General features: G+C 47.9%; 1 long non-coding RNA gene and 1 pseudogene across 1 annotated transcript; one reads left to right on the top strand and one right to left on the bottom strand.

Moving 5' to 3' along the window:
* Positions 1–19,847: 19,847 nt before the first annotated feature.
* Positions 19,848–25,994, top strand: LOC109786799 (uncharacterized). The gene is made up of 4 exons (XR_012205447.1): positions 19,848–20,244; positions 21,552–21,629; positions 22,972–24,746; positions 25,759–25,994. It is a non-coding gene; the product is annotated as an uncharacterized lncRNA (long non-coding RNA).
* A 13,646-nt stretch (positions 25,995–39,640) lies between these two features.
* LOC109786839 (uncharacterized) lies at positions 39,641–45,938 on the bottom strand (annotated as a pseudogene).
* Positions 45,939–72,089: the final 26,151 nt, after the last annotated feature.

Below are 72,089 nucleotides of genomic sequence, written 5' to 3'. Positions count from 1 at the left end.
CTCCTCCACCTGCAGGTGCTCCTGGAGGATATGGTGGTTGTAGGCGGCGTCGGCCTGCGCCTCCCAGAACTGCTCCTGACGCTTCTGCCTCACCGTGTACATGTATTGGGCACGGGCCTCGCCGATGGTCATGGTGCAATGCACCAGCGAGGATGGTGCGGAGGAGGGGGTTGGCGCCGGATCATCGACTACCATGTTCTCCATTGGGACGTCGTCGTCCTCTGGCTGCCTGCCGGCCAGCCAGTCGGCAGCAATGGCTTCCATCTCCTTGTGGTCCGTCGTCCGCCCGTCCCGAAGAGCGCTGGAGCACGAGGAAGCCATGGTGGGAGTAGTGGTGTGGACAGGAGAAAGGGAACGGAGGCGGATGACTGCGGCTATGGCCGGCGCAGCAGTTTATATAGCAATGGTGGGCGGCGGAGGGACGGACGTGTGGCGCCGGAGTAGCCGCCTCGGCAACCGCGTATCATTAATGTGGGCGGCAGACGGACAGACGGATGACACTTGTGTCGTTTGAAGGCGGAGCAATCGCCTGCACCGGAAAGCGGGGCGGGCGGCGCTAACCGTTTCAGGAGGAAAGCGCGCGCGGGCGAGGGAGGCGGTCTGGGTGGGCCAGGGCAGTCAGACTCGTGCTTGGCAGCTGGTCGGTCCAGCAGCCGGACATGCTGGCTCGCCAGCGAGCTCGCCGAGTTGAGCGACGACAATCAGACGATGGACGTAGCTTCCGACCAGGAGCCGGCGCCACTGTCCAAGCCAGTTCATGCCGTGTTCACCATAGAGCAGGTGCGGCCACTTCGACGCCCTAATGGCGGAAGAGCTACCAGCGCAGGAGGACCTGTGCTGCAACCTCCGTCTCCTCAGCGAGCACCGGTGAACAAGCGAACGACAATGCCGTCGCGGACATGTGGCCCTATGATCCTGGCTTCCCGAATGAGTAGCGGGCGCTGTATCAGACCATCTGTAGGGCCCGCGAGGCCCTCTCCGTCGTCCTTCGAGTTGTTGCGCTCGCCGTGGCGCCGCCGTCTCGCGTTGTCAACATGGTCGACGGCATGAGGAATGAGGAGATGACTTTACTTGGAGAGGATGACAGTGGGGACCCACCAGGGCCATAGCCGCACATACGCAAGTGCCTCCTTATTATATACAACTGTAATATTTTTTGCTTCCTCCTGGTTTCCTGACATCACGGTCCCACACCATTGTCAACCTATGTAGTCAATAAACGAGAGACTTGCACAAGGAGCGGCCAACAGCTGGGACCAAGCAGCTCGAGCAGTATTTGTCTTTTTGAGGTGTGAGCACTGCAGAGTTTTTCTTAAGCGATGTTTTCATTGTTGTTCAGAGGAGAGCGGGGTATTAACTGGGCGGGCTGTGGCCCGTCTAGCCCAGGCCAGATACCCAGCCCAGATATTAACTTTTTTCAAGCTGAAAATGGCTAGCCCAGCTATACTTTTTTTTGTGGAATACCTAGGCAAGGTTAACTTGTTATTCTCCGCCCCGCTGGGCTGCAAATCTTTCCTAGGAGGGATGCATTAGGCTTAACAAGAAAATGGGCTTTAAGAAATAATAAATGGGATGTAATTATAAAAATTGGGCAGTAACTATAAAAAATGCACCAAACACGTAATTACTTTATAAAATATTATTTCTGGATTTTGAAATTTTTAATTTCATTAATTGTTGCACGCGCAATGTTTCGTTGGATTTTTACGTAATACAAATTTATATTGAAATTTTATTTAATCTGACTAGAAATTTCGGGATAAAAATATTTCAGATCCCATCAAAATGTGGGAAATTTTATTGAATTTTGTTTTGAACGGTTGGTTGAAATTATTAATTATTGTCCTAGCTAGAAAATGGGTTGTACTTTTAACAAACTGTAAATGGGCTGTAGTAAATTCCATTAGAATTCAAAAATGGGTTGTACATTCTTACAAATCTCAAATGGGCTATAAGTTCTCTGCCACACACTTGTGGGCCTACTAAGTTGACGCGTCCCCTCAAAAACATAGTTGACGCGTATGCAAAGCTTTGTCAACTTATAGTCAACACAGGGTTCTAGCAGAAGTGGCCATTGGATGTCCATCCAACGGATGTCATGCTTCTTCTTCAATCTCGGATATTCTAGCTTCACCCGCCCAAAAAATGATTCCTCCCCCTGACATCTGGGGCGCACCATTTCAGAAGCTGACATGTGGGCCTACTAAGTTGACGCGTGCCAAGGGCTTTGTCAACTTAGTCAATATAAACGATTCTAGCTGCAGTTACCGTACGATGTCCATCCAATGGCCGTCGTGCTTCTTCGACCTCTAGTCTTCTTGCTCCAGCCGCCCAAACAGCGCCAGTCATGTCGCCTGCTCCTGCCTCCCGTGGCCGGCTGTGCTGTCGTGGAGGCCTCACCGCCCCCTACTACTCCCACCTCTAGCCAGGCCATCCCTCCACTCACCCACACCCCCTGTTATTATGCGGCGACGGCAGCCTCACACCACAACCGAACCAGTGAACCCTTGTACTCCTCTCTGTGTGGGCATCCACTGCCGCGTCTTCCCCGACTCCGCGTCGTCCCCTTCCTAGGCCTCGCCGTCGTCCACCGCCTTGGTGCTCTCGGCGTGGCATGGTCAATGTGGTCAACGACCGACTTCCATTGGAAGAGTACTGTACGTGGAGAGGCTGACAGCTGGGTCCACAGCCGCAGCAAGGAAGTGCCTCCTTATTACGCGGAAAATAATGATTCCTCCACCTGACAGCATTTCCGATGGACCAACGTATTTCGCGAAAAAAATGTTTCCCCCCTGCCTGCTGGGACCACCAGCTACATCTTCACATGCAAGGAAGTGCGTCCATATTACGGGAAAAATGATTTGCCCCTGACTGCTAGGACCCACCAGCTACATCTTCACACGCAAGGAAGTGCCTGACAGTCGGGACCCACCTGGTCGAAGCGTACGTAGTGTTGTTATTCTGTTCGCGAACGTATACGTACATACTGGTCGATGTAGAGGCGTGCATGTGTCATAGTAGAGGCGCGCACGTGTCGTAGTAGAGGCGCGCACGTAGCATGTACACGTACGTATAGCGGCCAGGGTGCAAGAAAGTAAATACGACCACGTACGTACATACGGGCGGGGTCTCGAACGCCTACTCGCGCATACGTACGGCCAGAGCTTGTGTACATGGCTGGGTCGGAACGGAGAAACTGCATCTTCGTCGTGTTCATGGGGAGCCAATCGGCTGGGTCGGAACGGAATGCGTCATCATGTTCATCGGGAGCCAACCTGCTTGGATGGAACGGCCGATGGAAATGAGGCCTGGCGTACCGCAGAACGGAGGAAACGGCCTTGTGTTCGACCGGCCACGGTCGAAACAGGATCCTGTTCATCGGGAGGGGTCTGGCGTACCGCAAAATGGAGGAAACGGACTTCTGTTGGACCTCCTACGGTCGAAATGGGGCCCTGTTGACCGGGAGGGGTGTGGCGTACCGCAAAACGGAGTAAACGGACTTGTGTTGGAGCGCTACGGTCAAAACGGGGGTCCTGTTCATCGGGAGGGGTGTGGCGTACCGCAAAACGGGACTCCACGAGATATTGTTCATCTCCACCGTCGACCTCCTCCAGCTTCCATGGGCTACTGTTCATCCACCGTCGACCTCCTCCAGCCTCCACCTGCGACTGTTCATCCACGGGCTCCTGTTCATCCAGCCTCCACCGCGCGCTCCTCCACCGGCTACTGTTCAACCTGCCCTCTCCACGGGGTCCTGTTCAACCACCCCTCCACGGGCTACTGTTCATCCAGCCCTCCACGGGGTCGTCCTGTTCATCTAGCCCTCCACGGTCCTGTTCATCCACACCTCCACCGGCTCGATCGATTGGGGTCCTGTTCATCCAGCGGCAACGGCCTCTACTACCACGGGGTCCTATTCATCCAACCCCCCACCAGGAACTGTTCATCCAAACCCCCCAACAACGCTCACTGTTCATCAAGGGAAGGAGGCAGCAGTGTTCGATCGGCTTTAGTTAGCAGCAGTAGCGAAGGGATCAATCGATCGCTCGGGTTCAGTAACGCGTAGCCTACAGTGCAATCGCTCGGGTTCAGTTAGAGCCCAACGCCTCGCTCGGGTTTAGTTAGAGCGCAATGCCTCGCACACACGCGCGTACGTACGAGAGAAATGCGCATCGCTCGGCCCCCGACCAGCCACCGTAACTGGGAACTCCCCAATATTTTCCTCGCCCTTGCTTCTACCACGGTTTTTTCCGTCATGGACAGCCCAAAGAATGTCATGCAGCTGCGTCTCCGGCCCGCCCAGGACGAAAAGCCCATTTTCTGTCATGATTTTTTGTCATAGAAGTAGGACCCCACCACATCTATGATGATACCGGGTTTTGTCACAATTATTTTCATAGAAGTGTCATAAGTATGATAGAAAAAAATTCGTTTGGCCCAAAGTGTCACGGATGTGTCTTTTTTTTGTAGTGTTAGCCAATCTTCGCTTAATCTGTAGCCCCTATTTTGAGTTGCAAATATTAGCAACAGAACCAGTATCAAATACCCAGGCCCTACTGCGAGCATTAGTAACGTACACATCAATAACATGTATATCAAATATACCTTTCACTTTGCCATCCTTCTTCTCCACCAAATACTTGGGGCAGTTCCGCTTCCAGTGACCAGTCCCTTTGCAGTAGAAGCATTCAGTCTCAGGCTTAGGTCCAGACTTGGGCTTCTTCACATGAGCAGCAACTTGCTTGTCGTTCTTCTTGAAGTTCCCCTTCTTCCCTTTACCCTTTTTCTTGAAACTGGTGGCCTTCTTGACCATCAACACTTGATCCTCCTTTGTAGGATCGAAAGTATGTCTAGAGGGGGGTGATTAGACTACTTGACCAAATAAAAATCTATCCTTTTCCCAATTTTAGTTCTTGGCAGATTTTAACAACTTAGCACAAGTCAAGCAATCAACCTACACATGCAATTCCAAGAGTATAGCAGCGGAATGTAAAACAATTGCATATGAAGGTAAAGGGATGAGATTGAGGGAGCAAACGCAATGTTGACATGGAGATTTTTTATCCGTGGTTCCGATAGGTGGTGCTATCATACATCCACGTTGATGGAGACTTCAACCCATGAAGGGTAACGGTTGCGCGAGTCCATGGAGGGCTCCACCCACGAAGGGTCCACGAAGAAGCAACCTTGTCTATCCCACCATGGCCGTCCCCCACGAAGGACATGCCTCACTAGGGTAGATCTTCACGAAGTAGGCGATCTCCTTGCCCTTACAAACTCCTTGGTTCAACTCCACAATCTTGTCGGAGGCTCCCAAGTGACACCTAGCCAATCTAGGAGACACCACTCTCCAAGAAGTAACAAATGGTGTGTTGATGATGAACTCCTTGCTCTTGTGCTTCAAATGATAGTCTCCCCAACACTCAACTCTCTCTCATAGGATTGGATTTGGTAGAAAGAAGATTTGAGTGGAAAGCAACTTGGGGAAGGCTAGAGATCAAGATTTATGTGGTTGGAATGGAATATCTTGACCTCAACACAAGTGTAGGTGGTTCTCTCTCAGAAAATATGTGTTGGAAGTGTAGGCATGTTCTGATGGCTCTCTCCACGAATGAAGAGTGGGTGGAGGGGTATATATAGCCTCCACACAAAATCTAACTGTTACACACAAATCACCAAACTCAGTGGGACCGAATCAGAGAACTCGGTCAGACCGAATTGGTCATAATGTGACCGTTAGGTGTTTCGGTGGGACTGACATGTCAACTCGGTGGGACTGATTTCATTAGGGTTAGGCCATAACGTAATCTCGGTGAGACCGATTACACAAACTCGGTGGGACTGATTTTGGTAATAGTCAAACAGAGAGTTGGTCAGGCAAACTCGGTGGGACCGATTCGCTCATCTCGGTTTGACCGAAACATTACGAAAGGGAAACAGAGAGTTTGCATTGCAATCTCGGTGGGACCGATCACTCATCTCGGTTTGACCGAAACGTTACGAAGGGAAACAAAGAGATTACAATCCCATCTCGGTGAGATCGAGATCCCTAGCGGTGACACCGAAAAGACTAGGGTTTCTGGCAGTGGCTAGGTCAAGTGAACTCGGTGGCGCCGGATAGAAGGAATCGGTGGGGCCGAGATTGACTTTTGGTTTGGGACATATGTGGACATGAGAAAGTAGTGGAGGGAGGGTTTTGGAGCATATCACTAAGCATTTTGAGCAAGCACCTCATTAAGCAACACCTCATCCCTTCTTAATAGTATTGGCTTTACGTATAGACTCAATGTGATCTTGGATCACTAAAATAGAAAATGTAGAGTCTTGTGCTTTGAGCTTGAGCCAATCTTTTGTCCTTAGCATTTTGAAGGGTCCACTTTCTAATCCATGCCATGCCAATCATTGAGCTTTCCTGGAATATCTATCTTGAAATAGCATTAGCTCAATGAGCTATATGTTTCTAGGAAATACCAAAACCACCCAGGGATAGTTGCACTTTCAATCTCCCCCTTTTTGGTAATTGATGACAACATATAGATCAAAGCTTCGACAAATGATAAATAGTATTGAAAAACATCGTCGCTTTGAGAAGTATGTGATAAGCAAGAGCTCCCCCTAAATTTGTGCATTATTTAAAATTTGCTTTTGAATGCAAATGCACAATCGATTAGGATCATGGATTACTCTTCCATGTCACATACATCTTGGTGGAGCGCTCAAAATGATAGAAGTTAAAGCATGCACTCATCACCAAAACAAGTGAATGATCATCTAGGATATAAGAGATAATATCATCCAATCAAGCATTAAGGGTAGCATATGATCAAACACAAGATCAAACAAGTATCTCACAAGTAGCTCACACAAGCAGACAATAAACGTTTCAAACCAAACCAAATAAGTGCAAAGAGAGATAAAAACCAACACTCTCTCTCTCGAAGCCTATGATCTATACATTTTTCTCCCCCTTTGGCGACAAGTTACCAAAAAGTTTGAAAATGCATAGTGCTAAACGACTCTCAGGCTTGATCTTCGGGAGGTGGTGTTGAGAGAACTCCAAGGACGAAGGCTTCTAATGAAGTAGCTGGAGCTGGTGGAGTAGCTACTGGAGGTGGACCTGGAGCTGTAGCTGCTACTGCTGATGTTGTGGCTCTAGTGTCTGTCACTGGCACTGCAGCAGATCTCTGTCCTCTGGGCACTCTGGCAAAAGCATCTGTGGTAGACTTTCCCTTCTTCTCCTCTGCTTCCTCCTGAAGTTGCTCAACTGCAGTTTGGATTTCTGTCACCTTGACATCAAGGTCATAAAATTTCTGCTCAATAATCCTCTCCAGACTCTCCTGGTTCTTGGTCAGGGTGGCCAAGCCCTTCTCAATCCTCGGGGTGGATTGGATCATATATCCAAGCTGGTCTTGCTTGCTCTTCAAGAATACCTGAGATGCCTCCTCTGCTGTTGGCATCTTTGCAGCCTTCTCTGCCTTAGCCTTCTCTCTCTTTTCATGTGCTTGAGCTGAAGATGGTTCATTCTCATTCATCACTACTGTGTTATCTTCAAATTCAGGATAGATGGGCAGGTGCTCCTTATCCAAGATGTACTTGCCTTTGCCCATCTTTGAGTTGATTAGCTCCTGAATGTGTGGGGCATACCCACAACTTCTCTTCTGATCAGCTGCAGTCCTCTTGATTGTTTCCACAATCAGGCTCATAACTTTGAACTTCTGTGGGACATCAAATATGTGCAGCAAGTTGATAGCATGTCCTTTGATCATCTTGTGATCACCTGACTTGGGTAGAAGTGTGTGCCTTAAGATCTAGTTGATTGTAGGCAGACCAAACAACAAGTAATGGACAGATCCAAACTTATGTGTTTCCAAAGTAGCATCTGGGATCTCCTTGTACATGTTAGCCATAGTGTTGTGGTCTTTCTTATTCTCTGCATAAACGTCCAAGTCATCCTCATGTTCCTCAGGAGCATTTATAAGCTTGGCCCACTCATCAACTGTAGATTGGTACCTAGTACCCTCAGACATCCACACTATTCTTCCATCTGGATAGAAGTGGGCAGTGGAGTAAAACTGCATGATGAGCTCATCATTCCGTGAGCTTCTGGGCAACAAAGGTATCAACTCCACATGCCTTGAAGCTATCAAGCACTCCAGGGAAGTGATCCTCATTTTCCTTGATGAATTCCCAATCAACCCATCTCATACCACACACAATGGGCTTCTTGTCAAGTAGAATTGTCTCATAGAAGTCCTGTTGTTCCTTAGTGTGAAATCTGTAGTCCATAGCAGTCCTTCTCCTAGTAGCATAGGGATCAGACTCTCTCCATAGTCTCAATCCTGCATCCTTCCTGATCTTCATATTCTCTGCAACTGGGTGTGCATCACTGTGGTCAGGGATCTTGGGCTTCAGCTTTCTCAACACAACAGAATCATCTTCTTCTTCAGCAGCAGCTTGAGGCACTGGGGCCTTGTTCTTCTCTTCAGCGGGTATGTTCCTAGTGCTCCTCTTGGGTTTTGGCTTTGGAGCTGTAGCAGTAGCTTTGGGAGCAGCTTTGGGCTTTGATGGAGCAGCCCCTGATTTGATTGCATCTCCCATAAGCTTTTGAGCTTTGGGTGCTGGTGCAGCATCCTCTTCCTCTTCCTCTTCCTCTTCTTCTGAATCTCTCATCATTGATGGCTTCCCAATAACTCTGGCAATGGTTTCTTGACCCTTTCTTTTCTCTTCTTGCCATCTCCAGTTTCCTTGGGTTCAAGAGTGAACTCCATTGTTTCTCCTGTGGCAGCTTTTCTTGGCTTAGACATGGGATGTCTTCTTGCTGGCATCTTTGTTTTCAGACCTGGCTTAGTTGCAGCAGCTGAGCCATACTCTTTCTTCAGCACTTTCTTCTTTGAAGTGGCTTCTTCTTCAACAACCACATAATCTTCATCTTCAGAGTCAGAATTCCTCTTCTTCCTTGTCCTTGTGGCAGCCTTTGGCAGATTGCTTGGTGTGCTCCTGCTGCCTTCATCGTAGCTGTTAGAGGGATCTGAACCCTCACTCAACTGCACATGTTGCTCAGACCTGTTCTGACTATCACTCTGGTCAGACATCTCTGCAAATACTCTGGCAGCAGACCCTGTGAATAGGTTATAGATGAGGTAGAGTAGATGAGCATCACAAAGTACAGGAGTTTTGCAAAATAGATGACTTAAAAACTTAGTTTTAGTTCTTCACAGAAAGCATTTCGGATCTACCGATTTGTAAACTCGGTGATACCGGAGCAGCTTTTGGAACCTAAACTAGTGAACTCGGTCAGACCGAGTCACAGTTCGGTGGTACTGAGACTGCTAGGGTTTCACAGAGAATCGAACTCGGTCACACCGATTTGCAATTTTTGGTCAGACCGAAAACGCGTGTTCTCTGGCCTAAGCCAAAATCGGTGAGACCGATTTCTACAACTCGGTCGGTCCGAGATGAATTCGGCGGAGACCTAACCCTAAATTTTCAAATCAAAACTAATCTAAGGGATGTTTTCGCTGGACAGGATGATTTCAATCATGGCAAGAATCATGGCAAAGCAATGTGCTAAGAATCGGAGTAAAGGATTAGCACAATGATCAAGTTCGTACCCTAGTTCGGCGACTAACTTGCTACGGCGGCAACGGCGGTGAAGATTTCCGTTGACGGCGGCGGAGACCAGTGGTGGGAGGTCGCTGGCAGTGAGAGGACGATCTGGAGACCCGAAGAGGCAGAGCAGGTTATGCGCGGGCGAGAGGGTTCGGAAAAATTTCCAAAATTTGGCCCGTCGGTATATATAACTCGACCCTGTCGGTGTGACCGAGTGGAACGACTCGGTGGCACCGAGATGCAAAACTCCAAGCAGTTACTGCAACTCGGTGTGACCGAAAGGTTCTAATCGGTTGCACCGATATTGAAAACCCTAGATCAACTTCGTGACTTGGTAGAAATGAAAAGGATGAATCGGTCAGACCGAGATGCACAAAGAGGTTTTGGAGGTTTAAGTCTATGACGAATCGGGAACTCCGAGTGCTCCTCACACAGAGTGGTTCGAATCTGACTTGATCAAACTTTGTGATGTAGCATGAATAGAGTTTGAGACGAGGAAAGCATAGATAGCTAGAGGGAGTTCTTAGGCATTCTTGTCCATCCATTTGGCAAAAGGGAAAAAGCCAAACATTCAAAACAACAAATGGATGTCCTTGAATGAGTAAACTATGCAACCAACATGCTCACACAATAAAATGGCAAATGAAATATGTGACAAAGCATGCACAAACACTCTAGAATCTATCAAGCAATTTGGCGATGACTAGGTCATCTATATATGAGTATATTGACTTAGGAGTCAAATGAAAACACTTGATCATAGGTCATACTCATCGTTTAAGCACAAGTGGGGTTACCACTTTTACATAAAGCATTGATGTGTTCACACCATTAGAGTTGCTTTAGCTCAATTGATTAGAGTAAAGCTCCCCCTAGATGTGATATCCCCCCTTAGAGGGATGAACTAAACTTGGGTTTCGTCGATGATGACTTCATGTAGGTGTTGAAGATGTAGATGCTCAAAGTTGATGTAGATCATTTGGAGCAATCCTTTGGAGTGAGTTGCACTTTCAATACCTACACGGGTTAGTCCCACAAGGAACAAACAAGGATATCCATAGACATAGAATGATGCATACACAAGATGATGTCCATGAAAGCATTTGGTTACCTTGTCCCTTGTCTTACGAACAATAGGGTTTGTGACTCCTTGAACTAGTGCAAGATATGGAGGTTGTTTGCACTTGTTCTCGCCAAAATGATAAGAGTGAAGTATGTTGGCGGAGTCACCGTCAAGAACTCTCTAGTTCTTCTTCTTCTGGATCCACACCATTTTGATGGGAATCCTTGGAGTTGTAGTTGTACTTGATGAAGTAGAACTTGATGCAGTCTTGGGAACCCACTTGACCAAGGTCTTAGGTGCTTCTTCAAATGCATCAATTTCCTCTTGAAGCTTGTCTTTGCCTTTTTGCTTGTGGTCTTGTGGTGGAAGATCATCTTGAGCTTGTGTCCCCTTGAAGGAAGTAGGATCGTACTTCTCTTGTTGAGGAACAAACTTCGTCTTGGGGTATTGATCTTCTTCCCACTCAACTCCATTGGCATTGAACTTTCGTTCAAAACCAACACCTTGATTCTTCCGGTGTCTTCCTTGCTTGCGTACAATTTCCTCAAATTGCTTACTTCCGGCAAGGCTCTTGTAAACACCTTTCTCTATAATTCCCTTCAATAAGCTATTTTCTTGCTCAAGTGTAACTTGGCTAAGAGAATCATTAGTGAAATCAAGAGGACTACTAGAATCAACAACATTGGATTTAGCATGATTGTTGTTACTACTAGATGAAGCATCTTTCTTGTTCTTGTTGCTAGATTTAACTTGTGGCATGTAAGTAGACAAGAGTAAACGCTTGACAATGTAAGAAGAACTTTTCTTGCGAAGATCATCATTGATTGCCTTTAAAAACTCATGCTCTTGCTCAAGGTTGAGCTTTTCAAAGCGTAGCTTATCATGAGTCCTTAAAAGTTCTTGATGATTTTCCAAGGTAGTTTCATGAGCTAACTTAAGAGTGTTTAGTTCTTTAGTTAGACGCTCAATCTCCTTCTTATCATCATCATTCATTTTATCTTGATTAGCATGATTAATTGACGTTTCATCATAGTTTTCATCACTAGAGTTGTCAACAAGTAAATCATCATCACCTAGCAAATCATCTTCATCACTATTGAAATCAACATACTCGGGATGTGTTACCTTTGGACCTTTGGCCATGAAGCATCTTACAATTCCTTCATTTGGTGAGTCAAATATGTCGTAGGAGTTGGTTGACACAAGTGCTAGACCGGCAACACCTTCATCTTGAGTATATTCAGAGTCGGAGTGATAACTTCTTTCGGAGTGATTGTCGGCGTCGGAGCCGGATACCCATTCACCAACATGAGCTTGATGTCTTCTTTTTGTGTAGCTCCTTGATGACTTTTCCTTCCTTTCCGAGTCCTTGCTTCTTCGAGAGGTTCTTCGTTCATAACGATCATCTCTACCCCTCCTTTCTCTTGGTGGTGATTCTTCTCTTCTACTTCTTCTTTTGGGAGAATCTTCTCTTCTTTTGTAGGGAGCCGTACACTCATTGGAGTACTGTCCGGGTCTTCCACAATTGTAGCAATTACGCTCACGACTAGAAGATCTTTTGTCATTGTAGGACCTTGACTTGGAACTTCTTTCTTTGCTTCTACCCTTGTAGAACTTGTTGAAGTTCTTTACCATTAGGCTCAATTCTTTATTGAAGGTTTGTTTCTCACTTGATGATGTGGGAGCATCACACGAGGCTTTGTAAGCACCACTTGACTTATTGTGAAGCTCTTCCTTATCCTTGAGTGACATCTCATGAGCAACAATTCTTCCAATGACTTCCGTTAGCTTGAGATCTTTGTAATTGGGCATCATTTGGATCAATGTGCACACGGTATCGTATTTTCCATCCAAGGCTCTTAGGATCTTCTTGATGATGAATTTGTCGGTCATCTCTTCACTTCCTAAGCCGGCAATCTCATTTGTGATGAGAGCAAGCCTAGAGTACATTTCGGCGACACCTTCACCATCCTTCATTTTGAACTTGTCAAGTTGACTTTGAAGCACATCCAATTTGGATACCTTGACGGAGTCGGTACCTTCGTGCATATCAATCAAAGTATCCCAAATTTCCTTTGCATTCTCAAGACGGCTGATTTTGTTGAATTCTTCGGGGCACAATCCATTGAAGAGAATATCACAAGCTTGAGCATTGTATTGTAGCATCTTCAACTCATCCGCGGTAGCTTCACGGTTTGGTTCTCTCCCATCAAAGAATTCACCTTGCAAGCCAATACACACAATAGCCCAAACGGCGGGGTTATGTCCAAGAATATGCATTTTCATCTTATGCTTCCAACTAGCAAAATTTGTACCATCAAAGTAAGGACCTCTATGGTGGTAATTTCCCTCGCTAGACGCCATACTCTCCTAGGTTGTGAAACCAAGGCAATGACCACCAAAAGCTATGGAAATCAAAGCAAATGGAGACCAAAGCTCTGATACCACTTGTAGGATCGAAAGTATGTCTAGAGGGGGGTGATTAGACTACTTGACCAAATAAAAATCTAGCCTTTTCCCAATTTTAGTTCTTGGCAGATTTTAACAACTTAGCACAAGTCAAGCAATCAACCTACACATGCAATTCTAAGAGTATAGCAGCGGAATGTAAAAAAATTGCATATGAAGGTAAAGGGATGAGATTGAGGGAGCAAACGCAATGTTGACACGGAGATTTTTTATCCGTGGTTCCGATAGGTGGTGCTATCGTACATCCACGTTGATGGAGACTTCAATCCACGAAGGGTAACGGTTGCCCGAGTCCACGGAGGGCTCCACCCACGAAGGGTCCACGAAGAAGCAACCTTGTCTATCCCACCATGGCCGTCGCCCACGAAGCACTTGCCTCACTAGGGTAGATCTTCACGAAGTAGGCGATCTCCTTGCCCTTACAAACTCCTTGGTTCAACTCCACAATCTTGTCGGAGGCTCCCAAGTGACACCTAGCCAATCTAGGAGACACCACTCTCAAAGAAGTAACAAATGGTGTGTTGTTGATGAACTCCTTGCTCTTGTGCTTCAAATGATAGTCTCCCGAACACTCAACTCTCTCTCTCATAGGATTGGATTTGGTAGAAAGAAGATTTGAGTGGAAAGCAACTTGGGGAAGGCTAGAGATCAAGATTTATGTGGTTGGAATGGAATATCTTGACCTCAACACAAGTGTAGGTGGTTCTCTCTCAGAAAATATGTGTTGGAAGTGTAGGCATGTTCTGATGGCTCTCTCCACGAATTAAGAGTGGGTGGAGGGGTATATATAGCCTCCACACAAAATCTAACCGTTACACACAAATCACCAAACTCGGTGGGACCGAATCAGAGAACTTGGTCAGACCGAATTGGTTCATAATGTGACCGTTAGGTGTTTCGGTGGGACTGACATGTCAACTCGGTGGGACCGATTTCATTAGGGTTAGGGCATAACGTAATCTCGGTGAGACCGATTACACAAACTCGGTGGGACCGATTTTGGTAATAGTCAAACAGAGAGTTGGTCAAGCAAACTCGGTGGGACCGATTCGCTCATCTCGGTTTGACTGAAATGTTACGAAGGGGAAACAGAGAGTTTGCATTGCAATCTCGGTGGGACCGGTCGCTCATCTCGGTTTGACCGAAACGTTACAAAGGGAAACAGAGAGATTACAATCCCATCTCGGTGAGACTGAGATCCCTATCGGTGAGACCGAAAAGACTAGGGTTTCTGGCAGTGGCTATGTCAACTGAACTCGGTGGCGCCGGATAGAAGGAATCGGTGGGGCTGAGATTGACTTTTGGTTTGGGACATATGTGGACATGAGAAAGTAGTGGAGGGTTTTGGAGCATATCACTAAGCATTTTGAGCAAGCACCTCATTAAGCAACAGCTCATCCCTTCTTAATAGTATTGGCTTTTCCTATAGACTCAATGTGATCTTGGATCACTAAAATAGAAAATGTAGAGTCTTGTGCTTTGAGCTTGAGCCAATCTTTTGTCCTTAGCACTTTGAAGGGTCCACTTTCTAATCCATGCCATGCCAATCATTGAGCTTTCCTGAAATATCTATCTTGAAATAGCATTAGCTCACTGAGCTATATGTTGTTAGGAATTACCAAAACCACCCAGGGATAGTTGCACTTCATCCTTCTTGATTTCTACCTCCGCAGCCTTTAGCATTACGAAGAGCTCGAGAATTGTCTTATCCATCCCTTGCATATTATAGTTCATCACGAAGCTCTTGTAGCTTGGTGGCAGTTATTGAAGAACTCTGTCAATGACACTATCATCAGGAAGATTAACTCCCAGTTGAGTCAAGTGGTTGTGGTACCCAGACATTCTGAGTATATGTTCACTGACAGAACTATTCTCCTCCATCTTGCAGCTATAGAACTTATTGGAGACTTCATATCTCTCAATCCGGGCATTTGCTTGAAATATTAACTTCAACTCCTGGAACATCTCATAAGCTCCATGGCATTCAAAACGTCGTTGAAGTCCCGGTTCTAAGCCGTAAAGCATGGCACACTGAACTACCGAGTAATCATCAGCTTTGCTCTGCCAGACGTTCATAACATCTGGTGTTGCTCCTGCAGCGGGTTTGTCACCTAGCGGTGCTTCCAGGACGTAATTCTTCTGTGCAGCAATGAGGATAATCCTCAAGTTACGGACCCAGTCCGTGTAATTGCTACCATCATCTTTCAACTTAGCTTTCTCTAGGAACGCATTAAAATTCAACGGAACAACAGCACAGGCCATTTATCTACAACAACATAGACATGCAAAATACTATCAGGTACTAAGTTCATGATAAATTAAAGTTCAATTAATCATATTACTTAAGAACTCCCACTTAGATAGACATCCCTCTAATCATCTAAGTGATCACATGATCCATATCAACTTAACCATGTCCGATCATCACGTGAGATGGAGTAGTTTTCAATGGTGAACATCACTATGTTGATCATATCTACTATATGGTTCACGCTCGACCTTTCGGTCTTAGTGTTCCGAGGCCATATCTACATATGTTAGGCTCGTCAAGTTTAACCCGAGTATTCTGCATGTGCAAAACTCTCTTGCACCCGTTGTATGTGAACGTAGAGCTTATCACACCCGATCATCACGTGGTGTCTCGGCACGATGAACTGTAGCAACGGTGCATACTCAGGGAGAACACTTATACCTTGAAATTTAGTGAGAGATCATCTTATAATGCTACCGCCGAACTAAGCAAAATAAGATGCATAAAGGATAAACATCACATGCAATCAATATAAGTGACATGATATGGCCATCATCATCTTCTGCCTTTGATCTCCATCTCCAAAGCACCGTCATGATCACCATTATCACCGGCGCGACACCTTGATCTCCATCGTAGCACCGTTGTCGTCTCGCCAACTATTGCTTCTGCGACTATCGCTACCGCTTAGTGATAAAGTAAAAACAATTACAGGGCGATTGCATTGCATACAATAAAGCGACAACCATATGGCTCCTGCCAGTTGCTGATAACTCTGTTACAAAACATGATCATCTCATACAACAATTTATATAATCACGTCTTGACCATATCACATCACAACATGCCCTGAAAAAACAAGTTAGACGTCCTCTACTTTGTTGTTGCAAGTTTTACATGGCTGCTGCGGGCTGAGCAAGAACTGTTCTTACCTACGCATCAAAAACCACAACGATTTTTCGTGAAGTGTGTTGTTTTAACCTTCAACAAGGATCGGGCGTAGTCACACTCGATTCAAGTTGGAGAAACTGACACCCGCCAGCCACCTATGTGCAAAGCACGTCGGTAGAACCAGTCTCGCGTAAGCGTACGCGTAATGTCGGTCCGGGCCGCTTCATCCAACAATACCGCCGAATCAAAGTATGACATGCTGGCAAGCAGTATGACTATTATCGCCCACAACTCTTTGTGTTCTACTCGTGCATATAACATCTATGCATAAACCTGGCTCGGATGCCACTGTTGGGGAACACAGTAATTTCAAAAAAAATCCTACGCACACGCAAGATCCATCTAGGTGATGCATAGCAACGAGAGGGGAGAGTGTTGTCCATGTACCCTCGTAGACCGTAAGCGGAAGCGTTATGACAATGCGGTTGATGTAGTCGTACGTCTTCATGATCCGACCGATCCTAGCACCGAAGGTACGGCACCTCCGTGATCTGCACACGTTCAGCTCGGTGACGTCCCATGAACTCTAGATCCAGCTGAGGTCGAGGGAGAGTTTCGTCAGAACGACAGCGTGATGACGGTGATGATGAAGCTACCAGCGCAGGGCTTCGCCTAAGCACTACAACGATATGACCGAGGTGGAATATGGTGGAGGGGGGCACCGCACACGGCTAAGAATCAACTTGTGTGTCTATGGGGTGCCCCCTCCCCCGTAAATAAAGGAGATGAGGAGGGGGAGGGCCTACCCTCTATGGCGCGCCCAAGGGGAGTCCTACTCCCACCGGGAGTATGATTCCCCCCCCCCTTCCCTAGTTGGATTAGGAGAGGAAGGAAGGGGGAGAGAGGGGGAAGGAAAGGGGGGTCGACCCCCCACCCAATTCGGATTGGACTTGGGGGGCGCCCCCCCTCCTAGGCTCCCTTCTCCTCTCTCCCACTATGGCCCAATAAGGCCCATATACTTCTCGGGGGGTTCCGGTAACTTCCCGGTACTCCGGTAAATGCCCGAACTCACTCCGAACCATTCTGATGTCCAAACATAGTCATCCAATATATCGATCTTTATGTCTCGACCATTTCGAGACTCCTCGTCATGTCCGTGATCATATTCGGGACTCTGAAAAACCTTCGGTACATCAAAACACCATAATACCGATCGTCATCGAACGTTAAGCATGCGGACCCTGCGGGTTCGAGAACTATGTAGACATGACCCAGACTCATCTCCGGTCAATAACCAATAGTGGAACCTGGATGCTCATATTGGTTCCTACATATTCTACGAAGATCTTTATCGGTCAAACCGCATAACAACATACGTTGTTCCCTTTGTCATCGGTATGTTACTTGCCCGAGATTCGATCGTCGGTATCTCAATACCTAGTTCAATCTCGTTACCGGCAAGTTTCTTTACTCGTTCCGTAATGCATCATCCCGTAACTAAATCATTAGTCACATTGCTTGCAAGGCTTATAGTGATGTGCATTACCGAGAGGGCCCAGAGATACCTCTCCGACAATCGGAGTGACAAATCCTAATCTCGATCTATGCCAACTCAACAAACCCATCGGAGACACCTGTAGAGCATCTTTATAGTCACCCAGTTACGTTGTGACGTTTGATAGCACACTAAGTGTTCCTCCGGTATTCGGGAGTTGCATAATCTCAGTCATAGGAACATGTATAAGTTATGGAGAAAGCAATAGCAATAAACTAAACGATCATAGTGCTAAGCTAACGGATGGGTCAAGTCAATCACATCATTCTCTAATGATGTGATCCCGTTCATCAAATGACAATTCATGTCAATGGCTAAGAAACTTAACCGTCTTTGATCAACGAGATAGTTAAGTAGAGGCATACTAGTGACACTCTGTTTGTCTATGTATTCACACATGTACTAAGTTTCCGGTTAATACAATTCTAGCATGAATACTAAACATTTATCATGATATAAGGAAATATAAATAAAAAATTTATTATTGCCTCTAGGGCATATTTCCTTCACGTATGAATGGGTAGATGATACTCCAAGTTTTCTTTATTATCTCATGTCTATGATGTAAGAGCATCTACACTCGGATGCCCAAACCCGCCTCAAACGTTCGGACAGACGGCCCGGTCACTGACCGATCACAAAAATGCGACCTAGACAGGCGCTTCAAACGGGCCTCAAACGTTCAGGTTGACCGGCACCCCACATATCCAACCTAAATATGGGGGCGCCCGGGCGCCCCCTTGCACGTCCGTCACGTCGGTCCCGGCCCACGCTGGCTTACCCAACCCCACATATATTTCCTCCCATCCGTCACTGGACCAAACCCTAGCCAGTTCAATCCACCACCCTCCATTCCCCTTCGCCACTTAAACTCACATCCAGCGATCTCCGGCCTTCTCCGGCATGCCGGGTAGCGAATCTGACTCCGACCAGTTTGGATCCGTCGACTGGGGTGTCGTCCCGTGCAGGTTGGAGAAGGCAATGGCCGTCCACATTGCACTCCGCCGCTCCCGGGATGACAGCGTCGGGCCGATGGTAGGATCTGTCCGGCGCGACTCCATAGCGTCAGCGCATCGGGCGTTCGGATCCTCCGGGGCTGGATCACCGCGGTCCCGAGAGCCTTCAAAACTTCCCTTCCCCATCATTGGTTCGGCGGGGTATGAGTCCCACCGGGACCGGTGTGCCCACCGTGGGAAGGAGAGGATAAGGGCGGCGGAGGCCCACCTCGCTTCCGACATTGCGGCGGCGGAGGCGACTGATGTGGCATCGTGGGCGGGGCCGTAGAGGAGGAAGCCATCCGCGCCCGCATTGTAAAGAGGCGGCAGTGGAGGAACACATGCGCTTGAGAGCAGAATCGGGTGGCCCGTGCCATGACCGAACTGCCGCCCAAGGAGGAGGAGGACAATGACGGGTCGGACAGTGTGATGCACGGGTAATTAAGCTACAGTGAACCTCTGCTAATGATGCCACGCCATCTCGGTTACTGTCGATAAACTCGCGTTAGTTTAAAACCGATTCAAATTAAATTTGATTTAAAGTCAAACAATGAAAGTTTTCAAATATTAAAACTAAAATGTTCGAGTAATGCCAAATAATGCATAGGTAATTATGGTGGAGAAACCACATTTTTATAATATGTCTGAATACTCTAAAATGAATAAAACAGTTGCTAAAACAATTAAATAAATGTCTTTTGAATTTTATAAAATACTAATCTATTCTGTTCAGGGGTAAAACTTTTTGTGAGGGTAGTTGGAATTGTAACTCTGTTTTAGGTGTGGGTTTTAGTTTTTGTAAAACTAAAAACTATTAAAGAAATAAAAGAACACAGAAAAGAAAGATAAAAATAAAACAAAACAAACAAAAGGCAAAACCCCCCACCCCACTAGGCCTTGGCCCAGATGGCCAAGTGGCCCGGCAGCCTCGGTCCACCCCATCCAGCCCAACTCCTTCCCTCTGTCTTCTTCGTTCTCTGTTCACAGACCGCGGTGGACGACCGTGCGTCGTCCATGAACGGATTAGCCACGGGGTGGCCATCCCGCGCCTCCCCGCCGTCTCCTAGCGGAGGATAAGAATGACCCCGAGCCCCCTGGATAGAACCCTATCTCCTTCCCCTTCCATTCGCTCCTCTGCTCAAACCCAAAGCCTCCCGATGCCTCGCCGCCATGTTGCCCTCATCGCCGTGGCCACCGGCCTCCCCACGGCCAGCCAAGCCGCCCAGGAGGACCGCCGCCGTCGTCCTCTTCGACTACGGGGACGCGTTCGAGCTCGGAGAACCTACATCGGCTGGATCGAGCCGCCTTTGACCTCGGAACCCGACTCCGTTCGTCGCCACCGCATCGCTCCTCCGCTCCTCCGGTCCACCTCGACTTCCTCTGGCTTCCTCGACGACACCACGAGCTCGTTGTGAGCTCCTTCCCCAAATCCCCTTTATTCCCGCCTCGATTCGTTGCCGTAGCCGCCGTCCCCGAACTCATCCGAGCTCCCGCGTACGCGTACGTGCGTGCTTGAGCCGCCGCTGCTACTGCCTTCTCACTGCTGCTCCTGATGCTGCACTGCTGCTCCCTGGCCGCGCCCTCGTAGCTGCCCGCGCCCGTGCATGCCTGTGCTCGCCTCAATTGCCTTGTTGTCGTTGCCTCTGCTACCTGCTAGCTGCTGCATGATGCAGCCCGCGCACGCCCTGCACCGCATCCACCCGCGCCTGGCCGCATCGTCCGCGCGCCCTGCCGCATCCCCGCGTGCACGCCCACCCTCACATGGCCGCGCCGCCGCCGCGCCAGCCTCTGTCGGCCGCGCTTCCCCTCCTTGCTCGCCTCGCGGGCCGCCGCCCAGCACTCCCCACCACGCTGCACTGCTGCCCCGCGCCGGCGCTCTTGCCGCAACCCCGCGACCTGCTGCGCGCCGCTGGCCTCTGCCCGCGCCGCCGGCCGCCTCCACGCACACCTACTGCTGCGCCCGCCTACGCGCCTCCTCCTGGCCCTGCTGTGCTCGCCTCCTGGCTGGCCATGGCCGCCGGGGCGCTGTGCTCGTGCGTGCGTATACGCACAGCCAGAGGAGACCGGCTCACCCTATGCGACGTGGGCCCGACCGGTTTATTTAGTGCTAAACCGGTTTGGAGTAAACCCCTCTCCTAACTAGCCACTGAACCGTGGGACCAACTTCACTAATTAATTCAATTAGGCAAATAAAATAACCTATTATATTTTGTGTCCATGACATGTAGGCCCCACATCCCCTATTCATCTGTTGACCAGTCAACTAATGACTGGGTCAACCCAGCCCCACTGGCCCCACTGTCATACACTATGGCTAGAATAGCACTATGTAACAAAAGTATATTCTGTTTTTAATTCGAATTAATAATAAATCCAAAAAAATAAATTAAATCTTTAAAATTAATATAAAATAATCCGTAACTCGGATGAAAATACTTTGTACACGAAAGTTGCTCGGAATGACGAGACGAATCCGAATACGTAGTCCGTTTGCCAACCACACATCCCTAGCATAGCGAACATGCAACTTTTTCCCTCCAGTCCATCTGTGCGAAAACGTGAAACACCGGGAATACTTTCCAGGATGTTTTCCCCCTTCGCCGGTAGCACCTAGTACTGTGTTAGGTCACCCCTAGCACCGCGTATTGCCATGTTATGCTTTATGATGCTTTGATTGCTCTGTTATTTATTGGTTCCTCCTCCGTTACTTCTTTCCAGTAGACCCCGAGACCGCGGTTGAACCAGTGATCGACTACTTCACCATCGAGGGTCCGTTTTTATCTGCAGAGCAACCAGGCAAGCCCCCCCCTTGATCAACTCGATATCGCCTATTCCTTCTCTCTACTTCTTGCATTAGAGTAGTGTAGCATGTTACTGCTTTCAGTTAATCCTATTCTGCTGCATAGCCTGTCATTGTTGCTACAGTTGTTACCCTTACCTGCAATCCTAAATGCTTAGTATAGGATGCTAGTATTCCATCAGTGGCCCTACATTCTTGTCCGTCTACCATGCTATACTATCGGGTCGTGATCACTTGGGAGGTGATCACGGGTATGTACTTATATACATAATATGTGATACATGTGGTGACTAAAGTCGGGTCAGCTCGTAAAGTACCCGCAAGTGATTCCGATGTGGGGGCTGAAGGGGCAGGTGGTTCCATCCAGGTAGTGGTGGGCCTGGGTTCCCGACGGCCCCCGACTGTTACTTTGTGGCGGAGCAACAGGGCAGGTTGAGACCACCTAGGAGAGAGGTGGGCCTGGCCCTAGTCGGCGTCTGCGGTTACATCAATTAACACGCTTAACGAGATCTTGGTATTTGATCTGAGTCTGGCCACTGGCCTATACGCACTAACCAAGTACACGAGAACGGTTATGGGCACTCGACGTCTTGGTATCAGCCGAAGCCCTCTTGACGTCAGCGACTGAGCGGCGCGCGCCGGATTGGACCGTAAGCCTGCGCTTGTATTAAGGGGGCTAGGTCTACTTCCGGCCGCGTACGCAACATGCAGGTGTGCAATGGGCGATGGGCCCAGACCCCTGCGTGCATAGGATTTAGACCGGCGTGCAGACCTCTCTGTTGTGCCTAGGTGGGGCTGCGACGTGTTGATCTTCCGAGGCCGGGCATGACCCAGGAAAGTGTGTCCGGCCAGAGAGATCGAGCGTGTTGGGTTATGTGGTGCACCCCTGCAGGGAAGGTTATCTATTCGAATAGTCGTGTCTCTCGGTAAAAGGACGACCCGGAGTTGTACCTCGACCTTATGACAACTAGAGCCGGATACTTAATAAAACACACCCTTTCAAGTGTCAGATACAACCCGGTGATCGCTCTCTCACAGGGCGACGAGGAGAGGATCGTCGGGTGGGATTATGCTATGCGATGGTACTTGGTGAACGTACCATCTACTCTCTTCTACATGCTGCAAGATGGAGGCTGCCAGAAGCGTAGTCTTCGACAAGACTAGCTATCCCCCTCTTATTCTGGCATTCTGCAGTTCAGTCCATCGTTATTGCCCCTTTACACTGATACCCATGCATATGTAGTGTAGATCCTTGCTTGCGAGTACTTTGGATGAGTACTCGCGGTTGCTTTTCTCCCTCTTTTCCCCCTTTTCATTCTTCTCGGTTGTCGCAACCAGATGTTGGAGCCCAGGAGCCAGACGCCACCGTCGACGACGACCCCTACTACACCAAGGGTGCCTACTACTACGTTCCGGCCGCCGACGACCAGGAGTAGTTTAGGAGGATCCCAGGCAGGAGGCATGCGCCTCTTTCGATCTGTATCCCGGTTTGTGCTAGCCATCTTATGGCAACTTGTTTAACTTATGTCCGTACTCAGATATTGTTGCTTCCGCTGACTCGTCTATGATCGAGCACTTGTATTCGAGCCCTCGAGGCCCGTGGCTTGTAATATAAAGCTTGTATTACTTTAATTTGTGTCTAGAGTTGTGTTGTGATATCTTCCCGTGAGTCCCTAATGTTGATCGTACACATTTGTGTGTATGATTAGTGTACGGTTGAATCAAGGGCGTCACAGACAGCTCCGACGACGAGCAGATCCGACTCGATCACTACTGCGCTTCAACCGGTACTTTTGCGAGAAGGACGGCAATGGCGACGGGAAGGACAAGGGCCACCATAGGCAAACATGCCAATTTTTGATAGTTCGATAGCATGTTGTGATGTAGTAGCCAGATGATGTGTGTAATGCACCATTTACGGAATTACATGAATTTGTATGAACTTGAGGTATGCTAATTGAGGTGTCCGGTTATGAGAAGAAAAAATTAAGCCTTGACCGGTCAATGTCCGTGGATGCGCCCAGACGTGTCCACGAGTGAGTGTTTGAGGGATCAGAGCCAAGTGCGGTTGTAGATGCACTAACCTTGCCACGATTTGTATAAAATGCCACGAGGCTTTCCCTTAAAAAAACAAAGGCAGAAAATGAATAGCGCCTCGTGGTGGCTAAATTTCGTGTTTTGACCCTTTTCTCAAACATATTCGAGATCTGACCCTAATTTGAAAAAAGATCGAAATCTAACCCTTTTGCTACCGCCAGGGTCCATGGCGGTAGGGTATAACAGCCTACCGCCAAGGTCTCTGGCGGTAGGGTTGCATGCCCTACCGCAAAATCCTCCTAAGTATTAAACACAGTGTGTGCTTGTGCCCACCGCCGAGCACCTGGGCGATAGGTTGTACAGTCTACCGCCAGTCTGTTTGGCGGTAAAGAGAAAATTCCTTATATAACATTGTTTTAAATATTGGTTCCCTATTTAACACTGCAAAGAAATTTCTTCCTTATATAACAGCAAGTGTAATTTTTTTGCCCTTTCTAATACTTCCTCAGTTCTGTTAGGAGACACAGTTAAAATCTGCATTGACCAATGTCAGTTCTTTGCGGTTGGACGAAATTGCCCCTGTTCATAATAAGCATTAGAACCCCACAAAAAAAACATTAGAAAAAAGAAAAACAAAGGCCGAACCGGCCTCTCTCTTCTCTACCGAGTCCCAACCCGACGCTCTCCCCAACCCTAGCGCGGCGGCGGCTTAGTGCTATGGATGGAGGCGGTGCAGCGGATGGAGACGGCCGCGGAAGACGGCCAGGGCGCGGCGGACGGGTCAGGCCTTGGCGTGGCTGTGGATCTAGCGTTGGTGACCGATGGCGACGGCGGGGCTGCGGTGGGCTTGGGCCAGGGCGCGGCTGCAGCTGCGGAGGGAACGGGTGATTGCGCGGTTGAGGGTGGCGATGGCGCAGCTTCTGCAGGTGGCGGTGGCTCGGCTACAGCGGGCTCAGGCCAGGGCGCGGCAGTGGCTGGAGACTCCGGCCAGGGCACTGCTGGGTCGGCCTCGGCAGCAGCTTCAGGCCAGGGCACGGCTCGGTTGGCACTCCAAAAGTGATGAACCCTGGAAAGTGGTATATCTCGGCCTCCTTCCCTTAGCACTACTCCTGACATATTCAATTTCTGGAACAGTTCATTCCCTGTACTGTATTTAGATATCTAGCATTTGAACGTAATTTGTACTAGCAATTCGTGGCTTTAAGAAATTGAGTAAAACCTACCCTTGCAGGCTTCAAATCCAATCATGCACATTTGTTTCAATTTGCCATAGCAAATGTTCAGTTATAGCTTTAATATTGAAAACTAAGTTTCCCTGGAGCTTTGCTCATATGTTAGGACAATTATACTTTTTTGTTAGCTTTCAATTCACAAGTTATAGTAATCTGCTATTCTAGGCTTTGCTCCAGCATGACAAGGAGGGAAGCACTTGATATTGTAGAAATAGTGCCAAGTCCTCATTTTCTTACCAAATAACCTGAGGTTTCTGCTAGGCAGCTAAAAAACTGCTGTCTGATACTTCCTCTACTTTTGACAAGTCTTGTCACTTCCATTTCTGTTAACCATGCCGTCTTACTGTCACATCCTCCTGGTCATGTTGGAGTCTGTTTTCGATGCATTTCCTCCAGAATTGCAGTGGCTTCGGTTGGAGTTGCTGTTAGTTAATCTAGAATGTTGCTAGTTTGAGGCATACCCCATCCATAATATGTGCATCTTTTCATCTCATTGTACTACGGCATAACATAGCAAAGTATCAATAATTCAATACATTGAAGATATATGTCCTTGTTCTCGAAAATAAGATGCCTGTCCTTGTCATGCGTCATCCTCACGGCTTACTGTTTGTACGACGGTATAACATAGCATGGTTTTGAATGTGATACTTGGCTAGATTCATTTTGTGTGTGCTCACTAACCGATGCATTGTCCAGAATCAAATCATAACGGTGATTTAACGGATCCCATTATTAATCGTTCCCCGTTCGTTGCATCAGTTGCTTCTTAATTCCTAACACTAGACCTCTTATTATTCTATTTATTCTTCAAAGTTAATTACTTATATGATTTTATTCTTATTGCTATTTGCAGTGCCTATACTTGGTTGTAATCTCTCACGTGGCCATGTCATTTTTAGTCCTGCCTGCTGTTCTGTGTAGATGGAGAACTCCAAGTTCCCAAACGCCAAAATATTATAATGCTGGAGTTTGAAATATGGACAACAGATGTTCTTGGTGCTGCTCATGTTATGTTCCGTGACTTGCACTCATGTATGTGATTCTAAAGTGTGACGCCCGGGTAATTAAGCTACAGTAATCCCACGCTAATGGTGCCACGTTACCTCCGTTACCGTTGCTAATCTATCGTTAGATCAAAACCTGTCCAAAATTCAAAGTTCAAAATCAAGCAAACAATAAAAGTTTTCAAATATTAAAACTAAAATGTTCGGAGTAAATCAAATATTGCATAGATAATAATGGTGGAGAAACCTAACTTTAATAAAATGTTTAAGTGTTCAAAATAATTAAAATAGAGGTTTAAATATTAAAATAAATGCCTTTTGAATTTTATAAAATATTAAACTATTTTAATTTGGGTTGAGAATTAATGTGGCAATAGTATATTTAAAAGTATTAATTTAAGTGCTAGTGATAATTTTTATAAAACTAAAATAAAAGAAAACTAAAAGTAAAACAGTAAAAGAAAGATAAATAAAAAGAAAAGAAACAAAACAGAAAAACAACTAACAAAAAAAGAAAAATAACCCTCGGGCTCCGGCCCAGTAGGCCTGGCCCAACCAACTGGCCGGCCTACTCCCTCTCCATACCCCCCCCCCCCGAAACCCTAGCCGTAACCCCCGGTCACCCCACTCGCTCCCCCCACTCCCTCTCGATCTCTCTCGCCTTCCCCGATCTGGATCGGGGCAACCCCCCCGATCCCATCGCCGCCTCGACGTCGCCGCCACCCCGTCTCGCTGAGCCGGCCCTCCCGTCGCCCCACCGGCGCCCTGCCGCTCGTCCATGACCCCGCCGCACGAGGACCGCACCGCCGGAGCCCCTCGTCGTCTTCCCCGAGCTGCCGTCGCCCCGGAGCTGCCGCGCTGTCGCCGGACATCGTCGCCCGAGGTCCCCGTCGGCGCCGCCTCCTCGCCCTCTCCCTTAACGGCCACCTCATCGCCGCGCCCGTCGCCGGACCGCCTCCCCGTCTCCGTCGATCGTCCCCGTCCTCCTCCCGACGGGTCGCCCCCGAGCCTCGACGCCCATGTGCCCCTGCAAACGCCGGTGAGGCCCTCGGCCTCCGCCTCCCCTCTCCCCTTCCTTTCGTCCGCGGTCACCGCGCTCGTCCACCTCGCGCCTGTGTAGTCCGCTCGCCTCCGCCCCGTCTCTGCCTTGCGGTCGAGCACGCCCCGCCCCGTACCCCGTGCGCTCCAGGTCCGACCGTGCTCGCACACCCCCTGCTCGCCGACCGCGTCGGCCAGCCCTGCGTGCAGCCGCTGCTGTCGTACGCTGCTCCGCCGCTGGCCCCACGCAGCCCCGCTGCTCCCCGCGCCCGGCGCCGCTCCCACCGTCGCCGGCCACCGAGACCCCGGGCGCACTCGCCCTCGCCTCCCTTGGCCTCGGGTGCGAGCACCCGTTCGCCCATCGCCGCTTTCCCCGCGCCCGTTCGGGCGGCGCCCGTTGCCCGACCCGCTGTGGCCCTTTGGCCCAATGACACAGAGGCCCAGCCCTAGAACGTAAAAAAAAGAGAATTAAAAATAATATTAATAAAATAAATAAATAAATAATAATTAAAATAATTAATTAATTAAGTTAATTAATCCTATTTAAATTAATCTAATTAACTATTTAGTTTAATTAAATAGCAATTAGATTGGTTAACCCTAATTAGACTAAACAGTCATTAACGAACGAGACCCACACGTCAGTTGACCAGTCAACTCCCCTGTTGACTGCTGATGTCATGCTGACATCATGCTGACGTCAGCATGCACTATTCTGGATAATGTTGGATTTAAATAAATAATTAAAATCCGAAAATGATTAAATCTTTAGAAAATCATATAAAATAAACCGTAGCTCAGATGAAAATACTTTCTACATGAAAGTTGCTCAGAACGACGAGACGAATCCGGATACGCAGCCCGTTCGCCCGCCACACATCCCTAGCATAGTGAACCTGTAACATTTCACCTCCGGTTCATTTGTCCGAAAACGCGAAGCACCAGGAATACCTTCCCGGATGTTTCCCCCCTTCGCCGGTATCACCTATCCCTACGTTAGGTCACCCCTAGCACAACGTATTGCCGCGTCTTGCTTTGTGTTACATTTGATTGCTCTGTTATTTATTGTGTTCCCCCTCCGTTACTTCTTTCCGGTAGACTCCAAGACCGCTGCCGATGTTCGTGTGTTCGACTACATCGAAGACGACCCCTCCTTCTTGCCAGAGCAACCAGGCAAGCCCCCCCCCCTTGATCACCAGATATCGCCTATTCTTCTCTATACTGCTTGCATTAGAGTAGTGTAGCATGTTACTGCTTTCCGTTAATCCTATCCTGATGCATAGCCTGTCATTGTTGCTACAGTTGTTACCCTTACCTGCTATCCTACTGCTTAGTATAGGATGCTAGTGTTCCATCAGTGGCCCTACATTCTTGTCCGCCTGCCATGCTATACTACTGGGCCGTGATCACTTCGGGAGGTGATCATGGGTATATACTATATACATTATATACATGACGCATGTGGTGACTAAAGTCGGGTTGGCTCGAGGAGTTCCCGCAAGTGATTCTGATGAGGGGGCTGAAAGGACAGGTGGCTCCACCCCGGTAGAGGTGGGCCTGGGTTCCTGATGGCCCCTGACTGTTACTTTGTGGCGGAGCGACAGGGCAGGTTGAGACCACCTAGGAGAGAGGTGGGCCTGGCCCTGGTCGGCGTTCGTAGATACTTAACATGCTTAACGAGATCTTGGTATTTGATCTGAGTCTGGCCATTTGGTCTATACGCACTAACCATCTACGCGGGAGTAGTTATGGGTATCCCGACGTCGTGGTATCAGCCGAAGCTCTTCTTGACGTCAGCGACGGAGCGGCGCGCGCCGGATTGGACTGGAATGCCTACTAGGCTAGGTCTGCTTCCGGCCGCGCACGCAACGTGCAGGTGTGCAATGGGCGATGGGCCCAGACCCCTGCGCGCATAGGATTTAGACCGGCGTGTTGACCTCTCTGTTGAGCCTAGGTGGGGTTGCGACGTGTTGATCTTCCGCGGCCGGGCATGACCCAGAAAAGTGTGTCCGGCCAAATGGGATCGAGCGTGTTGGGTTATGTGGTGCACCCCTGCAGGGAAGTTTATCTATTCGAATAGCCGTGTCCCTCGGTAAAAGGACGACCCGGAGTTGTACCTTGACCTTATGACAACTAGAACCGGATACTTAATAAAATACACCCTTCCAAGTGCCAGATACAACCCGGTGATCGCTCTCTAACAGGGCGACGAGGAGGGGATCGCCGGGTAGGATTATGCTATACGATGCTACTTGGTGAACTTACCATCTACTCTCTTCTACATGCTGCAAGATGGAGGTGGCCAGAAGCGTAGTCTTCGACAGGACTAGCTATCCCCCCTTATTCTGGCATTCTGCAGTTCAGTCCACCGATATGGTCCTTTACACATATACCCATGCATATGTAGTGTAGCTCCTTGCTTGCGAGTACTTTGGATGAGTACTCACGGTTGCTTTTCTCCCTCTTTTCCCCTTTCTATACCTGGTTGTCGCAACCAGATGCTGGAGTCCAGGAGCTAGAGATCCCGAGGATGATTCTACATGGAGTTCGGCTTCGAGGAGTAGTTAGGAGGTCCCAGGCAGGAGGCCTTGCCTTTTCGATCGTTGCTACTTTTGTGCTAGCCTTCTTAAGGCAAACTTGTTTAACTTATGTCTGTACTCAGATATTGTTGCTTCTGCTGACTCGTCTATGATCGAGCACTTGTATTCGAGCCCTCGAGGCCCCTGGCTTGTATTATGATGCTTGTATGACTTATTTATATTTTAGAGTTGTGTTGTGATATCTTCCCGTGAGTCCCTGATCTTGATCGTACACATTTGCGTGCATGATTAGTGTACGGTCAAATCGGGGGCGTCACATAAAGGTCTCATTCTAAAGTCACTTTTGTGCAACTCATGGCATGTATGTATGGACTTGGAGTATATATGTGAACCTGTAAATGATGAGAGTCACTTTTGTGTTGCTCATATGATGTATGGTCAGATTTGGACTCATATATGTGTAATTGGATAGGTTCAAGTCATATATGTATACTTGGATGTGAACCTCAATGTTTATGTCTCGTGCCATTGGCAAATTTAAATACTGTGTGTTGAATTATGTATATGTGAATTGTGTGGCGTTAAATTAGTCAGAGGTTCGGCCCAATCTTTTGAATTTACAGGGGAGGTTTTGCCCAATTTTGCTTTTAACAATAGGGAAAAGTTATTACTCCTCATGTGAAGTCTTTGGTCACATGTTACATCAGGGGTAAAATCGTCTTTTCAGGTGTCACTTAACACCGTTAGTACTTAAAATAGATGGAAGTGTCATAAAGGGAACAAATTTTAGAATTGGTGTTAGATAAGGAAGAAAAAGTTTCCTAGTGTCAAATAGGGCAAAAAATTTAAAGTCAGTGTTAAATAAGGAATTCTCTCAAGTATTAAACACAGTATGTACTCGTGCCTACTGTCGAGCACCTTGGCGGTAGGTTGTACAGTCTACCGGCAGTCCGTTTGGCGGTAAAGATGTTTCTTACTGCCAAGATCCCTAACGGTAGTAAAAGGGTCAGATCTCGAAAAAATTTGAAACTAAGGTCAGATCTAGAATAGATTTCAGAAAAGGGTCAAAACACGAAAATTTACTCCCTCGTGGCGCACTTACCTAATCGGAACAAGCCCGCGCGCGTGCGTGTTTGCCCCGCCCTCTTGTTAACCAGAAAACCTACGCCTGACCCTCGCATATTATTTCCTCTCTGCCACTGTTAGAGTAGTCATTATGGTATACGACTTCTAGTCCAAGTCAGTTTTGTACCCCTACCCCAAGTCGGTTTGTACCCTCTTATATATTCTTGTATGCCGCACCAAATCATCAATAAGCAATAGTTTTATTCAGCTTTCATGGTATCAGATACCGGTCCCAGGGTTTAGGGTATGACTCCGCCAACGCCACCGCCGCCGCCCGGCTACTTCGAGCGGCGGGCCGCACTCATCGCCAAGGCTGTCAACGCCGCGGCCGCTTCTTTCTCGGCCCTCACCATAGCTCCACAAAACTACCCTGCAACCATCCTCGCCGCACCAATATCTCTTGCTGACACAATCTCCGACGTCAGCCCCTACATCCCCATAGTTCTTGATCTCGCCGCCCACAACTACTACCATTGGAGACATCTCTTCGATCTCCACCTCGGCGGCTGCAACCTGCGCTCGCATGTCGCCGCCAACTGTCTTCCCCGCCCCGATGATCCGCAATGGTTGAAAGACGATCTCGCGATCGTCCAGTGGTTCTACACCCGCATCACCACCGAGATCTTCAACATGCTCGATCACGACGGCGCCACCGCTGCCAACATCTGGCACTCCCTCCGCCAGCTCTTCCAAAGCAACACCGACGCTCGGAAAAATGCTCTCCACACCGAGCTTCGCTATATGGTGCAAGGAGACGCCCCGGTGAACCTGTTCTGCCAGCGTGTTAAGACCATTGGCGATGAGCTCCGCGAACTCGGCGATACAGTTAGCGACTCACAGCTAATCAATATGGTCGTCGTCGGCCTCAGCGAAGACTTTGACAAGCAAGCCTCATTCATACCGATGATACGTCCCCCTCCTACCTTCGCTGAAGTACGTTCCTTGCTACAACTCGCGGCGGAAACACAAGCTCGCAAGGACTCTCGCCCCAAGGTCTTTCATGCTGCGGCTCGTCCTCCTCTGTCGTCTACACCAGCGCCGCCTTCCAGGCCGGTTCCTTCCGCCGGGCCGTCCGCATCGTCATCTGTTGAACCGCCCCCAGGCTGGCGTCCTAGTCCGAACTACCGCGGCAAAAACCCTATCTACAGGCCGCCGCCGACTCGTTCGGTTCCGCTTACGACATCACCAGCACCGAGTCCTACACCACCCACCAGTGCTCCATCCGCGGTTGCATGGCGGCCTCCTCATGATCCTTGGACGGGGCTTGTTCAAGCATGGCCATGCCCTGGTCCACTCCGTCCACGCTCGGTGCTCCACCGGCATACTCAGGTGCCTGGCAACCCGGCCTTCGGCCGCCTACTGGTGCTCCCGGGGTTCTCAACCCCCGACAGCCGGCCAATGCCTATCACGCCGCCCCGACGTATGCTCCTTATGGTCATTACAGCACCAACGGCGGCGCCTACTACACACCTCAGCCGGCCCTGCTCCCGACGCCACCCCCACCACAGCCGGCCAATGCCTACTACACTCCCCAGCCGGCCCTACTGCCTTCACCATCGTATCCGCCGGCACTGCTTCCGACGCCACCCTCACCTGCGACGCCGAGCTGGGATCAAGCTGCCTTTCTTCAGGCCATGAATAACTTTGCTGCACAAGGAAACTCAGGTACGGATTGGATCTTTGATTCAGGGGCCTCTAGTCATATGTCTGCATCTAGTAATTGGTTATCTTCTTGCACTAAATCTCCTTTCCCTTCCATTATCCTTGGAGATGGATCATCTATTCTTATATATTGTGTTGGTCAGGCTCAACTTCCCTCTTCCACCAAACCTCTTTTACTTCGCGATGTTCTAGTTGCACCCGCCCTCATTAAAAATCTTATCTCTGTTCGCCAATTTACTTGCGACAATCTAGTTTCGGCTGAATTTGACCCTTTTGGTTTATCTGTGAAGGATTACCTGACCAAGGTCGAGATCGCTCGCTTCAATAGCTCCGGTGATCTTTATTCTCTTAATGGAGTTCCTACCGCCACCCCTCCAACATCCATGCTGGCCTCCGTCGATCTCTGGCATCGTCGCTTGGGCCATCCCAACCCCGCCGTCTTAGCTTCTATGCTTAGTGAATTTACCATACCATGTAATAGGGACTCTCATAATTCTGTGTTTTGCGAGTCTTGTCAATTAGGCAAACATGTGCGTCTTCCCTTTAGTTCCTCTAGTTCTTGTAGCACTTATCCCTTTGAATTAATACATTGTGATTTATGGACCTCTCCCATTGCAAGTGTTTCGGGTTTTAAATACTACCTTGTTATCCTAGATGATTTCACCCACTTTGTCTGGACTTTTCCTCTACGCCACAAATCCGAGGTCCATTCTCTTTTCCTTAATTTTCAATGCTATGTGTCTGTTCATTTCTTCCTCCCAATTCGCTTTATCCAATGTGACAATGGTCGCGAGTTTGATAACATTAAAAATCGTACTTTCTTCTTACAACATGGCATCCTGCTTAGGTTCTCATGTCCCTACACCTCCCCTCAAAATGGTAAAGCAGAACGCTCTCTTCGCACCCTCAATGATATAGTTCGCACTCTCCTCATTCAATCATCTATGCCTCCCAAGTTTTGGGCTGAAGCCCTACACATGGCCACCTTCCTTCTAAATATTCGACCTTCTAAAACTAAACCCAACACTACTACCTATTATTCCCTCTTTCTTTCCCACCCCGACTACTCCGCGGTTCGTGTTTTCGGCTGCCTCTGTTTTCCCAATGCCTACGCCACTTCTGCAAATAAATTGTCACCACGCTCTATCCCATGTGCTTTTCTCGGCTTCTCTGACGAGCACAAAGGCTATCGCTGTCTCGACCTTCACACCGGACACGTTCATGTCTCTCGTCATGTCACGTTTGCTGACCACATTTTTCCTTTCTCACAACGCACTACTACACCATCCAACACCCCTAGCTCCGCAAACACCCCCTCTCCCCGTCCTTTCCAACTATATACTCCCCTACCTGCCGAACACAACTTATCACCACCACCATTAACACCCACCATAGCCAATCCCAACCATACACTCACCCCACCCGAGACGTCCCCAACACCCCCGACCCCTACTCCCACTCCACCACCCAGCCCTGCTCCCACTCCACCACCCAGCCCTACTCCTTCGTCCGACTCTTCCGCTACGCCGGACTCACCAGTACCCACCTTACCCCCTCGTGCTATTCCTACAGCAGCCCCGATTAATGATCATCGCATGCGTACTAGGGCCAAATCAGGATTTCATCAACCCCAAGACCGCCTAAACCTTCATACCTCCGTATCTCTCACTTCTCTTCCAAAGAATTACAAAACTGCTCTACTTGATCCCAATTGGGCCGCTGCCATGCAAGAAGAATATAATGCTTTACTTCAAAACAACGCCTGGCAACTTGTTCCTCGTCCTCCCAATACAAATATTGTTTCTGGCAAATGGATTTTTCGCCAAAAGTTCCACTCCGATGGGAGCCTCTCACGATATAAAGCCAGATGGGTTTGTCGTGGCTTTTCTCAGCAACAAGGAATTGATTACGAAGAAACCTTCTCTCCTGTTGTTAAACCTAGCACCATTCGCACCGTTCTTAGTGTTGTTGTCTCCTCTTCATGGCCCATTCACCAACTTGATGTTAAAAATGCTTTCCTCCATGGTTCCCTTCAAGAAACTGTCTACTGCCAGCAACCTCTGGGTTTTGAAAATCCATCCTTTCCAACTCATGTATGTCTACTTCAGAAATCTCTCTACGGTCTTAAACAGGCCCCACGAGCTTGGTTTCAACGCTTCTCCTCCTTCATTCAAACAATAGGCTTCACTCCATCTCTCTCCGACACCTCTCTTTTTGTGTATCATCAAACTTCTGACACTGCCTATTTACTTCTCTATGTAGATGATATCATTCTTACCGCCTCCTCTCAAAAGTTCTTAGATCATATTGTCTCTCTTCTTAGATCTGAATTTTCTATGACTGACCTAGGACTCCTTCATCATTTCCAAGGCATTGCTGTTGTTCGAGATTCCTCCAGCCTTTTTCTTTCCCAACGCCAGTATATTCTTGATCTTCTTAATCGTGCTGGTATGCTTGACTGTCAATCATCTCGCACTCCTGTCGATACTAGTTTTAAACTTTCGGCTACCGATGAACCCTTTTCCGATCCTACTCTCTATCGTAGCCTAACAGGTGCTCTCCAATATCTCACCATTACTCGTCCTGAAATCTCTTTTGCTGTTCAACAAGCATGTCTCTATATGCATGATCCCCGGGTTCCTCACTATAATCATGTTAAACGCATTCTTCGGTATTTAAAAGGAACTCTCAATCATGGTCTCCACCTCAATAATTCTTCTCCAAACTCGCTTACCGCATACTCTGATGCAGACTGGGCTGGTTGTCCTGACACTCGAAGGTCCACTTCCGGTTTTTGTGTTTTTCTTGGTAACAATTTGATTTCTTGGTCTTCGAAAAGACAGGTTACAGTCTCACGTTCGTCGGCCGAGGCTGAGTATCGCGCTGTGGCACATGCCGTTGCAGATACAATCTGGATTCGGCAGTTACTCTCCGAGCTACACAGGCCTATTGAGCAGGCCACTATTGTCTACTGTGACAACATATCAGCAGTCTACATGACCAGCAATCCAGTTCAACACCGACGCACAAAGCATATTGAGATTGATATTCATTTTGTTCGTGAAAAGGTTGCTCTTGGTCAGGTTCGGGTGCTTCATGTTCCCTCTACGGCTCAGTTTGCTGACATTTTCACCAAGGCACTGCCTACTAAGCCGTTTCAAGATATCTGTTTCAGTCTCAACGTCGTCGAGCCTGCCGTTGATACTGCGGGGGGATGTTAGAGTAGTCATTATGGTATACGACTTCTAGTCCAAGTCAGTTTTGTACCCCTACCCCAAGTCGGTTTGTACCCTCTTATATACTCTTGTATGCCGCACCAAATCATCAATAAGCAACAGTTTTATTCAGCTTTCAGCCACGCCCAACCCGAAACCGCAAACCTAATAATTAGGTAAACGCGCGCGCGTCACTCGGCCTGGGGGCATCCATCCATGGCGACCGCGGCGGCGCCGGCGACGATCGGGGAAGCGGTGGCCGGCATGTCACGCGTCACGCTGATGCTGAAGGCCGCCGTCGTGCAGATCGTCCTGGTAGGCTCCTTCGTGCTCTGCGGACGCTCCTTCCAGGAGACGGACCCTCTCTTCTACAGCAGGCTCCCGTGGCGGGTGCCGCTGGCGGTCTCGTGGTTCGCCTGCATATGGTTGTTTTTTCTGATGCTGGGCTGCATCGAGATTTTCCTTCCGCGCATGCCGATGGCCGTCCACGAGGCGCTGAAGTGGGTCGGCGCCGTCGTCGGCTTAGTTGTCATCATCGTGGGGGGCGGTATCCTGGGCTTGTCGGCCCGAGTCAGTGTCGTGGTGGGCTGCACATGTTTCATGGCCCTTCTCATCGCTGGGCTCCTGGTGGTCTGGAGATGGCTTGTTCGCGAGTACGGAGGCGAGGCGTCAGATATGTGCACGGAAAAGCACTCTGAAGTTACGACTGACAACTGGCACATCTACCATCCGCCTGTCTAGATGGGGCTTCTTTGCCCATTTGGACACATGTTATTTTTTTCCTTAATGAGATTAGTATTTTACTAACTTCACAGATTGTTTAGCTCTTTTGGCAAACTACTGGCATTGATCAGGGAGGGGATTTGTGGCACGCAAAGACAAGGTCATGAAGACTATGGGCCGCCGATCTATGCCAAAATTCTTAAATTTGTCTTTGTACTTCATGTACTTGCCTTGATAGATCAATACAAACATATCTATATTCAGATCGTAAAAGGACATCATTATACCTTTTGTGGGCATTATACTTTTTGTTGGTCCGTTCTTGAAGGAAATCATTATACCTTTTGTGGACATTATACTGTAGATGACAATTGCATAGAAAACATAACTGAAGACACAATTGGACCTTTCACTGTTTCAGATTAGGCTTTTGCTCAGTCTTTTTTTAATTTAAAGCAGTCATTTTTGTTTGTATGTCATGCGTGAATGAGATTCCCTGTCTTACGTTCTGACTGGAAATAAGTTTCCCCTATTGCAAGTTGTCCACTTCAACACAAATTTAATGTGCTGCTCAAGTGGATGTGGATTGCATGCTTCCATTGTTTTTTCAGTTACGTTGCTAAGATGAGACAGGGTCTCCTCTTTGGGCTGGGCATGGTGGAACAACATTACTCAAGTATAACATCAACCGTTCTCAGCTGGTGAGGTTTTTCTTTTTGTTTAACGTAACCGTACTTCCCTGACCAGATCTCACAAAATGGAATATTCATGACGCCGATCTAGGGAGCGATGAAAAGGGGAAAGAACATGATGATTCCTTGGTGAAAAGAGGCGCAGCAAGACGAACTACCGCTTCTAGTAGAAGATGAATCGAGGGGAAAAACTGAAAATTTGCAGTTTGCACTACCTAATTCGACAGCAGTCGAAAAAGGAAATGAGAAGGGGCCAAAATTTCTTTGCACATATCACCAAAGTATGCCAACCTTGAGTTGCACTCTGCACTCCCAGACACCAACATGTGGACAGAAGCACAACAGTAAAGGAAAACCCACATTCTCCACATAGAGTAGCGAGCAAGCAAACTAGCAAAATTAGTTGCCACAATCCCAGGAGCCAGGCAGGTAAAATCATACTATGAGACAGAGCCAATTGGAAACGAAGCACTTGGAGGGCTGAACTTGTGACATGAGTCCCACCAAACATGTTCCAAAGCTTAACACACATAGCCTCATTGAGAATCTAAACGATGTGAAGTTGTCTTGAAGCAAAAACTGTGTTGACACCTCTTTGACATGTCACCAACCTGAATCATAGAATGGCAAAAACAACAGTTACTAACTTCGGAGAGAACCAAACAAACATAATTTTGTGATAAGCAAGACGACAAATTGCCAAAAACCAAACTGTGCATGGCGTTTGGAATCTCAAACCGGCATGAACTTTCACTGCTCAAGTACCACCGTGAAACGGCTTTCAAACAGATTATTCAAATTCACTTGAACTGGGAAATGATAAACGACAAAATCCCCAAACAAGATACTCTCAAACTAATGTCAAGCAATGATGCACTTGTAATCATTTCGAAGTTTCAAGATAATAATATCCCTTCCAGATTTGTGACATTCTACTGGCCATATTTCTAGAAAGCACTCCCTCCGTTTTTATTTACTTCGCATATTAACTTTGGTCAAAGTCAAGCTTTGTAAACTTTGACGAAGTTTATAGACAAAAATAGTAACATGTACAATTACAAATCAATATCATTAAATTCATTATTGAACATACTTCCGCATCATATAGATTGTTATGGTAAATATTTATATTCTTTTCTATAAACTTGATCAAACTTTACGGAGTTTGACATCAGTCAACTCTAATATGCAGAGTAAATAAAAACGGAGGGAGTATGTGTTGCCTTGTTGGCTGAAAATATAAGAGAAGGGGAATCAGACAACGGTTGATGTAATACTTGAGTATACAATGACCATAGCCCAACCCACTACCACAAAGGTTAAAGAGGGAAGACACAAGGTACAATGTAGGATTAGGCCATGGTTATTTCCTGTTTCTTTTATAGCATGAACATAGACCCTTTTTTATGGCTGGGGACACTTAGAAAGTGGTAATATTTACCTTCTTCAACAAAGCAAGATGCATGATTCACAACCCCCACCCATCCCACATAAAAGATGCAACTGATGGAAAATCAAGATCCAACTGATGCATTGTCCAAAAATAGCCAAAACTTGTATTCATTCTACAACCATAAAACATGCTAGTTGTGTATAGCAACTACCACTCGTCTGATTCAGTAAAATATGCTATTGCTTCTAAATGCTTACACTTAGGAACAAATATCCAAGCTGGAACCAATACTTGATCAGAGGATGGCCACTATTTCCATGCATCTGTACGTATGATAGTATTCCTATCCCAACACTTCGGTTACATGTGATCTGAAGTTATGAATTGAATTGCTAACATGTTTAAACCATATTCTCAACTGGAACAGATCAGATGTTGAAGAAGGGGGTGAGACTATTTCCCCTGATGCAAACGTGAACATCAGTACTTTACAATATCCAATGGCCTGTTCACTGCTCTTGTTAGTTCTATTTATTAACGGAACTGAAATATTACCAGACCTGAATTATACCGGACCATTCACTTTTAAAACTCGTCCCACTTTCCTTTTAGAAACCACTTGCTGTTAAGACTTAAACCTACCATTTTATGCATGTTTTCTAAATACCCCGAACAATCACTCCACAAATTTCTTTACATCACATTATTCTTGCAGAGGGCTGTCCATTAAAAAAAGGGAATAAATGGCCGTCAACCAAGTAAATACATTTCCACAAGTACAAAACTTGAGGTTTCTGAAATTATTCCAATCATATCTTCTACTCCCTCTGTTCCAAAATAGATGACCCAACTTTATACTAACTTTAATATAAAGTTGAGTCATCTATTTTGGAACGGAGGGAGTATGTCCCAGTGGATCCATATCATCTAAGATGTAAAGCTGTTGGTGATGATGTATTTGCTTTCTTGACAAGCACAAATATTGGTTTTCCTGTACCAAGACTTGTAAAATGAATTAATCTTAACTCACTAACATATGAATAAAGACCCCAAAAAAATCTGGGACCACATATTAGTGGTTTAAAGTTTTTCGTACACACCATCGAATTGCAGGGTCTTGAATTTGACCTTCAATAAGTTCACGATATCGAACGGACCTGGTTGCAAACGTTGGAGAACTAAGTAAAGGCCATTTCTCACTATTATTGCAAGTTCTTGTCCACGTGTGTTTCAACTGATACTGGAGCATTTTTCTTGCGGGTTGAGGACATGACACATTTGGTTTTAGAGCGTTCAGTCATAGCAAGAAGAGAAAAGGTCATGCAGATAACTCTTGGCTAAGGAAGTAAAAGTAGAGATACTTGCATTATATTCCAAAGATATGCCTTCTAAGAATGACCATATGGCATTATGGCTCTAAATTTGTGTCACGCCCAATATGCGACCCTATCCGAGAGTAACTCGAAGGCCCTACCAAGGATAGACCCGCATATTGAAACGTTTTTGCAAGGTGGATATCATTACATCAACATTACATAATAGATGGGATACATACAAGGCATCCAAATGCCGCAAGAATACATCAATACATCATACATAAGATCAACATCCGACTACGGATGAAACACAAACAGAAGCTCAAACGACATCCACCCTGCTAGCCCAGGCTGCCGACCTGGAACCTATCCCCTGATCGAAGAAGAAGCAGAAGAAGAACTCCAAAACAAGTAAACATCGCTCTCGCGTCATGATCATCGCATAACCTGTACCTGCAACTGGTGTTGTGGTAATCTGTGAGCCACGAGGACTCAGCAATCCCATTACCATGGGTATCAAGACTAGCAAAGCTTAATGGGTAAGGAAGGGGTAAGTGGTGAGGTTGCAGCAGCGACTAAGCAAGATATGGTGGCTAACATACGCAAATAAGAGCGAGAAGAGAAGCAACGGAATGGTCAAAAAGCTAGAAGTGATCAAGAAGTGATCCTGAACTCCTACTTACGTCAAACATAACCCAAAACCCGTGTTCTCTTCCCGGACTCCGCCGAAAAGAGACCATCACGGTTACACACGTGGTTGATGTATTTTAAATAAGTCAAGTGTCAAGTTCTCTACAACCGGACATTAACAAATTCCCATCTGCCACATAATCGCGGGCACGGCTCTCGAAAGTTTATACCCTGCAGGGGTGTCCCAACTTAGCCCATCACAAGCTCTCATGGTCAACGAAGGATATTCCTTCTCCCGGGAAGACCCGATCAGTCTCGGAATCCCGGTTACAAGACTTTCCGACAATGGTAAAACAAGACCAGCAAAGCCGCCCGATGTGCCGACAAATCCCGATAGGAGTCGCACGTATCTCGTTCTCAGGGCACACCGGATGGGCCAGACGTCGGGTTGGCATAGACCCTGGTTGCCCAGGGGGCGCCGGACATCGCCCGGTTTGGACCAGCACTCAGAGGAACACTGGACCGGGGGGGTTAAAATAAAGATGACCCTTGAGTCTGCAGAACCCAAGGGAAAAAAAGGCTTAGGTGGCAAATGTTAAAATCAAGGTTGGGCCTTGCTGGAGGAGTTTTATTCAAAGCGAACTGTCAAGGGGGTCCCATAAATCCCCAACCGCGTAAGGAACGCAAAATCAAGGAACATAACACCGGTATGACGGAAACTAGGGCGGCAAGAGTGGAACAAAACAACAGGCATAAGGCCGAGCCTTCCACCCTTTACCAAGTATATAGATGCATTAATTAAAATAAAAGACATTGTGATATCCCAACATAATTATGTTCCAACATGGAGCAATCTTCAACTTCACCTAATTATGTTCCAACATGAAGCAATCTTCAACTTCACCTGCAACTAACAACGCTATAAGAGGGGTTGAGCAAAAGCGGTAACATAGCCAAACAACGGTTTGCTAGGCAAGGTGGGTTAGAGGCTTGACATGGCAACATGGGAGGCATGATATAGCAAGTGATAGGTAGCGCGGCATAGCAATAGAGCGAACAACTAGCAAGCAAAGATAGAAGTGATTTCGAGGGTATGGTCATCTTGCCTGAAATCCTGCTAGGAAGAAAAACGAGTCCGTGAAGAAGACAAGCGGACATAGTTGAACGAATCCTCACACTCCGAAACGAAACCGAAGCTAACGAGACAAGCAAACCGGAAAGAAGCAAGCAACATGGTAAACAACCATCACATAAGCATGGCATGATGCAAAATCAAGTATATGATGCATGTCCGGTTTAATGAGGCATGGCATGGCAAAGTGCAACAAACGAGTTGCATATTGACGAAACACCACATCAATTATTTAGTTCTCTCTCGTTTATGTACCCAACAATATTAAATGTTATTAAACATGGCAAGGGGTGAAGCATATGAAAACTACCTATCTAGGCAAGTTTAAATGAGGCCGGAACAATAAACAACACTTCTGGAAAATCCTCATGTGCATATTTTAGATTTGGTACTGTTCTGCCATAAACACAATTTTAATGTTGTTAAACAGCAAAATAAAGTGCACCATGTTAAACTAGGCATTTTTCTACCCCATTTACATATAAAGTTTATTTAATTTGGAGCTATGGTTATTTAGTTATGAAATAAACCATTTTAACATGGCATTTAAGCAAATTAATGCAAACAGCAAGTTAAACATTTTTAACATGGATGAAAGTTGCTTATTATGAAACTAGATGAAATTCTAAGCACTTTTCATATATAATTTATTTAATTCTGATGCATGGTTTGTGAATTATTGATGCAGGAACAAAGAGGGTTTTTCTGCAAAGCTGACGTTCTCTGGATAAATAGACAAATTCGTCCAGAGGAAAAAAAACAACACGGGCTGAATTAGTACACTGCTGGGCCAGGGACTGGGCTGTGGCTCACATTGGGCCTGCAGGGACGCGCGGAGCTGGGCTCGCGGGCGAAGGGAGCTGGGCCTGCGCGGCTGTGACCCAGCCAATGCTCGCGGTCAACGGGGACCAGATCGGGCAGAGACTGGCACTCGAGACGAACTGGAGGGGCGTCGTCCTCGTCAGGAACCGATGAAGACGACGGCGACAGGGACGGCGCCGAGGCAGTGAAAGCGAGCGGATCTGGACGTCAGGGGCCCATCTCCGGCGATGTTCGCGGCAGTTGGTTCTCCTGGTCAGAGAGAAAACGAGAGGGATGAGAGACAGAGGGGAAGACGAGCAGGAGAAGGACGGGAGGAGGAGGCACGTGACGGCGACCTGCGGCACTGGAGCGGCGAGGCGGCGCGAGGGGATGAGGCCGAGCGCTCCTGCTCGGGGCCTCAGGCAGCTTCACGATCCATTCAGGATCGAGGGGAGAGGAGGTGGGCTTCGGGCGCGTGGGGAAGAAGCAGAGGAGGAGCTCGGGGTCGAGGCTCCTGCTCGATCTGGAGGTGATGCGAGGAAGTCCTGGACGGCGACCAAGCAGAGGAACGGCAACATGGCGCGGCAGCGAGGAAGAGCTAGGCGTCGGGGAGGGTTCGTAGCGACGGCAGCGACTTCCCAAGGGGCGGCGACGTCCATGGCCTCTGGTGGTGTGAAAAAGAGACACAGCAAGCGACGGCCATGAGAGAAAGGAGGGAGCTAGAAAGGGAAGGAGGGAACAGGGCAGGGGAAGAGGCCTGGACCATGCGGGTCAGTCGCCGGCGGCGAGGTCGCCGGGGCGGCAGGGTTGCGAGGTTGGAGTTGCTTGGGGCCTCGGGCGCGGCTGCGCTCGGGAAAGGCTGGGGTTTGCCCGATGAGGAATTCAAGGGAGAGGAGGTGGGTGGATCGGGGAGGATCCCGATGAGAGAGTGGCGGCGGCCGAAAGGAATGATGAGACAAGCCCCTAGGATCTAGGGTTAGACTGATATTTATATCAGATGAATTTAGGTTAGGGGATACCTCATTCCTACGATCGTAATCGAACGGCTGAGAAAAATAGGTTAGGTAGCCTAAATAAGAAAACGGAGATGTTTTATAGATGTTTGGGGATGATCCGGACCCAACGGTGATGACTGAGCGGGTCAGGTTCGGGACAGGTTTCGAACGCGCGCGAGAAGGGGTTTTGTGCATTGTGCAGAGAGGCTCAAACGGTCGGACAACAAAAGAACGATTGGTCTCGAAAGGGACAACAAAGGCAACAGGGAGAAGCGAGAACTACGAACGGACAACGAGTTTAAGAAAACATGCGGATGCAATGCATATGATGCGATGATGAATGCAACAAACAAATAAATACACACGACGAAACTCGAAAAACATGGAAGGCGTCTGAAGCGTCGGTCTCGGGGTGTTACAATTGAGTAACACAATTTGTTACTCTGACGGGCAGTTTATTGGTGATCAGTTGTTAATATGATGGCATGGTTCTACAGAAGGTCTTATTAGTGCTGTTCTATCTTTAATCAGGTAGTGGGGTCTAGCCTGCGGACACATTTATGAAAGTAAAGGACTTGTCCAGATGGACTAACAATCCGAGAAAAGATGCAAGACATATATCGGCCTTTTTGAATAGATAGAGCTCTGCCGATTGAGTTTGTGACTAGAAAACATAAAACCTATAAAGTTCATTGAATTACCAGAAAACGTGCATAGTATTATTTAACAATCACCCCTACTTTCTAGAATTCTGAAGGTGCCCTAAAAGACATCGATGACAACATGAAACAAGAACATGTCAGACTCTGTTCTCCGACAGGCAAAACTGCAATCTCAAAACAAGTAGTGAAATCAATAAAATATTTATAGTAAGATAAACAATTTTAACATTATGCTGACCTGGCCTAAGGAAGTCAAATAACCTATTATTTGTTCTTAGCTCCTCTACCACTAGCATATAGTATGTATATACTCCCTCCGTAAACAAATATAAGAGCATTTATAGATTACTAGTAGTGATCTAAACGCTCTTATATTAGTTTATAGAGGGAGTATTATATATATCTAATGAGTAGAAACAAAGACCGACAGTTCAATCAGTACTTCTAGAAGACTAAAACAGACTACTATTTCGGAATATCACTTCTCGTTCCTTGTGGCTTTGAGAAATAGCATTAGTACCTCATTCCAACACTACCAAAGTAGTACCAATATAGTACTAAAGCTCATTCACATGCAACAGATTAAAACGAACTCTGATGCAATCACATTGAAAAATTATCTGACTAGCCATTTGAACAAGCACTAAATCTGAACAAGCATCATGAATTGGGGTGGGAGGATATCTTACCAGATCAGCAATCTTGAGCAAGGAATGCAGGTGGCCATGCGAGTACGTAGGCGTAGATGGGGTGTCCATACTCCTTGCCACCTTCCATTGTTAGGCGTTCCAGCTTCCGGGTCTCAAGAGAGAAGGCATAGCGGCCGTATCCCCATGTCTTGATGAACAGCTTCCCAGTGCGCCCCGCGTCGATGTCGCTGAGCCAGACGCCCAAGATCCTGTTCGTGGTGTCCCTGGGCAGGCCGGGCACCATGTCGTACACCTCGCACAAGTTCAACTTCCACTCCAGAAGCCAACCGTTGTCGCTGCACTTGTCGCCCCCACGCACCGAGAGCTGCATCTCCTCGTTCTCCACGGTCCCGATGCAAAGCCGCCCATCCTCCGGCATCTCCCCAATGCGGAACTTGAAAAAATGATCTCCCAGCTCGGATGGAACCGATAGATATGAGAACTGCATCGTTGCAGGGTCCAACACGAGCAGGCGGCCGGAGTTGCAGATGTGCCAGTAGATGTTCCCAGCGGCATGCACGCTGCGGCCCTCGATACACCTGTCATTAAAATCGGTCTTGACCTCCATGGCCTGCGGGAGCGCGCGCCAGACACACTTGCCGTCCTTGAACGACGCGACCCAGGCGCGCAGGTGCCCGGCTTCGATGGCGAGGCAGACGACCTCGAAGCACAGCCTGCTCGGGTGCGCGCGGGAGAGCAGCGCGGGGCCGACGTAGTGTACGGACCGGCGATTCTCGGGTAGCATGTCGCGCGGCGGCGGCGGGAGGCCGGGTCGAGGACGAGGAGGCGGGGAAGAACCCCGGCGGGGACCGGCCTGATCTGTTGAAAGACCAGGAGGCCTTGGTGGGAGTCGACGAGCTTGAGGCGGGAGACATCCCGGGCGAAGTCGAGGGAGAGGCGCGGAGAGGAGGCGTCGAGGGGAGCAAAGACGACCGGGAAGATGATCTTGGGATCCGGTATGGGCGGCCGGGGAGGGGCGCTGGTGGGGTGGAAGAAGTAGCCGAGGAGGGGAGGGCAGGCCCTGGGGGAGGGGTGCTGGGGAGGCAGCGGGCGGCCACGCGGCGCCACCGGTGGCAGACGAGGGCGGCGCGGAGCAGGTCGGCGGGAGAGAGCAGGCGGAAGATGGCGCGGATGGCTTCCTCGCCGAGGACGCCGAAGGCTGTCGGCGGCGGCTTGCTCGTGGTTGGTGGGCCGGTTCTGGTTTTGCCTCTCCTCTTCCGCGTCATTGTTAGAAGAGGAATTTGGGGAGGAAAGCAGCTAGTGACAGCCTGTGAAATGGGAAAAAAGGCAAATGACCAGTTCAACTACTTTTCCTTTTATTAACTCAAAATATAGCATCAAGCAGATACAAAACATTAGGAGTATACTTGGCCTCTACGTAATTAGGATGCACACAACCAAACATTAAAAGTCTGACAATAAAAAATAACAAAAACGACAAGTCGGCGACAGTATAGTCCTATAGACCGGCACTATGCCTATGTCAAAAATGGCGGTGAATCAATCCGAAGGTTATGCTGCCACGCAAGTCGGGAGAAAACCTCAGTAGCCGCTTGCTCCAACCGCGTACACAACGCCTTGAACAACGGTTGATGCTCAGGTCATTGTAGCATAGATCACGTACGTAGCGAGTGGCGTACAATGGAAAATAACATGTAGATGAGAAGCATTTTTGTCATAAAAACTAAATCATTTCTATATAGCCAAAGCCACCAAAGTAAGGCATACATTCACACCCTTATTAGAGCATCTCCAATAGCTTGTCTATATGAATGTCTATACTCGTTTTCCACGACGTGAGCCCAAAACAGACGTCCAACAGTTTGTCTATATGGTCGTCCAAATATACACATCCTCTAAATCGATCTCGACAATGTCCACGCCTGGACAATGTGAAGGCGTTGTCTAAACTCAGCTGCAGTCATGATTTCTTCCTCTCCCCAGCGACGGCCCACCTGTCATGGTCCCTGTATATAGACATTCTGATGCAAAACTGGACGTGTATATGAGGGAATCTTTTTAGACCATTGTCTATATGAATACATAGACATCCAAATATACACATGCTATTGGAGATGCTCTTAATGTTTTGAACATATTTGGAATACCGTCCAACCAATGACCAAAATATTGGCAACACTTGTGGGCGGATATAGAGTTGACGCTATTTGGATGACTGACCATGTAGACGTGCAAATTGCATTGGAAAAAGAGGTATTTGATTGTCTCGTCATGCGCACGAAAGCAACACTGCTTACTTCTTGATCAGTTGCGCAGTTCAACAACTTTTGGGAGGAGGATTTAGGGCATCTCCAACGGCAACCAACAAAATACCTCCCGCATTCATCTGCGGATAGAGGGGACCAGTCCGCGGACACAGATGCAGAAAGCAGCCATCCAACCGTAGCCGCATTCTTCCCGCCAGCAAATTCAAATTCAAATCTACGCTGATCCACACAACATGCCGAATTGCATCCCCGATCACAACCAAAAGCAGGCAACTATGCTTAGTTTTTACATGGCCGAATCCAAAAGAACATTAGTTCGGTAGTCCGTGCATTTCTGCCCTGCCGGACCGGCCATCCCAGCAAGATGCTTCCCCATCAAGGAGGTGTCGTCGTCGACGCGTAGGTAGCCTCCGCGTCGCGTCCATTCATACCCGTTCACATATTTACAAAAACAGAATAAATTGAGTTCATACCCGTTTCTCTCTGTCACAACCAGTTCATCAAATATCGTCATTATTGCCTTTCACTTGCACGACCGAATGATATGAAAATAATAATAGTGCAACAGTGCCGTGGACTAAGCTGGAATCTGCAAACATTTTTTTCAAAAGGAGAAGGCAAAGTAATTTGTGCTCTTTGTTAGATTGACAATAATGCATATGAGAGCCACTCAACATTTTCATCGTGGTCTTCTCCTTGGTATGACCCAAATAAAAAAAGAATTTCAGAGAAACACACTGAAATATTTATGGAGTTTTTAGTTTTTCTTGAAGAAAACAAATTAAAAGAAAGAAAAACAAAAATGAGAAAAACTATTTACACGGGAGAGCTCCCAACAAGCAAAAAGAAGAATCGAGAAATCTTTTTGGGTTTTCTTTTAATACTACAACTAATTAAATTAGAAAGAAAAACCAAAAGGAAGCAAGAAATATTTTTGGGTTTTCTCAAAGTTTTTCAAGCACAGAAGAAGAAGACGAGAAAAAAGAAATCTAACATGGATAATACAATGAAAAAGTGTGAGCACCGACAACTAGAATGAAATGTGTGATCATGAATAAAAATGTCGGTGGAAACACGTACTCCCCCAAGCTTAGGCTTTTGGCCTAGCTTGGTAATCACCATCCGTAGTAGTCATCTAGTCCCATGTCAAAGTGTTGCGGCAGCGGCACCTGAGTGTCCCACTCCTGAGGCTCCTCCTCTGCAGCTGCCTGGGCGTTCCGGTAGGCAATAATGTCATTTGGCACGATCCTATATCTGCCCCTGCAATAGAATCAAACAAAGCAGGTGCGGGCAATGGAATAATATCACAGGTATCCACACTGAAAACCAGGTTGTAAGGAATGTTATTAATAGAGTCCTCGCTATCAATAAACCGATGAGCCGCCATCGCCTGGTGATCTAGATAAACCTTGGGCAAACGATGATCATGTTGGCGTATCTGAACGTTAAAGTGACTCGTTAAGCGAGTAGCGTAAATACCGCCATGAATTTTGCCCTTGGTCCTGTTAAGGTGCAGACGACGTGCAATAATAGCCCCTAGGCTAAAGGTGTTATCGCCGTATAGTGCATGGCGTAAGACGGCGAAGTCGGGGGCACTAAGTGCATCGACCTTAGTGATAAATAGAGCAAAATAATGCACAGAAGGAAACTGCAAGCTAGTGGCAGTGACACTCGATACACCTCTCTCATCTCCCACTGACAGAGTACGATAAAAGTCCTCAAACTCTGCGGGTCTAGGCTCTCTTATTTCCCCGTCAGAAGGGATCAAGCATATATCACAAAACTCAGTCGGTGGTATCTGACGGGTTTCAGCATATAAGTTAAACTGCACCTCAGGGGGATTATTACTACTCAGGAAATGAAAAACTTGCACAAAGGAATTTGTAAGGAGATGGTATTGTTCACACTCAGCTGCGATGAAGTCAGTTAGCCCGATGTTTGCAGCGAATTGGGCGAGCTCTTGATGAATCCCAGCCCCCAACATGAAGGGATCATGCGGCCATTCGCACGGCCGCACCTCCGCCCTTCTCGTCATTGTCTGATGATTCCCTAATGACTCCCTTGGAATTTTTCTTGGAGGCAAACTTCCTAAAGAAACTCATCTTATTCCTATAGATAAAATTCTGAAAATTTTAGTCCAATTTTTTTTGTCAATAAAATTTCATAAGATTGATAGCAGCTACTCCCAAGGATGCATAGAGGCTATATTAAGCATTGAAACTACTTAGAACTCTAAGAATTCAACATGCAAGCTCATCTACAGTAGCATCAAGAGTAGCTAATTATAAAAAATATAAACCACTAAAGCAAAAACTAATTGGAGCAATGGAGGAGTCACATACCAAGTAGCAATCCCCCAAAACAGTTGTGGAAACGGAGCTTCGACCAAAGAGATCAAAATCCGCGGGTTTGAGAGCAAGAACACGAGAGAGAGAGAGCAAAGGTGATTTTTTTCTGGAGGTAGGAGATGACATGGGCTAAAGAGATAAGTGAGGGGACCCACGTGGGACCACAATCCACCAGGGCGCGCTTGGGCTTGCTGGCGCGCCCTGGTGTCTTGTGGTCACCAGGTGCACCCCCCTGATGTTATTTGCATAAAAAAATCAGAAATATTCAGAAAAAATTGTATTAAATTTTCAGGGCATTCTGAGCACTTTTATTTTTGGGTCATTTTTTATTACACAGAAAATCCAGAAAACAGGATAGACATGGCATTTTATTTTATTTAACTAAGAAAAATAGAGAACAAAAGGTAGGGATAGAAGGTGGTGCCTACTAAATTCATCAAATTCATACCTCTCAAAAATGATCCATTAATAAGGTTGATCAAGTCTTATTAATAACCACCTTCGATTAGCATGAAACAGAAAAACTTTCATAAAACACTAAGCTACCTCAACGGGGATATGCATGTCCCCAACAATAAGTATATCATATTTCTTTTTGGCAGTAGGTAGAGGTAGTTGAAAACTTCCAATAGAGAGTGTCGTAGATTTTTCAATAACATACCATTCACTTGGAATTGTTTCTTCGGAAAGTGCACTGTATGTTCATTACCGTTGATATGAAAAGTGACCTTGCTTTTATTGCAATCAATAACAGCCCCTCCAGTATTCAAAAAGGGTCTACCAAGGATAATCGACATGTTGTCGTCCTTGGGCATCTCAAGTATAACAAAGTCAGTTAAGATAGTAACATTTGCAACAACAAGGGGCACATCCTCACAAATACCGATAGGTATGGCAGTTGATTTATCAGCCATTGGCAAAGATATTTCAGTAGGTGTGAGTTTATTCAAATCAAGTCTTTTATATAGAGAGAAAGGCATAACACTAACACCAGCTCCTAGATCACACAAAGCAGTTTTAACATAGTTTCTTTTGATGGAGCAAGGTATAGTTGGTATTCCCAGATCTCCAAGTTTTTTAGATAGTCCATTCTTAAAAGAATAATTAGCAAGCATCATGGATATTTCAGCTTCCGGTATCTTTCTTTTATTAGTGATGATGTCTTTCATGTATTTGGCATAAGGGGCCATATTTAAAATATCAATCAAGCGTGTGCGCAAAAAAACTGGCCTAAGCATTTCAGCAAAGCGTTCAAATTCTTCATCATCTTTCTTCTTAGTTGGTTTGGGTGGAAAGGGCATGGGTTTTTTAACCCATGGTTCTCTTTCTTTATCATGTTTTCTAGCCACAAAGTCTCTTTTATCATATATTTTATTTTTAGGTTGTGGGTTATCAAGATCAACAGCAGGTTCTATCTCAACATTATTATGTCGTTCTTTATCATTGTTTGGTTGAGTGTCTTTATGAACATCATCATTATCTTTTTCATTATCACTAGGCGAATGTTCATTACCAAATTGAGTTTCAGCATCGGAGATAGAGACATCATTATTATCTTTAGGAGGTTTTCTATTTCAGGTTCACTAGAGGTATGCAAGGTCCTATCATTTTTCTTTTTCTTTTTAGGAGGACTAGGTGCATCAGTGGTAATCCTTTGAGAGTCTTGTTCACTTCTTTTAGGGTGTCCCTCAGGATAAAGTGGTTCCTGAGTCATTCTACCTCCTCTAGTCATTACTCTAACAACATGATCATTTATAGTATTGTTCATTTCATCAAGCAATTCTCTTTCAGATTTAGCAACTGATGTCTACTACACAACCATCTTCTTGTAGACTCGTGTTGGGCCTCCAAGCGCATAGTTTTGTAGGACAGTAGCAATTTTCGCTCAAGTGGATGACCTAATGTTTCTCAATCCGTGGGAGGCGTAGGATGAAGATGGTCTCTCTCAAACAACCTTGCAACCAAATAACAAAGAGTCTCTTGTGACCCCAACACACCCAATACAATGGTAAATTGTATAGGTGCACTAGTTAGGCGAAGAAATGGTGATACAAGTGTAATATGGATGGTAGAGATATATTTTTATAATTGAATAAATAAAAACAGCAAGGTAGCAAGTAGTAAAAGTGAGCAAAAACGGTATTGCAATGCTTGAAAACAAGGCATAGGTTTCATACTTTCACTAGTGCAAAGTCTCTCAACAATGATAACATAATTAAATCATATGGCAATCCCTCAAGGTGGGACAAAGAGTCACTCCAAAGTTCCTATCACGGAGAACATAAGATAAAATTTCTTGTAGGGTACGAAACCACCTCAAAGTTATTCTTTCTGATCAATCTTTTGAGCTATCCCTATAAGTGTCACAAACAACCCTAGAGTTCATACTAAAATAACACAAGATACACATCAATCAACCTTGATGTCACCTAGATACTCCAATGTCACCACAAGTATCTGTGGGTCAATTATACGATATGCACCAAACAACTTAAGATTCATAATATTCAATCCAACACAAAGAACCTCAAAGAGTGCCCCAAGATTTCTACCGGAGAAACAAGGATGAAAACGTGCATCAACCCCTAAGCATAGATTACCCCAATGTCACCTCGGGAATCCGCGAGTTGAGTGCCAAAACATACATCAAGTGAATCAATAGAACACCCCATTGTCACCACGGGTATCCCACGCAAGACATACATCAAGTGTTCTCAAATCCATAAAAGTATTCAATCCGATAATAGTGAAACCTCAAAGGTAAAACTCAATACATCACAAGAAGATAGAGGGGGAGAAACACCATATGATCCAACTATAGTAACAAAGCTCGCGGTACATCAAGGTCATGCCAAATCAAGAACATGAGAGAGAGAGAGAGATCAAACACATAGCTACTGGTATATACCCTCAGCCCCGAGGGTGAACTACTCCCTCCTCGACATGGAGACCACCGGGATGATGAAGATGGCCTCCGTTAATGGTTCCCCCCTCCGGAAGGGGCTCCTGATTGGTTTTTCGTGACTACAGAGGCTTGCGGCGGTGGAACTTTTGATCTAGGGTTCTTTTCGGAGGTTTTCTATATTTATAAGAATTCTTGGCGTTGGAAACAAGTCAGGGGGTGCCCGAGGGGCCCACAAGCCCTGAGCTAGCACCCGGGGGGGTGAAGGAAATATGCCCTAGATGTAATAATAAAGTTGTTATTTATATTTCCTTATATCATGATAAATGTTTATTATTCATGCTAGAATCGTATTAACCGAAAACTTAGTACATGTGTGAATACATAGACAAACAAAGAGTCCCTAGTATGCCTCTACTTGACTGGCTCGCTAATCAAAGATGGTTAAGTTTCCTGACCATAGACATGTGTTGTCATTTGATGAACGGGATCACATCATTAGAGAATGATGTGATGGACAAGACCCATCTATTAGCTTAGCATTATGATCGTTTAGTTTTATTGCTATTGCTTTCTTCATGACTTATACATATTCCTCTGACTATGAGATTATGCAACTCCCGAATACCGGAGGAACACCTTGTGTGCTATCAAATGTCACAACGTAACTAGGTGATTATAAAATGCTCTACAGGCGTCTCCAAAGGTGTTTGTTGAGTTGGCATAGATCGAGATTAGGATTTGTCACTTCGAGTATCAGAGAGGTATCTCTGGGCCCTCTCGGTAATGCACATCACTATAAGCCTTGCAAGCAATGTGACTAATGAGTTAGTTGCGGGATGATGCATTACGGAACGAGTAAAGAGACTTACCGGTAACGAGATTGAACTAGGTATGAAGATACCGACGATTGAATCTTGGGCAAGTAACATACCGATGACAAAGGGAATGACGTATGTTGTTATGCGGTTTGATCGATAAAGATCTTCGTAGAATATGTAGGAACCAATATGAGCATCCAGGTTCTGCTATTGGTTATTGACCGGAGACGTGTCTCGGTCATGTCTACATAGTTCTTGAACCCGTAGGGTCCGCACGCTTAACGTTCGATGACGATTTGTATTATGAGTTATGTGTTTTGGTGACCGAAGTTTGTTCGGAGTCCCGGATGAGATCACGGACATGACAAGGAGTCTCAAAATGGTCGAGAGGTAAAGATTCATATATTGGAAGGTTATATATGGACACCGGAATGGTTCCGAAGAAGTTCGGGGATTTATCGGAGTACCGGGAGGCTATCAGAACCCCCGGGGAAAGTTAATGGGCCTCATGGGCCATATTGGAGAGAGGGTGGAAGGCCATAGGAGGAGGCGCGCGCCTCCCCCCTGCCCAATCCGAATTGGACAAGGGGAGGGGGTGCGGCCCCCCTTTCCTTCTCCCGCTCCCCTCTTTCCCCTCTCCGTTGGAAGGAAGGGGGTGAATCCTACTAGGAGTGGAGTCCTAGTAGGACTCCCCTCATGGCGCGCCCCTCCTTGCCGCCGGCCTCCTCCTCCTCTCCTTTATATACGGGGGAGGGGGCACCCCAAAGGCACAACAATTATTCTCTTAGCCGTGTGCGGTCCCCCCTCCACATTTTACTCCTCTGGTCATAGTGTCATAGTGCTTAGTCGAAGCCCTGTGCGGATCACATCACTATCACCACCGCCACGCTGTTGTGCCGACGGAACTCTCCCTCGACCCTCTACTGGATCAAGAGTTCTAGGGACGTCATCGAGCTGAACGTGTGCTAAACACGGAGGTTCCGTACGTTCGGTACTTGGATCGGTTGGATCGTGAAGACGTTCGACTACATCAACCGCGTTATCTAACGCTTCCGCTTTCGGTCTACGAGGGTATGTGGACACACTCTCCCCGTCTCGCTCCTATGCATCTCCTAGATAGATCTTGCGTGATTGAAGGAATTTTTTTGAAATTGCGTGCTACGTTCCCCAATAGTGGCATCCGAGCCAGGTCTATCCGTAGATGATATGCACAAGTAGAACATGAAGAGTTGTGGATGATCATAGTCATACTGCTTACCACCAACGTCTTATTTTGATTCGGCGGTATTGTTGGATGAAGCGGCCCGGACCAACCTTACATGACCACGTTCATGAGACCGGTTCCACTGACAGACATGCAACTTGTTTTGCATAAAGGTGGCTGGCGGGTGTCTGTTTCTCCAACTTTAGTTGAATCGAATTTGACTATGGCCGGTCCTTATTGAAGGTTAAAACAACAAACTTGACGAAACATCATTGTGGTTTTGATGCGTAGGTAAGAACAGTTCTTACAAGAAGCCCGTAGCAGCCACGTAAAACTTGCAACAACAAAGTAGAGGACGTCTAACTTGTTTTTGCAGGGCATGTTATGATGTGATATGGTCAAGACATGATGTGATATACGTTGATGTATGAGATGATCATGTTTTGTAAAAGTTATCGGCAACTGGCAGGAGCCTTATGGTTGTCACTTTATTGTATGAAATGCAATCACCATGTAATTGCTTTACTTTATCACTATGCGTTAGCGATAGTTGTAGAAGCAATAGTTGGTAAGACGACAATGACGCTACGATGGAGATCAAGGTATCAAGCCGGTGACGATGGAGATCATGACGGTGCTTTGGAGATGGAGATCAAAGGCACAAGATGATGGCCATATCATGTCACATATTTTGATTGCATGTGATGTTTATCTTTTATGCATCTTATTTTTCTTAGTACGACAGTAGCATTATAAGACGATCCCTCTAAAATTTCAAGGTATAAGTGTTCTCCCTGAGTATGCACTGTTGCGACAATTCGTCGTGCCGAGACACCACGTGATGATCGGGTGTGATAAGTTCTACGTTCACATACAACGGGTGCAAGACAGTTTTGCACATGCGGAATACTCGGGTTAAACTTGATGAGCCTAGCATGTACAGACATGGCGTCGGAACACTGGAGACCGAAAGGTCGAACGTGAATCATATTGTAGATATGATCAGCATAGAGATGTTCACCATTGAAAACTACTCCATCTCACGTGATGATCGGACATGGTTTAGTTGATATGGATCACGTGATCATTTAGATGACTCTTGGGATGTCTATCTAAGTGGGAGTTCTTAAGTAATATGTTTAATTGACATTTAATTTATCATGAACTTAGTACCTGATAGTTTTTGCATATCTATGTTTTTGTAGATCAATGGCCCATGCTACCGTTCCCTTGAATTTTAATGCGTTCCTAGAGAAAGCTAAGTTAAAAGATGATGGTAGCAACTACACAGACTGGGTACGTAACTTGAGGATTATCCTCATTGTTGCACAGAAGAATTACGTCCTAGAAGCACCGCTAGGTGCAAGACCCGCTGCAGGAGCAACTCTGGACGTTATGAACGTCTGGCAGAGCAAAGCTGATGACTACTCGATAGTTCAGTGTGCCATGCTTTACGGCTTGGAATCGGGACTTCAAAGACGTTTTGAACGTCATGGAGCATATGAGATGTTCCAGGAGTTGAAGTTAATATTTCAAGCAAATGCCCGAGTTCAGAGATATGTAGTCTCCAACAAGTTCTATAGCTCCAGGATGGAGGAGAATAGTTCTGTCAGTGAACACATACTCAGAATGTCTGGGTACCATAACCACTTGACTCAATTGGGAGTTAATCTTCCTGATGATAGTGTCATTGATAGAGTTCTTCAATCACTTCCACCAAGCTATAAAGGCTTCGTGATGAACTATAATATGCAAGGGATGGAAAAGACAATTCCCGAGCTCTTCGTGAGGCTAAAGGCTGCAGAGGTAGAAATCAAGAAGGAGCATCAAGTGTTGATGGTTAACAAGACCACTAGTTTCAAGAAAAAGGTCAAAGGGAAGAAGGGGAACTTCAAGAAGAATGGCAAGCAAGTTGCTGCTCAAGGGAAGAAGCCCAAGTCTGGACCTAAGCCTGAAACTGAGTGCTTCTACTGCAAAGGGACTGGTCACTGGAAGCGGAACTGCCACAAGTATTTGGCGGGTAAGAAGGATGGCAAAGTGAAAGGTATATTTGATATACTTGTTATTGATGTGTACCTTACTAATGCTCGTAGTAGCGCCTGGGTATTTGATACCGGTTCTGTTGCTCATATTTGCAACTCAAAATAGGGGCTACAGATTAAACGAAGATTGGCTAACGACGAGGTGACGATGCGCGTGGGAAATGGTTCCAAAGTCGATGTGATCGTCGTCGGCACGCTACCTCTACATCTACCTTCGGGATTAGTTTTAGACCTGAATAATTGTTATTTGGTGCCAGCGTTGAGCATGAACATTATATCTGGATCTTGTTTGATGCGAGATGGTTATTCATTTAAATCAGAGAATAATGGTTGTTCTATTTATATGAGTAATATCTTTTATGGTCATGCGCCCTTGATGAGTGGTCTATTTTTGTTGAATCTCGATTGTAGTGATACACATATTCATAATATTGAAGCCAAAAGATGCAAAGTTAATAATGATAGTGCAACTTATTTGTGGCACTGCCGTTTAGGTCATATTGGTGTAAAGCGCATGAAGAAACGCCATGCTGATGGGCTTTTGGAATCACTTGATTATGAATCACTTGATGGTTGTGAACCATGCCTCATGGGCAAGATGACTAAGACTCCGTTCTCCGGAACAATGGAGCGAGCCACTGACTTATAGGAAATAATACATACTTATGTATGCGGTCCGATGAGTGTTGAGGCTCGCAACGGGTATCGTTATTTTCTGATCTTAACAGATGATTTAAGCACATATGGGTATATCTACTTAATGAAACATAAGTCTGAAACATTTGATAAGTTCAAAGAATTTCAGAGTGAAGTGGAAAATCATCGTAACAAGAAAATAAAATTTCTACGATCTGATCGTGGAGGTGAATATTTGAGTTATGAGTTTGGTCTTCATTTAAAACAATGTGGAATAGTTTCGCAACTCACGCCACCTGGAACACCACAACGTAATGGTGTGTCCGAACGTCGTAACCGTACTTTATTAGATATGGTGCGATCTATGATGTCCCTTACCGATTTACCGCTATCGTTTTGGGGTTATGCTTTAGAGACGGCTGCATTCACGTTAAATAGGGCACCATCTAAATTCGTTGAGACGACACCATATGAACTGTGGTTTAGCAAGAAACCTAAGCTGCCATTTCTAAAAGTTTGGGGCTGCGATGCTTATGTGAAAAAGCTTCAACCTGATAAGCTCGAACCCAAATCGGAGAAATGTGTCTTCATAGGATACCCAAAGGAAACTGTTGGGTACTGTCGGTGTCAAAACCGGCGGATCTCGGGTAGGGGGTCCCGAACTGTGCGTCTAAGGCGGATGGTAACCGGAGGCGGGGGACACAATGTTTACCCAGGTTCGGGCCCTCTCGATGGAGGTAATACCCTACTTCCTGCTTGATTGATCTTGATGATATGAGTATTGCAAGAGTTGATCTACCACGAGATCGTAGAGGCTAAACCTTAGAAGCTAGCCTATGGTTATGATTGTTGTTGTCCTACGGACTAAACCCTCCGGTTTATATAGACACCGGAGGGGGCTAGGGTTACACCGAGTCGGTTACAAGGGAGGAGATCTATATATCCGAATTGCCAAGCTTGCCTTCCACGCAAAGGAGAGTCCCACCCGGACACGGGACGCAGTCTTCAATCTTGTATCTTCATAGTCCAACAGTCTGGCCAAAGTATATAGTCCGGCTGTCCGAGGACCCCCTAATCTAGGACTCCCTCAGTAGCCCCTGAACCAGGCTTCAATGAAGATGAGTCCGGCGCGCAGATTGTCTTCGGCATTGCAAGGCGGGTTCCTCCTCCGAATACTCCATAGAAAATTTTGAACACAAGGATCGTGTCCGGCTCTGCTAAACAAATTCCATACACCACCATAGAGAGTATATTATTCCACTAATCTAATCTGCTGACAACTTTTCATAACGTGACGTCCTGCCGTGGCCCGGTCATTATGAACCGTTTTTCCCTGCCTGCCACTGCACGTGCTGCGAGGCGGTTTTATCGGCACGTCTTGTCGGAGCAGAGATCGTGTTCCCCTTATCACGGGATTCTCATCAATACAGATATGGGTTACCCAACCGCGCCATCAATTGTGGCGCTTGGGGAATAAGCGATTTTATGGGGCAAGTAGGGAGGCGCACAGTTTCTACTGCCTTTATAAAGGGACAAGGACTCCTTTTTCACCCTCGACTTCTTCTTCCCTGCCCATCCATTCTCGCACACTCGAGCTCCAGCGCCCAAGTTCTCATTTTCTCCGCAAAGCCATTCCAAACATGTCCGGAGTGGGAGGCAAGTGGATGGTCTCCTCCGTTACAGAGGAGAACATCACGAAGCTCCGGGAAGCCGGATACCTGACCGCAGACATCGCGCACGGGCTCCCAGACGCGGGGCAGACCGTCCCTACTCCAGAACCCCACGAGAGGGTTGTATTCCTTACCCACTTCGTCCGCGGGCTGGGATTTCCCCTCCACCCATTTGTCCGCGGGCTCATGTTCTACTACGGGCTGGACTTCCATGATCTGGCCCCCAATTTCATCCTCAACATCTTGGCGTTTATTGTCGTGTGCGAGGCCTTCCTCCACATCAAGCCCCACTTCGGCCTGTGGCTGAAGACCTTCAACGTGAAACCGAAGGTGGTGGTCAGCCAGCAAGCGGAGTGCGGAGGCGCCATGGTGGGCAAAATGCCCAACGTCACCTGGCTCGAAGGCTCCTATGTGGAGACCGTGAAGGGGTGGCAGTCGGGGTGGTTCTACATCACCGAGCCGCGCGACACCAACTGGGTGGCGGCCCCCGGATTTTGATCCGGCATCCCCATGTGGCTCACCTCCTGGAAAGAGAAGGGCCTATCCTGGGGTTCATCGGTGGAGCTGACCGGACTCCAGAACTGTGTTGAAAACATGATAAGCAAGAAAATCAAGCTTGTCAACGCGGTCCAGGTCATGCTCTTCCGCCGGATCCTTCCGTGTCAAAGACGGGCATTCAATATGTGGGAGTTCGACCCGGCCAAGCACCAGACGCTGCGAGAGATTTTCGACGCGACGCACCAAGACGTCTGGAAGGTGTTGTTCAAGGCCGCCGAGGTACCTCCTCCCCTTACCGAGGATCGTGGAATCAGCGGAAAGCGCCCTGCCAATCCGGTAAGCTCTTTATATCTCATAAGATGTTCCTTTCCCCAGTATAATCATGTGAGGGATCTGAGCCTCCACGCCATTTTAACAGGACTGGGTTGCGACAGCGGAGCGGATCGATTGTCCGGCCCCACTGCCCGAGGATCCAGCAGGGGATCTCTTAACGGAGATGCTGGTTTCGGCGCCCTATGAGGCGCCGGAGAAGAAGGCCAAGAAGAAGGCCGCGGGGACCAGGAAAGGTCTCCGGTGCAAGGTTGTATCGGATTCATCGTCCGATAACATCGAGGCGCCCTCCTCCCACGAAAACGAGGAGGAGGAAGAGGAAAGTTCTCCCCCCAGCCGAGGGAGACAAGAAAAGGAAGGCCGCCCCATCTGGAGAGGCCGAAGGGTCCAAGAAGGGAAGGACCCTCCTTCCGGACTACTCCACAACAGCCGCTTACAGCGACGAGGAGTGGTTGCCCAGGGACAAGCCCCTGGCGAAGTCGTAAGTATCTGGATACCATAATAGTTCTGGTATGTTTTGTTTTATTGCTTCTTATCATGCCAAACATGATCATGCAGTCCATCCAAAGCCCATATCGACGTATCCTCTTCGGATGAGTCTTTGGGCCAGTCGGTGATCAACATCGATTCACTCCCGACCGCCATCTCCCCCCGCCCTACGGACGACGTCGAGGTGTTGTCTCAAAGGGCACTGAACCAAGGGGAGATAGTTGCCCCAAGGCGACATCCCAGATGCTGGGCGCATGGGGGGCAAGACTCCCGTGGGCTCTAATGACGGGGGCAGCAAGTTTGGCCCCCAGCCGGGTACTGCGCCGGAACCTCCAGTGGTTCCGGATTCTATCGGGCGACCCCTCGCTAAGGGGGGCGAGCCGTCTGTGCCGATGGCCTTTGTCCATCCAGAGGCATCGGACAACTTGCTGGAAAAGCTTCGCGGCCCTTCCATTGACGAAGAGCACCGCACTATCATGAGTGCGGTGGTCGAGAAGGTTCAGTCCACCAAAAGCGGACTGACTGAAGCCTGTGCCAGCCTGCTAACAGGCTTTGAGGTAAGTAATCAAATTATGAGAAAATGTTACAGCATAGACAGTAGCCCCTGATGCTCTGTTTGGTGTTCGCAAAGAAAGGCCGAACAGAGGATCAAATAATAATCACAGGAGTCTAATCAGAATATGTCTATGTGAATAAGCAGGCTTCGCTGCTAGACGCTGCCGCTTGTACTGCGGAGGTCTCCGGACTGAAGCGGGACCTTGAGCGGTCCGAGGAAGAGCTCGGCCTTATCAAGAGGCAGCTCGAAGAGAACAAAGGTAAGTGATACCCCGTCTGTATATTGATAAAGAAAAAGAAGGTGGTTGTTAGATCATAGGATCGTCATGAATTTTGCTAGGGGCCACGACCGAAGTGGCGGCCCTGAAGAAGGCGCTGTCCGAGGCCGAAGACAAAGCGGCCAAGGAGCGCACCGAGCCCGAGAAGCAAGAAGCCCGAGTCGGCGAGGTTCAGCAAGAGCTCCAAGATTTTGTCAAGAAATATGAGTCCTTGGAGCGTGACTCTAAGATGCAGGGGTCCGAGCTTGCGAAGGCCCTCGAGAATGCACAAAATGCCAAGGCCGAAGCCCAAAAGGCCCTCCAGGAGATTCAGGCGGTCAAGAAGATAGCGGCGGGTAAGGCATTCATTATGCAAAGCAAGCATGTGAAGGAAACTTTCCTTTTACTTACCCGAATTCAGAGCTCTCTAGGAGCGTTCGCAGATCTGCCCAGCAGCGTATCGGATGCCGCGGAGTTCTACCGGGCCGAGGAAGGGAGCTCGACAGAGAAGTTGTTCTGGTCTCAGTATACTGGGACCGAACATCCGATGCCCTTGAGCGACCAGCTGAAGCAACTGGTCGAGCTTCACAAGGCGGCCGAACTGGCCATGAAGGGTCTCATAGTCCGGATGTGGCCTGGCGAGCCCCTGCCTGGCAGCTACTTCGGCCTGGTAAAGCGGCTTGTGAATGCCTGCCCACTGTTTGAAGTCATAAAGCGGTCCGTCTGCATTGAAGGTGCGCGCAGGGCCTTTGCCCGTGCGAAAGTGCACTGGGCGAAGATGGACGCCGAAAAGCTAGTGAAGGAGGGGCCGCCGGAGGGCAAGGAGCATCGCCACCCCGAAAAGTATTATGACAGTGTCCTGAAGGGTGCTCTCCTTGTGGCGGAGGAATGTGCTAAGGATGTAATTTTTGAATGAATGTACTCATGCGATCCTGTAATATGAAAACGAGTTCATGTGCGCTATATAACGCTTGCTGATTTAAATATTACCTTCTGTGCGGCCGTTTATAAAATCTGAGAGTTGGCTAGTCGTCGGCTTCTGCCCCCATGTAACTAGTACTGAGGTGTTCGGGATAGATCTTAAACACTCTTTATCCAAAAAAATAGGTCCTTTAAGGAGGTGTTTAGCGCAGCGAACAAGGCAATCAGACTATACAGCTTTATCACTCTCACTTAGCCATAGAAGTCTACAATTTTAAATTCTGGCGAAGCCCCTAGTATTCGGAAGGCCGAACTTGGGGCGCTATATACGCCTAAATCGGACAAGGCCAACTCCTCGCCCGATGCGGAAAAAATCTTTAAGGATTTGAGACCTCTCGAACAGCGGCCAGCTCTCGCCGCATCATGACAGTCAGTTTTCGGCTTTTTCTACTGAGGTGCTCGTCCGGAAGAACCGAGACACAATCGCAGTTGTTCTCCCAGTGCTACCTTAGCCGATATAGCGGAACGTAAGGTACCAAAACATGGGAGCCGGGCAAACCCAACTATTGACCCAAGACATGATTCAGAGCTGATGCATATAATGCTATAAGTTCGGGGTGCCGCACTGTCGAAAGTGTTCGGACTTTTCTTGCCGTGTTATGGGGTACACTGAAGCCCCTGACGCACTGGACGTATCAGAATGTACGGGTGCAATTTGTCGTAAATAAGCAGACAGGGAAAAGGATGAAGGGATGCAATAATGAGCTAATGCTGCACATTGTAATTTAAATGATACGTCAAAGCGTATGTATACAAGTAGTGCAATAAGTAAAAATAGGACTATTTGACATGTCCTATCCAAGGGCAAGCTGCGTGTGGGTATGTAAAACAGGTATAGCGATCGTTATCAGAGACCACCTGGGGATTCCCTTGTATGTCAAAGCTTCTTGCTTCCTTGGTGTTTCCTTCCCATGATGGGTCCGATAATCAGGCGATCGGAGAGGGCTTTCAGAGAATAGGGTCCTGAAAGGAAGAAAATGTTAAAGATATACGGGTCCTGGGGCGGTTGAGCCACATTGTGGGCCGTGCCATAGCCGTGCCTCCGCCTATGCCCATGGTATCTTGAGTGCGTAATTATGTACGCGCGGCGCAAATTTCGCCGCTTGACTGGGACTAGGACGGAGTCCGAATTGCTAGGCGAGCTGTAAACGTGGCGGGCGATCCTGTTGCATGGTACTACGGACTCGCTTGAAGGTGTCCGGGGGCTTTATCGCCGAATTGGCGGTTTGTCTCAAAAGGCTGTTTTGTACTTCTGCTGCGAGGGCCGCAGTGTGCTCCTCCGTACGGAGTGAGCGTTCTGTGTTTCCATTAACTGTTGTAACCCCGCAAGGTCCTGGCATTTTGAGCTTGAGGTATGCATAATGCGGTACCACATTGAATCTGGCGAATGCGGTTCGTTCGAGCAGTGCGTGATAGCCACTGCGGAAGGGGACGATACCAAAGATTAACTCCTCGCTTCGGAAGTTGTCCGGAGATCCGAAGACCACTTCCAGTGTGATTGAGCCCGTGCAACAGGCCTCTACACATGGTATGACACCTTTAAAGGTGGTTTTTGTGGGTTTGATCCTCGAGGGGTCGATACCCATTTTGCGCACTGTATCCTGATAGAGCAGGTTCAGGCTGCTGCCACCATCCATAACGACTCGAGTGAGGTGAAATCCGTCAATGATGGGGTCAAGGACCAATGCGGCAGAACCGCCATGACGGATACTGGTGGGGTGGTCCCTGCGATCGAAAGTGATCGGACAAGAAGACCATGGGTTGAACTTTGGGGCGACTGGCTCCATCGCGTAGACGTCCCTTAGTGCATGCTTCCATTCCCGCTTGGGAATATGGGTTGCGTATATCATGTTCACTGTTTTCACTTGGGGGGGGATTTCTTCTGTCCTCCCGTGTTCGGCGGCCGGGGCTCCTCCTCGTCGTCGCTATGCAGCCCCTTTTCCTTGTTTTCGGCATTCAACTTGCCGGCCTGTTTGAACACCCAGCGTTCTCTGTTGGTGTGGTTGGCTGGTTTGTCGGGGGTGCCGTGAATTTGACACGAGCGATCGAGTATGCGGTCCAAACTGGACGGGCCCAAATTGCTTTTTTGGAATGGCTTTTTCCGCTGACCGGATTTAGAGCCACTGAATGCGGCATTGACTGCCGTGTCTTCAGCGTTGTCGCCGTTGTTGCGGCGCTTGTGTATGTTGTGACGTGGCCTGCCGTTGCTATCTTTGGCATCTGAATTGCCAGGATTACTTGATGTGTTGTTGCTGCGAGCCAGCCAGTTGTCCTCGCCCGCACAAAAGCGGGTCATGAGTGTCGTGAGGGCTGCCATGGACTTTGGCTTCTCTTGGCTGAGGTGTCGGGCGAGCCACTCGCCGCGGATGTTATGCTTAAATGCCGCTAAGGCCTCGGCATCCGGACAGTCGACAATTTGGTTCTTTTTAGTTAGGAACTGAGTCCAGAATTTCTTGGCTGATTCTCCTGGCTATTGGGTTATGTGACTCAAGTCATCAGCATCCGGTGGTCGCACATAAGTGCCCTGGAAGTTGTCAAGGAATGCGTCTTCCAAATTCTCCCAACTGCCAATGGAGTTTGCCGGTAGGCTATTCAGCCAATGCCGAGCCGGCCCTTTGAGTTTTAGTGGGAGGTACTTGATGGCATGTAGATCATCACCGCGGGCCATGTGGATGTGGAGGAGGAAATCTTCAATCCATACCGCGGGGTCTGTTGTACCATCATATGATTCAATGTTCACGGTTTTAAATCCTTCTGAGAATTCGTGATCCATTACTTCGTTAGTGAAGCATAGGGGGTGTGCGGCGCCTCTATGTCGGGCTATGTCACGACGCAGTTCATACGAGTCTTGTCTGCTGTATTCGGCCCGTGTGACGCCCCCGATTTGACCGTACACTAATCATGCACGCAAATGTGTACGACCAAGATCAGGGACTCACGGGAAGATATCACAACACAACTCTAAAACATAAATAAGTCATACAAGCATCATAATACAAGCCAGGGGCCTCGAGGGCTCGAATACAAGTGCTCGATCATAGACGAGTCAGCGGAAGCAACAATATCTGAGTACAGACATAAGTTAAACAAGTTTTGCCTTAAGAAGGCTAGCACAAAAGTAGCAACGATCGAAAAGGCAAGGCCTCCTGCCTGGGACCTCCTAACTACTCCTGGTCGTCGTCAGCGGCCTGCACGTAGTAGTAGGCACCTCCAGTGCCGTGGGAGTCGTCGTCGACGGTGGCGTCTGGCTCCTGGACTCCAACATCTGGTTGCGACAACCAGATAGAAAGGAAAGGGGGAAAAAGAGGGAGAGAAGCAACCGTGAGTACTCATCCAAAGTACTCGCAAGCAAGGAGCTACACTACATATGCATGGGTATATGAGTAAAGAGGCATATCAGTGGACTGAACTGCAGAATGCCGGAATAAGAGGGGGATAGCTAGTCCTGTCGAAGACTAAGCTTCTGGACATCTCCATCTTGCAGCATGTAGAAGAGAGTAGATTGAAGTCCTCCAAGTAGCATCGCATAGCATAATCCTACCCGGCGGTCCCCTCCTCGTCACCCTGTTAGAGAGCGATCACCGGGTTGTATCTGGCACTTGGAAGGGTGTATTTTATTCAGTATCCAGTTCTAGTTGTCATAAGCTCAAGGTACAACTCCGGGTCGTCCTTTTACCGAGGGACACGGCTATTCGAATAGATAAACTTCCCTGCAGGGGTGCACCACATAACCCAACACGCTCGATCCCAATTGGCCGGACACACTTTTCTGGGTCATGCCCGGCCTCGTAAGATCAACACGTCGCAGCCCCACCTAGGCTCAACAGAGAGGTCAGCACGCCGGTCTAAACCTATGCGCGCAGGGGTCTGGGCCCATCGCCCTATGCACACCTGCACGTTGCGAACGCGGCCGCGAGCAGACCTAGCAACCCACACGATCACGGCGGTTACGTCAAAGTGGTCCAACACGGCGCGCGCCACTCAGTCGCTGACGTCAAAAGAGCTTCGGCTGATACCACGACGTCGGGATACCCATAACTACTCCCACGTAGATGGTTAGTGCGTATAGACCAAATGGCCAGACTCAGATCAAATACCAAGATCTCGTTAAGCGTGTTAAGTATCCGCGAACGCCGACCAGGGCCAGGCCCACCTCTTACCTAGGCGGTCTCAACCTGCCCTGTCGCTCCGCCACAAAGATCCACTTGCGGGTACTCCTACGAGCCGACCCGAATTTAGTCATCACATGTGTCATGTATATAGTATATAAGTATATGCCCGTGATCACCGCCCAGGTGATCACGGCCCGATAGTATAGCACAGCAGACGGACAAGAATGTAGGGCCACTGATGGAAATCTAGCATCCTAGACTAAGCATGTAGGATTGCAGGTAAAGGTGTCAACAGTAGTAGCAAGGATAGGCTATGCATCAGAATAGGATATCGAAAAGCAGTAACATGCTACACTACTCTAATGCAAGCAGTAGAGATTAGAGTAGGCGATATCTGGTGATCAAAGGGGGGGCTTGCCTGGTTGCTCTGGCAAGTAGGAGGGGTCGTCGACTCCGTAGTCGAACTGGGCAGCAGCAGTGTCGGTCTCGTAGTCTACCGGAGAGAAGAGGGGGAAGAAACAGTAAATACAATGCAAACATAAGCAAGACGATGCGTGACAAGACAATGAGCGGTGCTAGGGGTGCCCTAACGCGACAGTAGGTGGTACCGGTGAAGGGGGGGGGGAACATCCGGGAGGTATTCCCGATGTTTCGCGTTTTCGGACAGACGGACCGGAGGGGGAAAGTTGCTAGTTCGATAGGTTAGGGAGGTGTGGTGGATGAACGGACTGCGTATTCGGATTCGTCTCGTCGTTCTGAGCAACTTTCATATAGAAAACAATTTCATCCGAGTTACGGTTTAAAAGATATGAATTTTCAAAGTTTATTTGAATTTCTGGAATTATTTATATTCAGAAAAATGAATTATGACGTCAGCATGAGGTAATGCTGACGTCAGCAGGTCAACTGGTCGGCTGACCAGTCAAACTAGACAGGTGGGTCCAGTGGGACCCACATGTCAGCCTCTGTTAGTCTAATATCTATTTAAATTAATCTAACAGTATAATTAGAGGGGTGGGCCCCATATGTCAGTGAGTGATTAGTTAAAATAATTATTTTTATTTATAAAACATTTTATTTTTAATTTTCTTTTTTAGTTTTTGCGGCGGGGCCCGCATGTCAGTGACTGGGCCTGCCCAGTCAGCAGTTGACTGGGTCAACCCAGTCAACTGGGACCCGTGGGGGCCACTGGCAGTGACCCAGGGGTGGGGCCCGGCCGGCCACGTCGGCAGGGCACCGGAGAGGGGCTCCGGCGAGCTCCAGCGCGGCGGCGATGCGCGGGTGAGCTTCGGGTTTCGCCCACAGTGGGTTTGCGGGGGCGGGGCTGGGCGCGTACGACGCGGCTCGACGTCGCGCGTCCAACGGCGGTGGCCGGAGGGGCTGGAACGGCCGGAGACGTGCGCTACGAACTCGCCGGCGGCGAGGAGCTACGGGTGCCCGAGGGGAGCTACGCTAGAGCGCGCGAACGGCCGAACTAGCTAGCTAGGTGGGTGCGGCACGGTGCGGTCGGGCTAGCGGGCCAACGCCCGTGACCATTTGGTCACCGGAGACACGCCGGCGGCGAGCTCCGCGGCGTGGCGTTCGGGCGCGCGCGGGGAAGTAGCTACGGAGCGCGAGCGAGCTAGCGGAGAGAGGGAGGAGGTAGAGGAGCTCACCGCGCGGCGCAAGAAGGGCCCGTGGGTGCTTAGGAGCAGCAGGTCGTCGCCGGGGAAGAAGGGGGTCGCCGGCGTCCGAAGATGAAGGCGAGCTTGGTGCGTTCGTTGTAGGGGCTCCGGTCTCCAACGGGCTGCACCAGACGCAGCAGCGGGCGACGGCGGTCCTTGGAGACACCTTGGGGCGGCGAGGCGGGTACGGTGGCCGTGTGAACGACGGTGAACGGCGGCGAGCGCTCTCGGGCAGAGGGGAACGGAGGGGAGAGGGAGGGGGATCTGGCGGGGGAGAAGGCGCAGAGGCCGAGGGAGAGCGGGGGCGAGTGGGAGAGAGGCCCGAGGAGGCGGGGGAGCTTGCGCCCTTATCCTCCCCGTCGCGGGCGAGGGGGTGCGGCGGGGACGGCCACTGTTCCGTCCCGGTCGGGGGAACAGGAAGGGGACGCGGGGGGGGGGGGGGAGGTGGGCTGGGCCGGGGCGCGGGTGGCGGCCCAGCTTGGGCCGGGGGGGGGGTTTGGGCCGCGGGTCCAGTGGGGGGGGGGAAAGGCCTGCTCCCCTTTTTTTTTCTTTTTCTCTGACTATTCCTGTTTTCTGTTTTATTTCATTTAAAAGTATTTAGACATTTTATAAAAATGTGTTTTCTCCACCATAATTACCAGTGTATTATTTAGAACCCACTGGACATTTTTGTTTGAATTTTTGAAAACTTTTATTTTCCACTTTAATTATATTTGAAGTTTGAACTAGGAGTTTGAAAAGGAAGGTGATCCAAATGTGATCAAGCCCTGTTTAGCACATGATTAGCTTAATCACAGGGGGTTACTGTAGCATGATTCTCAGGGTGTTACAAATCTCCTCCACTACAAGAAATCTCGTCCCGAGATTTAGGAGGTAGAAGGAAACAGTGCGGGGTATTCTTCGCGCAGACGATCCTCTCGTTCCCAAGTGGCCTCATCTTCAGAATGGTGCGACCACTGGACTTTGAGAAACTTGATCGCCTTCTGACGTGTGCGGCGTTCAGCTTGGTCGAGAATGCGGACCGGATGCTCCTTATAGGAGAGGTCTTGCTGCAATTCGAGCACTTCGTGATCCACCGCTCGGATTGGATCCTTGAAGCAACGGCGGAGCTGTGACACATGGAACACATCGTGAACCTGAGAAAGGTTCGGTGGTAGTTCCAGTTGGTATGCCACTTTTCCACGCCTTTCGAGAATAGTGAATGGGCCAATATAGCGAGGAGCTAGTTTGCCCTTGATCCCGAAGCGGTGAGCACCCTTCATAGGTGTGACTCGAAGATAAGCCTTTTCGCCAGGTTGATAGACCATGTCTTTACGATGACGGTCATACTGACTCTTCTGACGTGACTGAGCAGTCTTGAGATTCTCGCGAATAATGCGGACTTGTTCTTCGGCATCTTGGATAATATCCGGACCGAAGAGTGGACGTTCCCCAGTTTCTGACCAGTTCAGGGGGGTTCGGCACTTTCGTCCATATAACACTTCGAAGGGGGCCATCTTCAGACTAGCTTGATAGCTATTATTATAAGAGAACTCAGCATACGGGAGAGATTCCTCCCATTTCTTGCCGAAGGAAATAACGCAAGCTCGAAGCATGTCTTCGAGAACTTGATTGACGCGTTCAACTTGTCCTTGCGATTGAGGATGAAACGCAGTACTAAATGACAGATGAGTGCCCATAGCTTCTTCGAAACTTGCCCAGAATCTTGAAGTGAATAAGCTGCCACGGTCTGAACTGATAACCAATGGAATACCGTGGAGTGAAACAATCCTGGACATATAGAGCGTTGCCAACTGGCTAGCAGTGATCGTTTCTTTGACTGCCAGGAAATGTGCAACTTTGGAAAGCCGGTCAATGACGACAAGAATAGCATCATTACCTTTCTGCGATTTGGGAAATCCAGTGACGAAGTCCATCTCAACATGGTCCCATTTCCATTCAGGAATAGAGATAGGTTGCAGAGTTCCAGCAGGCCTTTGATGTTCTGCTTTGATACGACGGCAAACGTCACACTCAGCAACATAACGAGCAATGTCTTGCTTCATATTAGTCCACCAGAATCTCTGACGGATATCTTGATACATCTTTGTACTACCAGGATGGATACACAGAGGCGTATCATGAGCTTCTTTCATAACTTCCTGTGTCATATCCAGGTTTTTCTCTGCACATGGCACCACTAGGCGGCCCTTGAAGTATAGGGTGCCATCTTCAGAAATGGTGAAGAATGAGGGCTTTCCTCCTGCGAGGTAGCGCTTAATCTTGTAGGCTTCAGAGTCATACTTCTGTAGCCTTTTGATGCTGTCCTCGAGATCTGGTTTAGCAACTAGGGTATTGAGGGAACCCTGGGTAACAACGTGGAGGTTCACCTTGCCAAATTGTTTAGGAGGGGGAGCGAGTGCACCCGGAGGAACAATATGGAGGTTCAGCTTCCTGAATTCTTCAACAAGCGAGGGCTGAACTTTATGAACCTGGAGGTGGTTGCAGTAAGACTTGCGGCTCAAGGCATCAGCCATTACATTAGCCTTGCCTGGCGTATAGGAGATACCCAAGTCAAAGTCTGCAACAAGCTCCATCCACCTCTGTTGACGGAGGTTCAGATCTGGCTGAGTAAACAGATACTTCAGACTTTGGTGGTCAGTGAAGATCTCGCAACGATTACCGAGAAGGTAATGTCGCCACTGCTTCAGCGCATGAATGACGGCAGCAAGTTCGAGGTCGTGAACTGGGTAGTTCTCTTCGTGAGGGCGCAATTGTCGAGAGGCATAAGCAATCACTCTGCGGTCTTGCATTAGGACACAGCCTAATCCTTGACGGGAAGCGTCGCAGTAAATGACAAAGTCCTTCTTAGTATCAGGTGGAGCTAGAACTGGAGCAGAAGTCAACTTGTCTTTGAGTGCTTGGAAACTTTCCTGACATTTGTCTGTCCATTGGAACTTGACGCCCTTATGTAACAGGTTAGTCAGAGGCCTGGCGATCTTGGAGAAGTTCTCGACAAATCGACGGCAATAGCTGGCGAGACCGAGAAAACTTCTGACTTGCTTAACGTTCTTGGGAGGAGTCCAATCAAGAATAGCCTGAACTCGCTCGGGGTTGACGGCAATACCATCCTTAGAGATGACATGCCCGAGATAGGTTACTTCGGGTAGCCAAAATTCACATTTAGAGAACTTGGCATATAGTTGATGTTCTCGTAGCTTTTCCAGCACAAGACGAAGATGTTCAGCATGTTCTTCTTCGTTCTTGGAAAATATCAGGATATCATCCAGATAAACCACGACGAACTTGTCGAGGTAATCCATGAATATGTAGTTCATCAGACGAGAGAAGGTGGCTGGAGCATTGGTTAAACCGAAAGACATGACGGTGTACTCGTATGAACCATAGCGAGTCACGAAGGCGGTCTTTGGGATATCCTCTTCGCGAACACGGATCTGGTGGTAGCCCAACCTCAAGTCGAGCTTAGAGAACACTGACGAACCCGCCAGTTGATCATACAGATCATTGATCCGAGGAAGAGGGTATTTATTCTGAATGGTAGCTTGGTTTATAGGACGGTAGTCTTGAACTAACCGGTTTGTCCCATCCTTCTTCTTGACAAAGAGAGAAGGTGCTCCCCAAGGAGAGCAACTTGGGCGAATGAATCCTTTGCGAAGAGACTTGTCGATTTCCTCCTTAAGCTCAAGGAGTTCATGCGGCGGCATTTTGTAGGGTCGCTTGGCTATAGGAGTGGTGCCTGGTTTCAAGTCGATGATGAATTCGACAGCTCTAGCAGGGGGAATCCCTGGAAGCTCTTCAGGAAAGACGTCGAGGAATTCACGCACGACGGGAATGTTTTCAATGCCCTCGAGTGGTGCAGCGTTCAATGCATTCAATGCATAGAGCCTTGCCTCGACATTTTGCACCAGATGGGCTTGGTAAGTAACTATCTCATCCGAAGGGTGTAGCAGATGGACGGTCTTAGTGGTGCAAACGATTGAAGCAGTATGCGCTGTTAACCAATTCATTCCCAGAATGAGATCAATGCTACAGGACTTCAGTACGATGGGAGAGACAAGAAATTCCAGTCCTTCAATTTCAACAGTAACATCGCGACTAACCATAGAGGTTTGACATTGGCCCGCTGGGGTGTGTACCACTAGCGGAGTGTTTATCTCTTCGTGATTAATGCCATGCAGGAATGCAAATTCTGCTGAAATGAATGAATGGGATGCTCCTGTATCAAATAAAACGGATGCTGGTACTGAATTTACGAGGAGTGTACCCATCACAGTAGCAGGCTGGTCTTGAGCTTCGCTGAGATCAACGTGGTTGGCATGAGCACGACCATAAGACTTAGCATTGTTGTTGCGGGGCTGGTTGTTACCACGGCCAGCTGCTGGAAGGGCCAGTTGATTCTGATTCTGATAGCATTTCCTGGCAAAGTGACCCGGTTGACCACACTTGAAGCACAGACCATTATCTGGAGTGGGAACAGGAGCCCCAGGTGGGGGAGCTGGTAGCCTTGACTGCTTAGATGGTGGAGGAGGCAGACGCGGTGCAGCATAAGATTTCCTGGGAGCAGGTGCATTTGGACGATACATGCTGTTCGGGATCCATATCTTACGCTTCTGTGAGGGCGAGCCCGAAGATGAGCCCGTGTCACGGTTGCGCCTCTGAGAGCTCTGGTATTCCTGCAGACCAGTCTCGACATTGATGGCCTTATTCACCAAGGTGGCGAAATCGGCAAAGTCATGCACTAGAAGTGCGAGCTTGATGTCAGCTTGAAGGCCATCACGGAACTTCTCCTGTCTGCGTGCATCAGTTGCAATGTCTTCTTCAGCATAGCGG

Source organism: Aegilops tauschii, chromosome 3 (genome assembly GCF_002575655.3).
Source record: "Aegilops tauschii subsp. strangulata cultivar AL8/78 chromosome 3, Aet v6.0, whole genome shotgun sequence".
Classification (NCBI taxonomy): domain Eukaryota; kingdom Viridiplantae; phylum Streptophyta; class Magnoliopsida; order Poales; family Poaceae; genus Aegilops; species Aegilops tauschii.
The sequence above is the reverse complement of the archived record's forward strand: the minus strand, read 5'-3'. Positions and strand labels throughout refer to the sequence as shown.